The 72,089-nt window shown below is 37.0% G+C and overlaps 1 protein-coding gene across 1 annotated transcript; it reads right to left on the bottom strand.

Annotated features, from left to right (window-relative positions):
* Window positions 1-25,724: 25,724 nt before the first annotated feature.
* LOC143597377 (homeobox-leucine zipper protein ANTHOCYANINLESS 2-like) lies at window positions 25,725-32,597 on the bottom strand. Its single transcript, XM_077075890.1, has 9 exons — window positions 32,029-32,597; window positions 31,323-31,546; window positions 31,123-31,240; window positions 30,079-30,753; window positions 29,896-29,997; window positions 29,619-29,813; window positions 28,677-28,851; window positions 28,221-28,585; window positions 25,725-26,402 (listed from the first exon to the last, which is right to left on the bottom strand). The coding sequence occupies exons 1-9, from the start codon at window positions 32,194-32,196 to the stop codon at window positions 26,016-26,018; spliced, it is 2,409 nt and encodes an 802-aa protein (XP_076932005.1). The 5' UTR covers window positions 32,197-32,597; the 3' UTR covers window positions 25,725-26,015.
* Between the last annotated feature and the right edge of the window lie 39,492 nt (window positions 32,598-72,089).

Below are 72,089 nucleotides of genomic sequence, written 5' to 3' on the forward strand. Positions count from 1 at the left end.
AGGCCAGCAAGGCCGAATCAAGTCAGGGTCGTCAGAATGAGACCCCAGAACCCGAATCAGGAGCCTTGGACAAAGGATGCTCCTATAAGACATTCATGGCCTGTAAGCCTTGGCCATTCAAGGGAACCGAAGGGGCCATTGGGCTCTACAACTGGATTGACAAGATGGAGACAGTTCTCTCCATTAGCGGATGTAGTGAGAACCAGAAGGTCCTTTACGCGACCTGCATGTTCCAAGAGGCAGCTTCGTCTTGGTGGAAGCTTCAAACGAAAACATTGGGGCGAGAAGTTGCTCTCCACAAGACCTGGGAGGAACTGAAGGAGATGATGATGAGAAAGTTCTGCTCTCGCGCAGAAATCCAGAATCTACAACAGGAATTCTGGAACCACACCATGGTAGGAACGGATATCGACGCCTACAACAACCGGTTCAACGAACTTTGCCAGTTGGTGCCAGACATGGCAAACACGGAGGAAAAGAAGATCGAGAGGTATATTTTTGGGTTACCTCCTGTTGTCAGGGTTCCGCTCAACGCCGCAGCGCCTCCAACCTTTGATGAGGCGGGTTAGCGCGGGCCATTACCCTTACAAGGGATACGATCCGTGCGGGTATGTTGACTACGCGCGGAATCGAGCAGCGAACCTCTGACCCCAAGAGGAAATGGAACTCTCACCACCGAGGGTCCGACTCCAAGCAGCCACCGTTCAAGAAGCAGGAAAGCGCAAGGGTTTACGCGATTCAGGCCGCGGAGCCACCACGAAAAGGATACAGCGGGCCTCGCCCATGGTGCAACAAATGCAAGTATCACCACGGGGGTGAATGCGCAAGAATCGAATGTGCCAAATGTGGCAGACCAGGGCACAAGACGATGAATTGCCGTGTCAGAGAAGCTGGAGCAAGCGACAACTGCTACGCATGCGGGGAAGCCAGGGCATTTTAGTCGGGATTGCCCGCAAAAGGGGAACCAAGCTCGCGGGAGAGCTTTTGTGATCGGCGCAGGCGAAGCTAAAGAAGAGCCGAATGTGGTAACCGACTCCCTAGGCCTAGCAACCAGTAGACTAGACACGCCTTATACTATAGAACTAGCCAATGGTAGGCAGTTATGCGCGAACGAAAGAACTGAACAATGTGTTATAGTCATGGGAGGTCACGGGTTCAATATTAACTTGTTGCCAATAGACTTGGGAAGTTTTGACATTGTGGTAGGTATGGATTGGTTAGTCGAGAACCGCGCGGAAGTTATTTGCCATGAGAAGCAGGTTCGAATCCCACTGTTGAACGGAGAAAACCTTGGTAATTCAAGGGGAAAGAAGGGGAGTTGCGACGAAACTGATTTCGTGCCTAAAGGCGCGAAAGTGCCTAAGGAAAGGGTGCTACGCCTTCCTGGCGCATGTCGTAGAGAAGAAAGGAGATGAGCGAAGAATTGAAGACTTACCAGTAGTGCGCGAATTTCCAGAAGTTTTTCCTGAAGATTTGCCCGGATTACCGCCGCCGCGACAAGTCGAGTTTCGTATTGATTTAGTCCCAGGAGCTGCGCCAGTAGCTCGAGCGCCTTATCGACTAGCTCCATCTGAGATGCAAGAGCTATCCAATCAGTTACAGGAACTATTGGATAAGGGTTTCATACGCCCAAGCTTTTCACCTTGGGGAGCTCCAGTACTGTTTGTTAAGAAGAAGGATGGTTCGTTCAGAATGTGTATTGACTACAGGGAGCTGAACAAGCTGACAGTCAAGAATCGGTACCCCTTACCGAGGATTGACGACTTATTTGACCAGTTGCAGGGATCCAGTTATTATTCGAAGATAGATCTACGGTCAGGATACCACCAACTTAGGGTCCATGAGGAAGATGTGCCGAAAACAGCCTTCCGAACTAGATACGGCCATTATGAGTTCTTAGTGATGCCTTTCGGGCTAACTAATGCGCCGGCTGTGTTCATGGATCTGATGAACCGCGTGTGCAAACCATACTTGGACAAGTTTGTGATTGTGTTTATAGATGATATTCTGATTTACTCACGGACCAAGGCCGAGCATGAGCAACACCTGAGATTGATTTTGGAATTGTTGAGGAAAGAAAAGTTGTATGCGAAGTTTTCCAAGTGCGAGTTTTGGCTTAGAGAAGTTCACTTTCTCGGTCACGTTGTAAACGAGAAAGGAATTCACGTTGATCCTTCCAAAGTCAAGGCCATCGAAAACTGGGAAGCGCCAAAAACCCCAACTGAGGTGAGGCAATTCCTAGGACTAGCTGGCTACTATCGACGCTTCATTGAGAACTTCTCCAAGATAGCTCTACCTCTGACCGCGCTAACTCAGAAAGACAAGAAGTTTGTTTGGGGCGAAAATCAGGAAACAGCATTTCAAATGTTGAAACAGAAGTTATGTAGTGCGCCAATTTTGTCTTTGCCCGAGGGGATGGATGACATTGTTGTTTACTGCGACGCTTCACATCAGGGACTTGGATGTGTCCTTATGCAACGAGACAAAGTCATAGCGTATGCCTCACGCCAACTCAAGACCAATGAAAAGAACTACACAACGCATGATTTAGAACTTGGAGCGGTTGTCTTCGCGCTAAAGATTTGGCGCCATTACCTCTATGGTACAAAGTGTATAATCTTTACGGATCACAAGAGCCTTCAACATATATTTGATCAAAAGGATTTAAACATGAGGCAACGAAGATGGGTGGAGTTGTTGAACGATTATGATTGTGAAATTAAGTACCACCCTGGAAAGGCGAATGTGGTAGCAGACGCGCTAAGTAGGAAGGAGCGAATAAAAACGCTACGAGTCAAGGCTCTAAGGTTGACCATTCACGCAGATCTCTCTACCCGCATCCGAGACGCTCAGCAAGAAGCCTTGAAACCAGAGTTTGTTAAAAACGAATGCCTTGGGGGTATGGTTAAGAATTTGGAACTTAAAGAGAACGGCAATCTATATTTCGCTAACCGCATATGGGTCCCTCTCAAGGGAGGATTGCGCGAGCAGGTCTTGAACGAAGCTCACAAGACGCGGTATTCCGTACATCCTGGCGCAGACAAGATGTACCAAGATGTTAAAACGCTGTATTGGTGGCCCAATCTTAAAGGCGCCATCGCGACGTATGTCAGTAAGTGCCTGACGTGTTCGAAGGTGAAGGCTGAATACCAGAAACCATCAGGGTTGCTTCAGCAGCCAGAAATTCCCATGTGGAAGTGGGAACAAATCTCTATGGACTTCATCACCAAACTGCCAAGGACACCTGGGGGTTATGACACAATATGGGTTATTGTGGATCGGCTAACTAAGTCAGCGCACTTCCTGCCGATCAAGGAAACCGATAAGATGGAAAAGTTAGCTCGACTGTATATTCGAGAAGTAGTTTCAAAACATGGAGTCCCAGTGTCCATCATTTCTGATAGAGATAGTCGGTTCACATCAAGGTTTTGGAGATCGTTACAAGGGGCTTTAGGTACTCGTCTTGACATGAGTACGGCATATCATCCTCAAACGGATGGGCAAAGCGAGCGAACAATCCAGACATTGGAAGACATGCTACGCGCGTGCGCAATCGATTTCGGAGGTAGCTGGGATACTCATCTCCCATTGGTTGAATTTTCTTACAACAACAGTTATCACACAAGCATTAAGGCTGCGCCGTTCGAAGCTTTGTACGGGCGCAAGTGTAGATCCCCACTGTGCTGGGCTGAAGTGGGTGACAAGCAAATGACTGGTCCAGAATTGATCCAAGAAACAACAGACAAGATTTTTCAGATAAGGGATCGCCTTAAGACAGCGCGCGACAGACAGAAGAGCTACGCAGATGTGCGAAGGAAACCATTGGAATTTCAAGTAGGGGATAAAGTACTTTTGAAAGTCTCTCCATGGAAAGGAGTCCCCCGTTTCGGCAAGCGAGGAAAGTTGAATCCGCGTTTCATTGGACCATTCGAGATCCTGGAAAGGATCGGTCCGGTTGCTTATAAACTCCGTTTACCCGCCGAACTCAGTGGAGTTCATGATACGTTTCATGTGTCCAACCTCAAAAAGTGCTTATCTGACGAAACGTTGATTTTACCGTTGGAAGAGATTCACATCGACAAACAGCTGCACTTCATAGAAGAACCTATAGCAGTAACCGATTGGAAAGAACAAAAGTTACGCAGGAGCAAAATCAAGTTAGTAAAGGTTCAATGGAACTCGAGGCGTGGGCCTGAATTCACTTGGGAAAGAGAAGACCAAATGCGCAAGAAATACCCACACCTCTTTCAGAACATGGCTTCTGCCAGCAACGTCTCCTAAATTTCGGGACGAAATTTCGTTTAACGAGGGGAGAATGTGACACCCGGTAAATTCCCAATCCCTTAAACTAAGTAATCAACCTAATAATTAGGTGATTGTAAATATTATGCGCGCCATGTTAGTCAGCGCGTGCATTTGTTATGTGCGCCCTGCGCGAGCGCGCCATGTTAGTCAGCGCGTGCATTTGTTATGTGCGCCCTGCGCGAGCGCGCCATGTTAGTCAGCGCGTGCATTTGTTATGTGCAACCTGCGCGAGCGCACCATGTTAAGAACCAGCGTGAGCATATGTTATATGCGCCATGCGCGAATGTTTTGGCTTTATGTTTTCATGTAACTTAACGTTATGTTGTCTATGGGTTGACCATCCCGCATGATGCTAAGGCGGGTGCATCCTAAATCGTTTATGCGCGTGCGGAAGGGAACTAACCTCCCCGCATGGCGGGAACATTGAGAGCCAGTTTGTCTGAAGCTCCAAGATGGAATTGACTTCAACATAACTGATCACTATGTTGAAATACCAAGACCACCTGGAGAATCTACAAATGAAACTCAATGTCCCTAACTGCGAGAAGGTTACGCACCTACCCGCAGCAAAGAAATGTCCTTCACGCAGAAAGCTATGCGCACAAAGTGATGCGCACAGAACACTTAGTCTATTCTCCAGACATAAGGAGATTACTCCCGCCCAAAAGGAAACAGTAGCGTGTTTCAGAGATTTTCCACTTTTTACTGTACACTGATAAAAGTACCTGAAAAAGCACACTGTAACATGAAAAGTCAACTGTCAGCCACCCTATTCTCACCAACCCCAGACCTGCATGTCCTGTTCAAATCAAATCAAGATCTTTTGTCCACTCCTCCACTTTTAAGTAAACAATAAACAATAATAATTTCCATACTTTATCATCATTACCCCTAGATATGAAAAGATTTCAATCCCCTAAAGCAAGGGATTGTGTTCCCTTGAGTTTGCCTATAAATATGTAACCTAAATTATCACCCAAAACACACTCCAAAGAACTGCAAACTTGCACTAAGCATCTCCCGAGCATCCGTTATTTTCGATTCCGTCCCAGTTACTAGGTAAGCCGAGGTTATAAACTTGAGATCTACTTTCCAAACCTCATATTCTCCTATTTCTTGATCTTAATATATATACTTCTTGTTATTTAATCGTATTCTAGACCTTCAATTCCGAGGCCAACACCAAGAAAACCCGAATCTCGATTAATCCCTTAACAAGAACCACAGGTGAGTCTCACAGCCCCTATTTTCACTGTTTTCACTATTTTTAGACTGTTTTCGGGGCGAGGGACACGTACTTAAATAATGTTTTATCATGGTATACTTACAAGCTATGCAAGCGATTATGTGTTTAAGTTATGTTTCATGATGAGTAATGCAAACGGTTATCTAAGGTTTTCGATGTATGTGCGCTAGAACTCGAGTAAGTGATCACTTTACCATTGGAACTCTAAGGGTAGGGACTGCTGGTTTGATCCACCCACTCGTAGGGGTCGCACCTCTTTGCATGGACGAGTGCCTAGTATGGTCATGGGGCAGTACTATGGGTTTGAGCCCGCTCGTAGGGGTCGCGCCTCTTTGCATGGACGAGCGCCTTGTTTTCCGGCACAACGTCCGCGCGTAACCCGCGGGACGGAATTATTATTTTAGCTCGTAGTGGCAGCGCCACTTTGCATGGACGAGCACATGTTCCTGAAACGTTCGCGCGTAACCCGCGGGACGGTATTACTTATTTTAGCTCGTAGTGGCAGCGCCACTTTGCATAGACGAGCACAGTCCCCAGAAATGTTCGCGCGTAACCCGCGGAACGATTTTATCAGAATATGTTGATATAACTATGTTTTACCAAGCATGTGTTTTAATGATGCTATCAGAATTGTGTTTCAGAATGATTTGTATCAAGATTATGATGCAATACGATTTATCAAGTTACTAAGACTTGTGAACTCACTCAGTTTATACTGATTCAAATGTTTTTACGTGTCTTTTAGGAGATAACTAGGTAGCGCATGAAGTCACACTTAGAGCACCTCACGCTGAACATCTAAACTAGCTTTTTGGAAGATTTTAGTTCTATCCCTTCGTTGCGCGTGGTTGTTCCCGCCGCGCATGGGGATATGGCGTGGAAATCTTCAACAATTTTTATACTTGGATGTTTTTATGTAAATTTTAAACAATGTAATGTATTTGTATTAAACTTTTCATGCGCAATGAAAATCTTACTTTGAATGTTTGCAATGGCCCGTGCTTAAGTATCAATACCCACTCGTGCGCGCCCGGCTGTTTCCGCCGCTCAGGGCCGGGTGTGACAATATTCACTAAAATTCCATTGTCCACCAGGATCCTGCGTACAAAACAATTGGAAATATATAGGGTTATGACCAAACCATCTTGATAAGGATCCTGAATATTGTTCATGTCCTCATCATCGAACGTAACTCCGTATTCTTTGGGCAAGATCATAGTCTTAGTTGGTCCTTCGGGTCTTTCTGCCTTGGCTACTTTGGCATTCCTTCAAGCTGCTGAGTAAGACATGCCGCAATATCTGATCCTCCGGAGATAACTTTTACAATTAATGCGCCCGGTGTTGGAGATTCTGCCCTTTTGGTATCCTGTTCGGGATCCTGGCTTCGATTCTTCTTTCCCATCAACTCTTTCAACTGACCCTTGTTGAGTAAATAGTTGATCTCCCTCCTTAGAGCGATACAATCTTCAGAAATCTTCATGAAAAGCGCACCATTTGGACTTGTCTTTCTAGGCACTGTTTTTCTCGTTCTTTCGTAGCCATCTTGCCTTATCACCTAAATCCTGCATAGCACACATTAATCCAGAAATATCGACAAAAAAAATAACCACTTAAGTTGGGATAAGAATCATGATCCTCATCATCGTCCAACACATTGACTCTGTCATTTCTGGAGTAGGGTTTGGATCAATATGGTTTAGATGACGGGGAATCTAACTTCCTGTTCGGGTGGTTGTAGTTGTTATGACCATCCAGCCTCTGCTGAATCACCCTGTTTTCTTCCATCCTGATGAACCTTAGATCCCTGCTTCTTGCTTTGTCCAGATTCCTGCAAATATTCACGATGAGATCCTCATAGAAAGGGGTATCTTTCTTGAGACCCATTTTGAAAGCTTGCACACCCGTTGCAACATCCAGGTTGGGATCTCTAGAGCTTCCTTTCTGAATTTGTTGACAAGATCCCTAAGGGTTTCATCATTGCCCTGTGTTACTCTATATAAATTACTAGTTAACATTTCAAAACTTCTACTGCAAGAAAATTGATTATCAAATAAATTAACTAAATGAGCAAAAAATTTAATAGAGATAGGAGGGACACTTAGCAGCCATTTCAGTGCAGTTCCTGTGAGTGTTGAGCAATATCCTTTACATAAGCAGGCTTTCTTGAGATTCTGAAGTATGGGGTTGATCTCCATTCTCTCTCAGTACTGGGAGACATGCTCATTAGGATCCGTGGTTCTATCGTATAGCTTTATGCTTGGAGTCTGGAATCGATTCTGGATCTCAGCATAATATATGTGGGTGCGAATCTTGAGATCATGCGGCTACTTGGAGCCACTTCCAGAATCGACTGGACTATCCCAGGCACGTTGGAGATTATTTCTTTCAGCTTATGCGGTTCCTTCTTAATCACTGGACTAATACTGAAATCCTGCACATCATCATGGTTAGTTACGGATATAATATTACTGAAATTAGCAGTATCGAGAATCCTAGCTGGAGATCCCAAGATAACACCAAATTCTAGAGTAGGAGTGATCCTGGCAGACTGAACAGGATTTGTTCTGGCTGCAGATTGCATAGGAAGGAAATCATCATAGAGTTTGCCTTGGACCCTAAAGCGTCAAAGTTCAAGTTTCTATTTAGCAATGGAGTGAAAGTTTCCTCCATCGGCTTCTTTCCTTATGTTAGGATATCCTGGAGCTCCCTCAAGACAGAGATATAGGTTCGTTTCTTAGTTTCCATATGTTGTTTCATCTACATTAAAACATCAAGAATACCATCGTTAGACATAAGAACCGACCTCATGTTGGGAGACCCAGATCTTTGAATTGGCACGCTGACAGAAGGCCTTGTTGTGGGAGGAATCATGCTGCTTGATAATCTTTCCTGAGATGCTGACATCGGCAATAGTCATCTTCAGGAGGAAGAGGAAGTAGTTGAGCAACTTCGGAAACTGCGGATGGCATGGATGAAGATGTAGCTTTTGATTGAGAGGCCATTTTTTATTATAGCTTTGCAAGGTAATGATTCAGGAAGAAATTGAATATGGATTTGATTAGAAAACACCACTTGCCCCATGGTGGGCGCCAAACTATTTTGGTCAAAAATTACCGAAACAATATTTGAGTGAATTCGTTAAGTGGGGTAGTGTGCTTTTCCATAGTGAGGTGAGTGATATAATACACAAATGCGGTAAAAGTAAAGGTGAACAAAGCGATGTAGAGAGGAAAAAGCTTAGATCCTTGTAAGGATCATTGGATAAAAACCTCGGGAGAGGAAAACTATCCCCTGCCTCAACTTATTGATGTAAAAAGGTGGTTACGGCTCGAGAGAGAACTAGTTGATAACGAAAGCTAAGTACGAGTGTGAGAGTTGCGAGTGCAGAATGTTGATGGTCGGGTATTTTGTATACATATATATTAGTGTATTAATTATGTAGTTTTATTGAATATATAGTTTGAACTTTGGTACTTCATACGTGCTTTTATATTTCAGGTCATCGATAATTAAATATGCTAAATTGGAGACTTGTACGAGCATGGAATGATATCTCGGGAAGGCCGAAGCATGATTTGATGTCTTGGGAAGTGTTACAAAGAATCGGGAAGAGTATGGATGAGAAATCATAAGCCGATGCTAAAACTGAACAAGATGGGTTGGCAAAATGCGACCATGAAGTAAAACGAGCATATCTTGAGCTAGAAAATGTGTTACGGAAGCCATAATATATGAATTTTGGGTTTCTCGACGAGAGGAATCTGAAAATGAGGTTTTCTGAGGTCGTGATACGCGATGGGATGGTCATATGGCCATCGCGTATCGCAATGGACATAAAAAACGGGAAAATTAGGTTATAATCATATTCTTCATCATAAACAACCCTAACTCCGTTTTGACGACCAAGAGGCGATTCCAGCAGCTACAAGAGGCGATTTTCACCACCATAGCTTGTGCCAAGACCCTACATATGATTCATATCATCCGTATTGAAGATCCAATGATGTCAAGGCTCGGGTAATCACCTAGAATCGCACCCGGGATGTATAGTTTGTAATCTTTTACAGTGTTTCTCATGTGACTAAGAATATTATTGTATTATTATTGATGATTGACATATGATTATTGATGTTTGGTATTTCTGACTGTTCGGTCGGTTTAGGTTTACGTTAGCCTAAGCGATCTGTTACCAGTTGCTAGATAATTGATCATATGACTATTTGGTTAGGTTAAATACAATAAAACATACAATTACCCTTAACTGAGTCACACTGGCAAGGACTGTTTGATAACCAGTGTCGTGTGTAAAGTGATTGTTGATGTCTAAGGTTTTGTCTGATTGATCAGTCTTTAGTTAATCGTTAATAATTAATCTGTTAGGTTGCATGAGATAACTGTAGGTTGCTTATTTGAATTCTCGGGTGTGATTTGCTTTGTTAACTGCTTAAAACTCGTTTACTTGCTTGTTGCTTAGTTCTCTAAATTCATTTCAATTTCTTGTGTGATCAGCACTAAACACTAGTTACTTCATAATATTAAAAATGTACACGAATTACAATGACCACATACTACTTGTGATATGATATCCTACTTGCTCTAACTATTTAGTTTAAATTGGGTTTTTGATTGACTTGAACTTTGTGATGACTGTGGTGAACTCGGGCATAAGGCAGAAAATTCCCCCGAGTTTTATGATGACGAGGAGGATGATACTGAAGAGGTTATCTATGCTTACGGGGATTCCAAATGCCAAGGGTTCAACTCAAACACATATCACCCGGGCCTGAGGAATCACTCAAACTTTTACTACGGGAACACGTCTTCTCATTTGTTTGAAAATGCTACAAACCATGTTGTTGACAAGTGTGAATCCTTGAGAAAGGATCACACAAAAGAGAAATGTTTTGTGACTGACAGGAATGAGCTAAGGAGTAGCATGAAGGAGAAAGGATGTAAATGAGATGTTGCATGGAGTTAGAGATGGTGAGGAAGCAACTACAAGAAAGGGAAAGAAGACGAAAAAGAAAAAGGTAAAGAAACCGCCATAAGTAAATGAAAAAAGGCAGGATCATGGCGTGCCAAAAGGTTGGGAGGAATCTCTTGAGGAGCGTGCTTATAACGAGAAGGCTACACAGGAGCAGGCCAGACGCACACCTTGAATGTCTTAAAATTTTCAAATGGGTGGTATTTGTACATTTTGTATATTTTTATTTTGCATTTAATTCAGTTTTTATATTACTAATTGTATTTTAAGCGTACCATCATAGCAAAAGCTAAGTGTGGGGATACTGCATGGGAAAATCTGGGATTTTGATACGTTCTTCAGAAAACAAAGTTTCAGTTAAGCTATCCAGAGTGCATTCATGTTCTTGATGTGGTTAATCCAGGTATATGTATATTATGTTGTAACCGAACTTTGTGGGTGTAGTTCGCTATAAACCCTCACGAGACCCCACTCGTCCTCCCGGGCTACCAGGAGGTTTAAAGGGCTTGTTGCATATGCTAAATGCAATCGTGATTCCTACGAAAGTGAGTTAGGTCTTTTAACGTTTTAACTTGTTTAACTAAATTTATTATGAAACGACTTAATTTTGCTCGGTAATTGTTTTAATAAAATTAACATAAAATCATTTTCATAACTCTTAAAAGACATATGTCTTACACTTGTGAGAAGCTTGCTTCTACACGTCTCGAGATTTTGCAGGTTCCATTGTCAGTTTGGTAATTGGTTGAAACGAGAATATACGAGTGTTTATGAGAGTTCGCGAGCCGACTGGTCCTCTTCCAGTCTCATTCATATCAGGTGATTTCAGTTTCATAATTTATTTTGTTTTCGTAGTTTAAATGTTAAAAGTGTAATTGTATAGGTGTTAGTTGAACCGCCACATTTGAGCCCCGAATTTTAAAATTGCTTAATAGTCAAAAAGTCAATTTCAACCGCGTCCCTCAAATGTCATTAATCGTTTTATCTATTTTAACTTTGAGGACAATGTTTAAGTATTCTTACATTTAGGACAATGTGAACCTCAAGTGTGGGGATGGGGGAAATTTGAAAAAATTTTGCCCGATAGTACCTCGAAGAGTGTTCAGAAACCAAAGTTGTTAACTGTTAATTATTTCCATTAATGCCAAGTCATGGTTGGTTTTTCAGCTTCTCATTAGCCTTACTCACAAATGTTTTTATAACGAGAAGTTGAAAATGGGGTCGTTTAGGTGGGGATAACGAGTCATGGGGACAGGTACACATGTTATATCGTCAACCCTATTCCTCCTGTATGTGTGTGAGTTTACCCAAATATATATAATACACGTATAATATATAGTACACACATGTCATTTTGAGTGCTTTCATTGATGTTCATGGATTACAGGATCGTAGTTGGCAAAATGCAAAAGTGATAGAGGCAATTAGGTTAAGCCTCGTCTGGATGAGCATGAGTGTGGGTACTGGGGTTAGGGCCTCATACATTATACATATGAGGATGGTTAATGTGAGGGGTGGGGGGTTGGGTCCCTTAGAAAACCTTTCTTGGACTTATTTTCATTTGTTTAACCCTGACATTATGTACGAGACGATCCGGCTTACTAGGTTTATTTGTAAGTGTATTTGTCTTTGTTTTTGTATTTGTATTTGTTCCATTATTAAGCATCACGTTATTATGCTTATTAAAAAATATAAGTTTATATTCAGTTATGTATTCAGTAGTTCGTTTATTAAAAAAAAGATGTCTATTTATATTAAGTTATGTATTCAGTAGTTCGTTTATAAAAAAAAATGAAATCAGTATGTATGTTAGTTTGCTTAATTAGAGATTTGATGATAAGTCAGTCAGCTTGTATAGTAGTTTCGTTTATTTAGATTTTTTTAATAAGCCGGGTCGGATCGTTTGAGCTACTTAGATATTTCCCTTCCATACCCTTACATATGGCCCCGTTACAACCCTTTTAAGACCTCTTGATTTGCATTTGTGTCAAAGCAGCTATATGGATAAATACTTGCTTATGAGTGATACTGAGAGCAGAATGATACTAGCACATCTTTTGCTAGTCCAGATATTAAACCGAGAGGAGAGATGTCATATTATGAGGGGTATGAGCATATGTGCCTTAACCGGAAACAAAATACACTTGTCTGGGCAGCTCTATTGTTTTTATTATAGCACTTAACCTTTTTTGTGGGATTTCAATCTATAAAAAGTGTCAGTCTGGGAAACTGGGTATGACCTTAAACCTTACTAGTATTAATGGTGATAATTTACATACATATGATGGAGGTTAATGTTTGTTTTAGAGTTTGCTTGAGGGCAAGCAAAAGATAAGTGTGGGGATGTGATGGTCGGGTATTTTGTATATATATTAGTGTATTAATTATGTAGTTTTATTGAATATATAGTTAGAACTTTGGTACTTCATACGTGCTTTTGTATTTCAGGTCATTGATAATTAAAGATGCTAAATTGGAGACTTGTACGAGCATTGAATGATATCTCAGGAAGGCCGAAGCATGATTTGATGTCTTGGGAAGTGTTACAAGAATCGGGAAGAGTATGGATGAGAAATCATAAGCCGATGCTAAAACTGAACAAGATGGGTTGGCAAAATGCGACCTTGAAGTAAAACGAGCATATCCGGAGCTAGAAAATGTGTTACGGGAGCCATAATATATGAATTTTGGGTTTCTCGACGAGAGGAATCTGAAAATGAGGTTTTCTGAGGTCGCGATACGCGATGGGATGGTCATATGGCCATCGCGTATCGCAATGGACATAAAAAACGGGAAAATTAGGTTATAATCATATTCTTCATCATAAACAACCCTAACTCCGTTTTGACGACCAAGAGGCGATTCCAGCAGCTACAAGAGGCGATTTTCACCACCATAGCTTGTGCCAAGACCCTACATATGATTCATATCATCCGTATTGAAGATCCAATGATGTCAAGGCTCGGGTAATCACCTAGAATCGCACCCGGGATGTATAGTTTGTAATCTTTTACAGTGTTTCTCATGTGACTAAGAATAATATTGTATTATTATTGATGATTGATATATGATTATTGATGTTTGGTATTTCTGACTGTTCGGTCGGTTTAGGTTTACGTTAGCCTAAGCGATCTGTTACCAGTTGCTAGATAATTGATCATATGACTATTTGTTTTGGTTAAATACAATAAAACATACAATTACCCTTAACTGAGTCACACTGCCAAGGACTGTTTGATAACCAGTGTCGTGTGTAAAGTGATTGTTGATGTCTAAGGTTTTGTCTGATTGATCAGTCTTTAGTTAATCGTTAATAATTAATCTGTTAGGTTGCATGAGATAACTGTAGGTTGCTTATTTGAATTCTCGGGTGTGATTTGCTTTGTTAACTGCTTAAAACTCGTTTACTTGCTTGTTGCTTAGTTCTCTAAATTCATTTCAATTTCTTGTGTGATCAGCACTAAACACTAGTTACTTCATAATATTAAAAATATACACGAATTACAATGACACATACTACTTGTGATATGATATCCTACTTGCTCTAACTATTTAGTTTAAATTGGGTTTTTGATTGACTTGAACTTTGTGATGACTGTGGTGAACTCGGGCATAAGGCAGAAAATTCCCCCGAGTTTTATGATGACGAGGAGGATGATACTGAAGAGGTTATCTATGCTTACGGGGATTTCAAAAGCCAAGGGTTCAACTCAAACACATATCACCCGGGCCTGAGGAATCACCCGAACTTTTACTACGGGAACGCGTCTTCTCAGTTGAACCCAAACTTTCTGGGAACGAGACAGAACAGGTTGCAGGGTAATTACCACCAGGGTGGTTATCAACAGCAGGGTTCGTACAATCAGAATCGGAGGTATAACAGAGACGGTAACCGGGGTGGAAATTCATCGGGTAATCAGGACGAGCAGAGGAGTTCCTCGGGAAATGCGGATGAATCTGTGCACTCAAAGTTGGATGCATTGATGAAGATTATGGCAGAGCATAAGTCTGAAACGAAGAAACAGTTTGACTTACATGATAAGTCAGCAGAGGCAATGTCAAAGCAGATTGGTCAGCTCGCAGCAGATATGGCAAAGTTGCAAAAGAGCGCAGGTCAACTCCCGAGCGATACTACAGTCAACCCGAACCATTACTGCTCAAGCTCCAAGAAGGGAAACAATGTGCACATCAACGCTGTAAGTCTTTTACCTCATTTTGAAATTTTTTGTTGTTGAAGTTGATTCCCCATCACAGTTTGTTGAGGGGGTGGTGGAAGATGTTAGTGGTGAGAGTGATTGTGTCGGTCAAAATGAATCAGTTTTCCAAAATGAATCAGAACCAAAAACATATGAAATGTCTTTTTGTGAAAATTTCACATGTGAAAAATGTTTAAATGGTAAATTGACCAACATGAGAGATGAGGAGATGGAGAATAATACCATCTCAAGTAAACTCCAAGACCCAGGAGTGTCCCTTTTATCAATTCAAATTTGGAAATTTAAAACTGATCGGGCACTTCTAGATCTTGGAGCATGTGTGAGTATCATGCCCGGTAGTTTATATTATCAATATGAATTTGGCCCATTAGAAAGGGTAAACACCACCGTGGTGTTGGCGGACCAAACTCATACACTTCCCCAGGGCATGGTGACTAATGTAATGGTTCAGGTGGAGGACATTTTCTATCCAGTTGACTTTCTAGTACTTGACTATGCTAAACGTGTGAATAATACACAACCACAAGTCATATTGGGTAGGTCATTCCTTGCCACAGCACATGCGGTAATTGATTGTGCTAAGGGGGTATTGTAAATTAAATATGGAGATCGTGATAAACGGTTACCATTGTTTGAAAATGCTACTAACCATGTTGTTGACAAGTGTGAATCCTTGAGAAAGGATCACACAAAAGAGAAATGTTTTGTGACTGATAGGAATGAGCCAAGGAGTAGCATGAAGGAGAAAGGATGTAAATGAGATGTTGCATGGAGTTAGAGATGGTGAGGAAGCAACTACAAGAAAGGGAAAGAAGACGAAAAAGAAAGAGGTAAAGAAACCGCCATAAGTAAATGAAAAATGGCAGGATCATGGCGTGCCAAAAGGTTGGGAGGAATCTCTTGAGGAACGTGCTTATAACGAGAAGGCTGCACAGGAGCAGGCCAGACGCACACCTTGAATGTCTTAAAATTTTCAAATGGGTGGTATTTGTACATTTTGTATATTTTTATTTTGCATTTAATTCAGTTTTTATATTACTAATTGTATTTTAAGCGTACCATCATAGCAAAAGCTAAGTGTGGGGATACTGCATGGGAAAATCTGGGATTTTGATACGTTCTTCAGAAAACAAAGTTTCTGTTAAGCTATCCAGAGTGCATTCATGTTCTTGATGTGGTTAATCCAGGTATGTGTATATTATGTTGTAACCGAACTTTGTGGGTGTAGTTCGCTATAAACCCTCACGAGACCCCACTCGTCCTCCCGGGCTACCAGGAGGTTTAAAGGGCTTGTTGCATATGCTAAATGCAATCGTGATTCCTACGAAAGTGAGTTAGGTCTTTTAACATTTTAACTTGTTTAACTAAATTTATTATCAAACGACTTAATTTTGCTCGGTAATTGTTTTAATAAAATTAACATAAAATCATTTTCATAACTCTTAAAAGACATATGTCTTACACTTGTGAGAAGCTTGCTTCTACACGTCTCGAGATTTTGCAGGTTCCATTGTCAGTTTGGTAATTGATTGAAACGAGAATATACGAGTGTTTATGAGAGTTCGCGAGCCGACTGGTCCTCTTCCAGTCTCATTCATATCAGGTGATTTCAGTTTCATAATTTATTTTGTTTTCGTAGTTTAAATGTTAAAAGTGTAATTGTATAGGTGTTAGTTGAACTGCCACATTTGAGCCCCGAATTTTAAAATTGCTTAATAGTCAAAAAGTCAATTTCAACCGCGTCCCTCAAATGTCATTAATCGTTTTATCTATTTTAACTTTGAGGACAATGTTTAAGTATTCTTACATTTAGGACAATGTGAACCTCAAGTGTGGGGATGGGGGAAATTTGAAAAAATTTTGCCCGATAGTACCTCGAAGAGTGTTCAGAAACCAAAGTTGTTAACTGTTAATTATTTCCATTAATGCCAAGTCATGGTTGGTTTTTCAGCTTCTCATTAGCCTTACTCACAAATGTTTTTATAACGAGAAGTTGAAAATGGGGTCGTTTAGGTGAGGATAACGAGTCATGGGGACAGGTACACATGTTATATCGTCAACCCTATTCCTCCTGTATGTGGGTGAGTTTGCCCAAATATATATAATACACGTATAATATATAGTACACACATGTCATTTTGAGTGCTTTCATTGATGTTCATGGATTACAGGATCGTAGTTGGCAAAATGCAAAAGTGATAGAGGCAATTAGGTTAAGCCTCGTCTGGATGAGCATGAGTGTGGGTACTGGGGTTAGGGCCTCATACATTATACATATGAGGATGGTTAATGTGAGGGGTGGGGGGTTGGGTCCCTTAGAAAACCTTTCTTGGACTTATTTTCATTTGTTTAACCCTGACATTATGTACGAGACGATCCGGCTTACTAGGTTTATTTGTAAGTGTATTTGTCTTTGTTTTTGTATTTGTATTTGTTCCATTATTAAGCATCACGTTATTATGCTTATTAAAAAATATAAGTTTATATTCAGTTATGTATTCAGTAGTTCGTTTATTAAAAAAAAGATGTCTATTTATATTAAGTTATGTATTCAGTAGTTCGTTTATAAAAAAAAATGAAATCAGTATGTATGTTAGTTTGCTTAATTAGAGATTTGATGATAAGTCAGTCAGCTTGTATAGTAGTTTCGTTTATTTAGATTTTTTTAATAAGCCGGGTCGGATCGTTTGAGCTACTTAGATATTTCCCTTCCATACCCTTACACATGGCCCCGTTACAACCCTTTTAAGACCTCTTGATTTGCATTTGTGTCAAAGCAGCTATATGGATAAATACTTGCTTATGAGTGATACTGAGAGCAGAATGATACTAGCACATCTTTTGCTAGTCCAGATATTAAACCGAGAGGAGAGATGTCATATTATGAGGGGTATGAGCATATGTGCCTTAACCGGAAACAAAGTATACTTGTCTGGGCAGCTCTATTGTTTTTATTATAGCACTTAACCTTTTTTGTGGGATTTCAATCTATAAAAAGTGTCAGTCTGGGAAACTGGGTATGACCTTAAACTTTACTAGTATTAATGGTGATAATTTACATACATATGATGGAGGTTAATGTTTGTTTTAGAGTTTGCTTGAGGGCAAGCAAAAGATAAGTGTGGGGATGTGATGGTCGGGTATTTTGTATATATATTAGTGTATTAATTATGTAGTTTTATTGAATATATAGTTAGAACTTTGGTACTTCATACGTGCTTTTGTATTTCAGGTCATTGATAATTAAAGATGCTAAATTGGAGACTTGTACGAGCATGGAATGATATCTCGGGAAGGCCGAAGCATGATTTGATGTCTTGGGAAGTGTTACAAGGAATCGGGAAGAGTATGGATGAGAAATCATAAGCCGATGCTAAAACTGAACAAGATGGGTTGGCAAAATGCGACCTTGAAGTAAAACGAGCATATCCTGAGCTAGAAAATGTGTTACGGGAGCCATAATATATGAATTTTGGATTTCTCGACGAGAGGAATCTGAAAATGAGGTTTTCTGAGGTCACGATACGCTATGGGATGGTCATATGGCCATCGCGTATCGCAATGGACATAAAAAACGGGAAAATTAGGTTATAATCATATTCTTCATCATAAACAACCCTAACTCCGTTTTGACGACCAAGAGGCGATTCCAGCAGCTACAAGAGGCTATTTTCACCACCATAGCTTGTGCCAAGACCCTACATATGATTCATATCATCCGTATTGAAGATCCAATGATGTCAAGGCTCGGGTAATCACCTAGAATCGCACCCGGGATGTATAGTTTGTAATCTTTTATAGTGTTTCTCATGTGACTAAGAATATTATTGTATTATTATTGATGATTGTTATATGATTATTGATGTTTGGTATTTCTGACTGTTCGGTCGATTTAGGTTTACGTTAGTCTAAGCGATCTGTTACCAGTTGCTAGATAATTGATCATATAACTATTTGGTTAGGTTAAATACAATAAAACATACAATTACCCTTAACTGAGTCACACTGGCAAGGACTGTTTGATAACCAGTGTCGTGTGTAAAGTGATTGTTGATGTCTAAGGTTTTGTCTGATTGATCAGTCTTTAGTTAATCGTTAATAATTAATCTGTTAGGTTGCATGAGATAACTTGATGCAGCGGTATAAACAAAAATAAAGATCGAATAACGTTGATTCTAAGAATACCCGTGATGAACTTCCAACCCCTAAAAATCTCACCCAAAGGTCAGGGAAAATGAAGAGAAAAAGTAATTATTATAAAATTCAAGTCTGTTTGTTCATATTACATATCCAGCATATAAATAAAGAGTCTAATACGAAATGGGCCTAAAATGGTCCATGGGGCCGAACACAAACCCAAAAACAATAACATAAAAACTGCAGAAAAAACATAAAAAGGCCCAAAACTTATTTAGTAGGGGGTTTGCCACAATGTGCTCCTCGTCTCAAGCTTCGATTTGACTGGTAATAGGCCTGAAACGGAGCTTCGTGGGCTAAGTTATGCCCGTTTTCGTGGGCCACCTTTTATAGCGCGATCTTGGGCCTCCAAATACATAATAGCCCGGTCTTCAATACTTGGGCCCACATCATAACTGTAGGTTGCTTATTTGAATTCCCGGGTATGATTTGCTTTGTTAACTGCTTAAAACTCGTTTACTTGCTTGTTACTTAGTTCTCTAAATTCATTTCAACTGCTTGTGTGATCAGCACTAAACACTAGTTACTTCGTAATATTAAATCTGTACACGAATTACAATGACCACATACTCCTTGTGATACGATACCCTACTTGCTCTAACTATTTAGTTTAAATTGGGTTTTTGATTGACTTGAACGACGGTTATCAAATGTGTCTTATAACGTTCTCAATAGCCTTATTTAAATAGGAAATGAAAACAACAATAAGTCCTATAAATCCGGATAACCTAGTGATGTGTGGTTGAAAGAACGTGATTTAAGTGTTTTATATTGTGTGTTTTACTTATTTATATGTATCGAACACAACTACTTTGATTTGTTTTGTTATAGGTGATCGGAGCTTAAAGTAGCTAATTTGGAGCATTTAGTATGGAGTGGAAATAAAAGTAATGATATATGATATGATAGAGAGTTGAAACACGAAGACGTGGTCGCAAACGGGGAGGAAAACAAAGTGGGAATGAAGATTTTATGAAGAAAACGGTATTTTGGTCATGTAGCCGTCGTAAGGCAGTAACTAGAGGCCGTAGCCTACGGCCCAGCCGTAAGCTACGGTGACCTGGTCGTCGGCAACGGCCGGGTATGACGGGTTTTTTTTATTTTGGTTATTTTCTTCCATATTTAAACCCAATTAAGGCCTAGGTCGAATATCCTTCATACCCAAACATACATGGGCGATTTTGGAGCCGTCATAGACCATCCTAACACCTACCAACCACCACATCATCCATGTTCTCATCGTCTCAACCAAGTATCAAGTTCTTCAAGATGCATATGCTATGCTAAAGCTTTTGTGGTCATCTCCGGGAATAGGGTTGTGTTTGTAGTTAGAGTTTATTGATTTAAACCTTCACTTTGGATTTGGTTAATCATTCGGTTAGTTGAATCTTTATGCTTGTTTATTTGGTTGAACAGTTTTTTGTAATTAAATGCTTTGAAGTTATATCAGTTAATTGATTTGTGGTCATCAACTTTTTAGGATTAGGTTCTTAGAGTCATTGACCCGTTTATCTTTAACCATTAAGCCGATTGCATTTATCAAACCTTAAAACTAGTAATCAGTTATATTATTATTCATCCAAACCAATTGTTCGGATTAAATTCTGACAATCAGTAAGGTCATATATTTAGTCTTTTCATTATTTATTTATACGAAGTGATTTCCGAATAGGTTTAATTAACTTATCCAATCTGCTTCGCAGTCTGAAACCTGGAGTTGGTTATTTTTCTCATAAGTGTTTACAAATTAAAGTTACTTGTTTTTCAAAGTATTTCACAATAAAACCATTTTTAAAAGCTTGCTTGACATCATTTATCCACATCATTTATCCACATTACATTCGACACCTTACTTGCCCTTATTAATAAAGGTATTTATAAATGTTTTTTATTGATCTTTCGACATCGATCACCTAGCTACCATGATAAATTGATAACTTAATCTTCATCCCACGTATATTTCAGTTGTTTTCTCCAATCTTTTAGGTAGAATGAGTTATCTAGCCGTTGTAGACCGTTTGATTTTTGTGTAACCTACAAGCACAATATAAATATAACAATGGTTAGTTCAGGATCATGCAGCTAGCTGGGAATCCTAACTATTAGAGTAACAGCCAGGATCATGTTAGGGATAAAATGGCCCCTGACTATATATATATATATATATATATATATATATATATGTATATATATATATATATGTATATATATATATATATGTATATATATATATATATGTATATATATATATATATATATATATATATATATATCTTATTGATATTAGCAGCAAGCGCTAGCTAGATCTAGTGTAACCTAATCCAATCTAAACGTATAGCAACTTGTGAAAGGTTAATAAGAAACCCTAGAGTTGCATAATTGAGCATTTATTATTGAAGGTTGAAATATTTAGTTTTCCACTTGAATTCGACGTAACAATGTACAAGTGTACAACTTTTCTTATCTAAAGGTTTCCATCCCTAGCTTCATCTAGAGTGATGATCATAGATGTCTTTGATGATAAGTTAGTTAATCCTTTTGATCGGAAATGAGGTGATCCAAATTAACATGATAAATTGTTTTGTCTCGTGCATATAGGAAAATGAATTTGCTTACTCGATGTATTGTTGAATATCACACATGGGACTACCTTGTTTACTAAACTAATAGAGAGCTAACACAGACCATGATACATTGCTCGCTTCATCTAGAGTAATGTGGTTGTTTATCTTATTACATGAGTTTTAATATATGGTGTGATCAGTTATAACTTAAACTATATAATTACGCATTCATTAGTGGGTTTTTTTTTCTCCAAAATGTAGCGTGATGACCTCCAAGCCTTTTCTTTTGTGTAAAAATTTAAAAACGTATGAAGAAACTAACTAGTTTGATAGTTTTATATGCAAATACACATAATATATTTGTGTTTAAGAAATACAAAACTTAGAAAATACAAACCATTTATCAAATAATTAATGCTCCAATGGCCAGGAACATGATGAATGATCCGGATGTCCCGGGTTCGAATCCTGTTTCCGACCAGATTTTACAAGAGCATTAAAACTTATTGTGCCTTCGGGCGGGGTGAGCCAACTGGATTTTACCAGGATCGCCAAGCTAAACTTGGATGCCAGCGTGGATCCCGATCATGTCAACATAGTTGGCCTGAGTGGGGTGGCGGGCTCGACATGTTCGCGCAATGAGATAAGTTAACTGTGAAAGTCACCGATCGAAAAAAAATAATTAAATAGTTTAGGTTTGGTTTGTTGTTATCGTACTATTTCAGTTTTATGTCTATTATAGAATAGGAATGGTTCATAAAATAAATGTTCGTGTTCTCAAATTATTTTGGTTAGTTAGTTGAATTAATCTTCGGCTAGCTAATTCAATTATTAATTAATTAAACTAGTTGACAATTCTACAACAAAATTTATCTAAGGACGCCAGTTGACTTGAGAGCAAACATAAAAATCATGTCAAATTGTATGATCGTCAAGCTAGGCCTGAGGGAACCTAAACCAATTAAAACTAACAGCAACTTCACAAGGGTCAATCAAAAACCCTAGAGTTGCATAATTCAACATATATTGGTGAAGGTTGAAATATTTACCTTCCACTTGTTTTTATGGCTTTCGACTTAGAAGAAGATATATAACACAATTTTCTTATCTTAGGATGTCCATTCCTACCCACATGAGATCCAGGGGGCTAGGGGAGGTGCCACCCACAAGGGGTCGGTTTCGGCCACTTATTTTTCATTTTGTTTATAGCGTGTGTTATAGTATTAAGAAATGAACCCTTCCTTTTCTAAGATTGAACCCATTAGCTAGTATTTAAAAATAAATAAACCCAATGAATATGAAAATTTTATATAACTTTTATTAGAATTAGTAAAACCCAATGGTTAACTAATTGCAAAATTGACTTAATTACTAAGAGAATGGTCTTATATAATTTATTAAAGAGAGTGACCCAAATAATGAATCAAAATAGAACAAGATATTCAATTAAACAATAAATAAAATCTAAAATTTAAACAAACAAATTAAAAAACATTGGCCGATCAGTTTAGATTTGCCTCTTCACGGTTACCCTCGTCCTTGGATATGTTCTGTTTATTATCAAATCATCATCACTTCGACAAAGGCAACGCAATTCTGAAATCCAAATCCCACTTGACTTGCCAATTCCGAATCAATCCAAATATCCACTACGAGTAATCATAGTTAAGGTTAGTTGTTTTTCCCCTATTTCAAGTTCTAAAGTAGCATTAATTTTTAAGCTTGAGTATCATTTGTGTTGAAACTATTATGTAGAGGTGGGCACAATTCGGTTATTAGGCGAAACCGAAGTCATCGATTATTTTAATATACTAACCTATCAGTTTTTGGTTTTTGGATACTTGGTTATTTTCGGTTATAGCCAGGTTCTTTTTTTTCAATGTTGTGTGGACATTGAAAAAAAAATTTTAAAAATGAAATGCAGATTTAAGCTTGTAAGAACATATTGAACACCACGTATATAGTGAATTCGAAAATCAAATTAGGTAATTCAAAAAACAAAAATCGACGCATGTTACGTAGAACCATACGATTACAAAGTTGCTAGGGTAGCAGAGTTTAAAATTCAACAGAGTTTATAATTAAAAACATTAAATGTTTAGTCTCATTCATCATTTATATCTTATTTGTTTTCAAAATTTAGTCCCAATTTTCATCACCATCAATGATGGATTCTTTTGGTGTTTTGTTTTTGGCTAATTAGTTAGGTTTTTTTTATTGTATTTTAAAAATGGGTAACCATAACCGAAAATTTGGCTCTTAAAAAATAATAATAATAACCGTTGGTTAATGATTCGGTTCGGTTTTTTGATTAATTCGGTTTTGGCTATGATAGTTCGGTTTTCTACTCACCCTTATTTCGCATATTTCTAGTTCTTTTTTAATGTGTATTTTTTAAGTGTTAACAGTATACTTTTGTTATGATATTACATGTAAGATCCACGAGGGCAGAGGTAGCGTCACTTAATACCATTTATTGGAAATTAATTGAACGCATTGATGAAAAGAGTAAATGATACCAAAGTATCAAAATAAATGATAAATCATATCACTCTAATAAAAGACTACTGATTTATGTCACTTGTCACTCTTTCAGTCATTTTCACACATTTTAACCTATTTTCAAAATTTCAATCCCACATGGGTCATTACCCACCCAGTTTAGTCTTATTCGAAACTACGATATTTTATTCCAGTCAAACCCTAAATCCCAAAAATCTCCTACCTCCATCATCTTCTATCGCCCCTGTCCACCGTCGCCACCATCACTGCCGGCACAAGATCTCACCAACCGCCACCACAAGAACCACTTCTTTCGCTTCCAGGGACTATGTAGTTTTGATCAAATGACCTCTTATTCAATTAAATCTTTTCCATTGTTGTGAAAATCCTAATATAGAAATGGAAATTATTTATCTTCTCATATTAGAATCTATTCAACCGTAACTTTTCTCCAAAGTTCTATACCACTTTCAATAAGATTAGATGAAATACTTAAAAAAACAAATTAAAATCCCCCCCCCCCCCCCCTCTTCCAAATTTGGATAAACCCTATAGAACTTTTTTTTTTATAAATCGTACGTTAGTGTTTGCGATTTTTCGATTTATTTTATATATTTTTTTTTGGATTTTAAGGTACGTATATTAACTTAATGAGTTTATATATAATATATTCACCTAAATAATAATAATAATAAAAGGAAAACAAGTTTATCAAATAAAATGACAAAAACTCTATTTTAAAAAACCTGCAAAACGGATTTTTGGATGAAAATCTCTGCAAACAAGGATCACGTTCAAAGAGTTACGTTTTGTGACATTAAATATGGAGGGGATATTAATTAAAATGAAACTTGTCTTTTAATCAAGTTAATCTTGCCAGATTGCACGACTAACAACATTGTATTCAATTCCCCTTTATAACATTTATAAATATAGCATAAAAATGTAGCATAAATTTTGTTAATATTTAATATTTTAAACAAAAAAACCATTAATAATGGTCTAAGAATATTCATACTACCAAACCACAAGCCTATACTAAAAGTTGGGGTTATGTTATGCTACTTAGAAATCTTAACTAGAAAGAAGAGTTGTGTAACGGCACTGGACTACAGATCATATATTTAGGTACTCGTGTTGTTGAAGCAAAAATCATTTCTGGAACTAATATTGGACATATAGTTTTGATCCATAGAACACTATTGACTCTAACAGACAACAAATTAATGGCATTCAAATTTCAAAGACGACAGTTTCCCTTGCAATATGTTTCGCGATGACCAGAAACAAAAGCCAAGGTCAATCATTGTTTAGGGTTGGTTTGTATTTGAAAGAACTCGTGTTCTCATACAGACAACTAATTATATGTGACATTATCAAGAGTTACAAGCAAACATGGGCTAGATATTTTGATTTTTAATAAACAATGTATATTGACCAATACAACCACAAGTGCTGTACAAGGAAATTTTACTTATATGTAAAATTTTTGTGTAATGTTTGCTTTGTCATTTCTGTAATTTTAACACAACTTGTAATTGCATTAACAATATATAATAATTGTGTTTTTAATTGTATTTTGGTTAATTTTTAAAGTTCATCAATTCCCCGTGTAATACACAGGATTTACACTTGTAATTAATATAACAATTCACTTTCATTACCTAAACTATTTTATAAAACGTATAAATTCATAAAAACATAAAAAGATATAGAAAATACCAAGAATGCAATAAAAAAAGCTTCCAATTCCATTCACACAAAACATATTCAAACAAACAATCAAACAAGAGAAAGCTGAGTTCATCTCACAGGTCAACTGAGTCAATACCCGAACCACAGATGTTCACCGAGGTTCGTTCTTGACTCAAGCCCTGGTTCATGAGACCAAACCCAACCCAACCCTCTTTCCTATCAATCAAATCCAAACCATCTCCTCGTCCGATTAAAAAAAACAAGAAAAGAAATTTTACTAAAAACATAATATCATTAGCCCAATTCTAGCTACTAATCTGCCTCCATTGTCGACTAGAATCGACCACATTTTTGATCCCTTGAACCGTGCGATTAATCAGATTGATAACAGTGTTGATTGACTCATTTGTGATTGAGGCAGATGGCAAATCGTTGACCAATATCTGGTACCCGACAGTCAGGAGGGACCCACCTTCACCACCGGGTTTTGTAGCACCTGGTTCATTCATGCAGTCGGGCACAATGGCGAACCCAGATGGCAAGATGGACACACAGGATGAATCTCCACCGTGCATCACGACTTGCATTGATTGCACGTCCACAGCGGCATGTACCAGCAGGGATCCCGTCACGTCTGTTGTGCTATCTTGAAAAACCGGGACGGTGTTCTGAGCTGCATTACCGCCAGTAGCCTTGTTGTACATGCATATGACAAACAATGGTTTAGAAGTTGGTTTAAGTTAAACCCAAATTTATTGTTTATAACTTAAAACATGATTAAGTAAGCTGATGCACCTATGGTCCATGAGCCCACTAGAAAACAACCCTAAATCCTAATATCAAATTTTAATTAAATATCAAATGTTAATGTTAATTTAAACGAGGTGACTCAAGATTTTTACGGACTAATCCGAGCTGAAGTTGGCTTGACTCACTTGTAAAAATTGGGGAAATCACAAGAATAACAATTAGAAGACTTTTCTAAATGAAACCGAATTACATCCATGTTATAAAAAGGTGCTGACACATTTTAAAATATCTTAAAAAATAATTAATGGCTATTTTAGAAATCTACAGTTAAATTTCTATTCACTTGAATTTCATATACGAAAATGTGTTGCTAACGCTAATGAAAACAATGCAGCAATAATGAAGCAACATTTATCGACTGTTGAAGTCAAACAAATATATCTTTGTGCTCAAAATATATAATAAACTAGTTTTTATCCCCCGTATTACGGGGGTTATTTTATATTAATTGTTCTAATACTTATTTATTTTTTGTATTTTATTGTATGAAAGTTAATAATATATTGTATGAAAGTTTGCACATTTATATTTTTTATTGTATGAAAGTTAATAATATACTTATGGTTTGATGATAAATTGTTTGACAAATAAATGTGATATTATAACTCGATTTAAAAGCTATATGATTTTAATGAGTCCCAAGACTCGTTTATTTCTTTTACTATTAAATTGGTTTTTTAATTATAAATAATATTTATAAAAGTTAATAATATACTTATGGTTTGATGAGACCAAAGCCCGTTTATTCTTTTTACTATCAAATTGTTTTTTTTAATTTAATATATATATATATATATTAAAATAAATAAGATATTAATTTTTAGTATATCCTATTTTATAGGATTTTTACATCAATAATTTGGTGAGAATAATTTATAATTTAATGAGATGTTATAACCCGTTTAAGAAATATTTGGGTTTTATCCATTAATTTGGGTCAAATGCATAAGAAGCCTCCATTTGAAAATCAAGCAAATCTAGTGATTCCAAATAAATGGGAAGCGACCACATCGCGACACATAAGATTTTTGGTTTTTGTTTATATATATTATATATAAATAAATAAATAAACTAAATGTGGCAAGTGTGATTGCACGTGTTCATATTAATTTTCACTTAAATCTTTCCACCCATTTTGGTTTTGTGGCCCACTTCTTTCAAGACCCCAAGTTAAAAAAACGGGGCCCACAATGGAACACAGCTAACTCATGAATGTGACAATAATCATCAATTCAATTTACAAAAAATGATTGGTTGAGCAAACACTTTATTTTAACTAGAAAAAAGAAAACGGTAACATAGCGTGACAAAAGGCGAAAAATAAAGAGAATTTTTAACCTTGTACCGAACTTTTAAAAAATACCGAAAATTTAAAACAAACTGGTCGCGTCGGTCGGTCGGGCCAGCCCACCCTGTTAAACTAGTAAACACGGTTTAGCTTTGATTTGCCGGTTTAGATGTCTTTTATCGGTTTTTCTATTAGATTTTAAAAATAATAAAGATGGTTCATAAATATTATAAGCATCATAGTCGCATGTTTTAAACAGTTAATAATAATAATAATAATAATAATAAAAGCAGAAGAGCAGTTCGGTTTACATGGTCTGTTTCAAGATCCAAACCATGAACCATGAACCAAAGCATATAAATCTGACCCGACTAGCCAAACAATAATAGGAATAAAGTTAACTATTACTTACATTGGCGCGAAGAAGAGAAATGTTGTTAAGGCTGTTCGGATCTTGACTTTTAGAAAAGAGGGTCATGTTATGCATAGAACCACCAGGGAACAATACATCCCACTGGCTCCTGAGTTCTACATTCAGCAATAATGCCAACAGTTGCTGATGTTGCATCGGCAACCAAACCGACATACTGGCACTCACAACCGACCCAGACGGGTCCCCTGGGTTATTCAAACTCTTCCGGATCAGAAGCTTAGCCGCCTCGGGTGCATTAATAGCATTCCATTTGTGATTACCCGTCCCACAAACCCCCGCACAAAAGCTAGCCGTCATGCGTTGCGCAAGGTTCGCTAGACTTCTTTTACCACCAGCCTGTAAACCTGTTACAAAAAGAATAGTTACAAAATAATTTCAAGTTACTAATACTTTTTTAAATGGTGATGAAAAAATGATGTGAGTATTTATATATACTTGGACCGTCATCGATGGGTGCTTCGGGTGACATGATGGTTGCTATGCACTCGCAGTGCCTTTGGAGAACTGAAAGCCATTTTTGAGCACCGAAACCCAAACCCGACCGGAGTAGCGGTCGGTACAGACTATGAATAACGCTTTCGTCATATTCAGTGTGCTCAATCCACGTTACCTGAAATTAGCATCAAAGTGCGATAAAATTCCTAAATCACTTTATTAAAAAGGTCTTTAATAATCCCAATCTCATACCCAATTGCAAAACCTTATATATAGTGTACTCGGCCACAACTTAAAATGCTTTCTATGCATTTTTAAGATTACATAACATATTAAAATATTATTTAACCTGTACAAGAACGGTTTGGGCAATGATAAAGTATCATCTAAATACCATATCCATCCGAAACCCGAAAAAAATGATAACTAATATCATACCACTCTCACACCCAAATACCCATGTCGGGTGTTTCATGTTTCCTGTCATCCACTAAGGGATTAATTATTTAAAAATTTTACAACCTAACGACAGCCCGTTTTTACACATATCGATTTTAACCCGTTAACAGAATATAGTTTTTCGTTCTTGAAAGACAAAATGGTACCAAAAACAGACCACATCCAGGCCATACATGGCCTCGTGATTAATAAACAACACGGGACGGAGTAACAAGTACGGAAGGCTGACACGTTTGCTATACAATGATATTAACTGTAACAGCAAAAAACGAACATCACGAGGCTTATTTTTGTTTAAAACTCATATCTGTAGATATATAATATTTACTAATATTCATTGGGTGATGCGCCACGTAGAAAAATCAACTATAAAACACCTTGATGTACTCCAATCGTTCATAAAATTATTTGTACACACTTTTTAACGTTAATACTTTTATGTAAGCTATTATTAACAGTTACAATCATGTATAAGTAACTTACCTTAGAGAACCCATTAGGCATGTCATGCACGATACAACCCGAAGGAAGTCTCCGGGACATAAACCCGTCCCGTCCGACGTCAATGGAGACATCGACCACCGCCCACACGCCTTCTGCTTGTTGCCTACAAAACCGAATAAACCTCATGTGTCGGGCCGGTACTAAAGGCGACACCAGTTGAATCTCGGCTTGCATCTACAAACAATATTATTCGAATCATTTTAATGTTTTCGGGTTTCACAAAAGTAATCTAAATAAAATTTACAAAACCGCTTACGAGTTGAAGAACCCCGTTTCTTGAATCCCCGGTTGGCACCGAAATCATATCCATCGTGCTACTACTCCCGATCATACCCAAAAACATATCCCTCCACCGATTCTACATTAAACATAAACGATATAATAGCCATCGATAACAATAATAATAACAACGCTTGTATAAGTTCAAAGATTAACGTACCGCATCTAGCATTGCCTCGACAAGCGCCAAACTATTAATCATGACGACCCCAGAAGCCCGTGAAGCCTCGGAGACATACCCCTGCGGTTTCATCCCGAGAATAAGCGGGAAAACTCTTAAATACTCATCTAAATCGAGCACTTCCGGGCAACCATCCCCGTTCCCAACCCATAACGGGCTATTAATCTGCCCGAGTTTCATCAACTCATCCATCGCATTAACAGCAAGTTCAATAAACACGCCCTTATCATACTGAACATCCATAATTCGAGCCCGTGAAGGCGACATTAAAGGCAACGCATTCGACATCCCGTTGTTATAATCAAGGCCCATTAACCCAACATCCATCGGATTTAACCCATACCTGTTTCTCCCGACAGCAAGGTCTAAGTTAGAACCCGGGATTCCTTGAGGTAATGACCCACCGTATGACGATAACGGTCGGCCCAAAAACTTATTAGCAAGAAGGGATACGCGGCTAAGTTCATCTCGTAATCGTGCATTCTCGACACGAAGATGGTGTTCCTCGATTGATAGATCTTGGCCGAGAATCGCTTGGCCACCACAATTGTTGCATATAGGTGCACGAATCGCTTCTTTCATGGCTACGTTTTGGATCCGAAGATCGTCGTTTGTTTTCTTCAAAATCGCATTTTCGTAGCGCTCGAGTTGAGTCTGGATGAAACAATGTGATTAAACATCAAACAATGTTAGTTAACATTTTAAACAAACCCAAATGAACACGTATTACTTTAAAAATAAAAATCAATACATAATAAAAAAATATCTGAAAGCACACGACATAATATCCAAAAAAACAAAATACTATAATTACATCAAACTAATGTCTCAGAATTCAAAGTTCCGCACAAGTTAACAAACATAAACATTAACGAGCGCAAACAAACAGGCATAAACAAACATTTACCAAACGGTAACAAACAAACTAAAGCTAAAAAACAGAATTTTTTGTTCACATTCATTCATTTATCAAACGAATGCACGTAAAATGGTTCGTAGTTAATTAAATGTTTAATTAATCACCTTCATTTGTGTTCTTCTGTTTTGAAACCAGAACTTGACTTGCTTGTTTTCCAAATTAAGCTTTTTTCCAAGTGCCAATCTCTCTTTCTCATCAGGATGTGGATTATCTTTAAACGAACTATAATGTCACAAAAAAACAAAACATTAATTCAAAATACCCAAAAACAAAAAGTAAATTAACTAAAAGCTTAAAACATTACGCTTCAAGTTCTTGAATTTGATATGGAGTATGCCGGTGATATTTCTGTCGCCGGCGAGAACTCGAAGAGGGGCCCACCGGAACATCTTGTTCGTCACCGGAGGCGCCTTCTAAGTTATCGCTTCCACCGGATCGGCTTTCGGATCCGTCACCTCTAATTCTTCCCAGATTGCTGCCCTCAAAGTTTTCCCCAATCATTCCTCCAATTCCTTCCATCTTGGGCTTCTGTCCAAATCGAGACAAAATTATTAATTTATAAAAGATAATAATGATATATAATAACTACCCAGATGGATTTTTGTGGAAATTACAAACCCAAGAATCTTTACACAAGAAAATGATGAAAAATTGTTAATTTGTGGAAAATAAGCAAATGTAATCACTACCCAGATTACATTGTTTGTAAAAAGCACAATTTAGTGATTAAAGCTACATACCCAAGAATCTTTACACAAGAAAATGATAAAAGAACAATACTTCGTTTATGAAAAATAATCTAATGTTTTTCTTAGTGAAAAACACTAATTAGTGATGAAAATCACAAACCCAGGAATATTTACACAAGAAAATGAAGAAAAAATCATTAATTTATAAGAAATAATCAAATTATAATCACTACCCACATGGATTTCTTTTCTTAAAGGAAGAAAACTTTACTCTAGGAAATAACATTTTATTTACAGAAGAAAATGAAAAGGAAAGCATACTAAAGCAAGAGAGAGTGATTGTGAGTTATAAATAGGCTGATGAGGAACAGTTGAAGTGATGAGCTGTGGTTGAGACCTATGCATTGACATATTATTATAACCACCATCACCCACCACCATTCTTGAATCACCACCAGTAGCACCATCATAAAACCCCCCAAAACTCATCTAACCCTTATAAAAAACAAATCTTTATCACTTTTTTCCAAATGGGTTTGATCTTTAGATCCAATCTAGCATCCACTCATCACACACCCAAATCAAGAATGTGGGTGTGGGTGTAGGGTGTGGGGGTATGTATGTATGCTATGTGTGTAAAGTGTGGTGTTAACTGCAAGTCTCATAAATTCATACACAACAACCAAAAGCCAAAAAAATTAAAGACCACACCAAATACTACTACTACTTCTTTGGTTTAAAACTAAACCCAAACCCAAACCCAAACCCTAGATTCTGACACAGAAAGAGAGAGAAGTTGACTGTTTAGCTGTCATCTGTGAAGATGGCCCCATTTAAATGTACCAAATAATAATAACTTTGAAAAAGATTGCAACTTTTCACATAACTAAAAAGTAAACAACCATCTAAAAAAGGGTAAAATTACAAAGAATCAAATTTGACTTCTTTTTGGCTTCATCCCAAAAATAATAAAAAAATAAAAAACCCTTTTCCTCATTGTAATTAATCAATCTAGAGAGCCATCCAAAGAAATTCTTAACTGTACGTGGAATCTTTTTATTATTATTTAATATTAAATAATAAACAAGGCACATAGATACAAAGTTCCAGATTTGTAGACCTACTTTCATTTTCCATTTATTTTCTTTCTTGAGATGAGTACAATGCACAGAAAAACACCCAGAAATTAAAATTAGCAGAAAACCAAAAATGGCTCAAGAAACAGTGATTAAAAAAAAGGATACCTGATAAAAGAGTGTGGGAATAGAAGAGTGAAATGAATATTGAATTGGAGAAGATTGATTGATTGGTTGTTAATTATTAAAACCCTAATGGGATGGGATTGGTGTGTTTATAAATGGTGGGGGTAGGGGCTGTGTTGTAAAAGGACAGTGGTTCGAGAGATATCCGCCAACGATTGATTTGTGAAACGTGGGCGTAGGTTGCGCGTGGTCGTAGTAATTATATTATAACTATCTCGTATATATAGGGTATTTTTTTCCAACCAAATCATTATTGCAATTAAGACCATAAATAACGTTTTTGAGTTTGCATCATTTGTTTTTAACTTTTCAAATCATTTTAAGGCTATCTGTTACGGTCCAAGGGGACGTGGTCGGCCGATGTGACGCAGGCACTTACAAGATAACGGCAGAATTAAGGGTCATATGTTGAGGTGGCAGGCGGCTTCCAACGTGGAGGGGTATAACGCCTGCGAAAGCCTAATTGTGTGAAAAGTTTTTATATAAGTGTCATAAATATGTATGTAAGGATAATTAAGTTGGTGTCAACTTGTTAACATATAAAAACGAGTATCAAATAATATATGATATATCAATTGATAATTTAACTGGTGTCAACTATTTATTAGATCTAGCGAGCTGATAGTGGTACTTGCATTCATATATTTTTGGTGGGGTGAAAGACTGAAAGCTATATTATCAGCGTGAAGTGAGATTAATTGGGTAGTGAAATCGGATTTGTGAACCCGAGATGAAGGATGATGATTGTTGTATGTTGAAAGGTGCATGTAGATATTGTGAAAGGTTCGGAACACGACCGCAATTAATTTGGGTACTTCCGAATTGATTCATGTGATGATTGGTACGTAGTTTAGTTTATGTAAATCGGATGGTTTTAGAAATACTCCATTAACCCTCAATGGTCAAGCATAAGTTTTCTTTACAAGGTGATTATTAGCGGAGATATATTGTTTACATAATTACAATTGATAGAACTTTTACTTATTTTGGTAAGTTTATTTTTTAGCAGTATAATTAAATAAAATTTGTTTTTTTTTTGTGTAATTATGTACAGATGGAAAATTATTAAAGAAAGTTGACGATGAATATATGAATGGAGGAGGTACTAATAGTAGATGTGTTAATGATTTTTTAGTTATTTACTTTGTACTAGGTTTTATCCTCTAGTATTACGGATGTTGTTTTCAATTTTCATTTATAATGTTTATAATATTTATATTTTTTTATTATAAATTTATTTAATGTTAAGAAGTTATAAATATACTTAGGGTTTGATGATCAAATGGTTTCACAAATAAACGAGACGTTATAACCCATTTAAAAGTTATTTGGGTTTGGTGAGACTCATGACACTTTTAATTTTTTACTAAAAATTGTTTTCTTAATTATAAATAATATATTTTTTAATAGATATTAATTTTTAGTATATACATATTTTATAAGATTTTCATAGCCAATATTTGATGAGATTAATCTACATATATATTATAATAAAAAAAATAATTTGGGACATATGTCACGTACTTGGGGATTTATTACTGGCCTAAATTTCCCGCTAAAATCTATTTTTCGTCTTTAATGAAAACATATTTATGTCAGTGAATCTAAACATATCAATCAATCATTTAATCAAATAACTAATTACCTAAATTATATTAATTAAAAATATACGGGTATCTATGCTAATATAATCAAAACATTTATATATTCAATAAAATCATATCCATTTTTTTATTAAATCAATTTATATACAATTTTGAGTGTAAAAGATGAATGTTGTAAAATTCGCTAAACGATATTTATAATCCTAAAGATGATAAAGACAAAAAAAAAATTACGAATGAATATTCATTTTATTCTCACATATTCATTCAACCTTCATGGATCAATGAAGTTTTCATCCATCTCTTTTGAAACTATAATGCAAAAAAACGTGTTTTATTCATGTTATTTTTTATGTGATGTTCTTTTTTTTATGTCATTCATAATGAAATATCTTATCATCTTTTGTTAATATTCGTTATTTTATTAAGAAAAATACAATTATAACTTTTAAATCACTATGTGTGTCTTTTCGTGATTATGAATAAACTGCGTGAGAATACACCATTTATCCGTATGAGTATTTCATTACAAAATATACTTTGAACTTATAAATCATTTAGTTTGATAAAATATATGTTAAAATTTAATTTAATCATTTAATTATAGCTTAATTGTATTTCTTTTATGCATCTCGTGCATCACATAAGTTCTAAAGCTAGTTTTTAATATAATTAGATGTTATAACACGTTTAAGGGTTATCTGGGTTTGATGCAACCCATACACGTGAATTCGGGTCAAATGCAAGAGAAACATTTATTTACAAATAAAACAAGCCGGTGGCTTGAGAGAATATATATGAAGTAATCAGAGAGCTTTTAAATGTTTCGTGTATATATATTTAACTAGTTTTTATTCCTCGTATTATGAGGTTGTTTTACATTATTCGTTTATAATGTTTGTATACTTTTTTGGATTTCAATTTTATTTATTGTAAGTAGTTAATAATATACGTAGGATTTGATGATAATTGGTTCCACAATAAACGAGATTTTATAACCCGGTTTAACAGCTATCTAGGTTTGATGAGACTCATGACCTGCTTATTTCTTTTCTATAAAATTGTTTCTTAATTATAAATAATATCTCTTTTTTAAAAAAAATCGGATATTAATTTTTAGTATATCCCTATTTTTTAGGGTTTTTATATCCAATATTTAGTGGAGATTGATTTTTTATTTTATGAGATGTTATAACTCGTTTAAGGGAAATCTGGGTTTGGTAAGACTCATACCCGTGAATTCGGGTCAAATGCATGAGAAGTAGGGGTGCTCACGGTTCGGTTCGAAACCGTGAAACCGTCCAAACCGGTCATCGGTTTGGTTTCATGGTTGGTTTATTTTCTTAACTTTCGGTTGATCGGTTTCATAATTTTCAAACCGTAACGAACGATTTGGTTTACGGTTTATACCAAAAACCAACCATATAAAACCGGACCGGACCAAATTTAATATTTTTTATTATATAAAATTTACATGCATATCGTATGTTTATAATCTGGGCGGATGAATTTTAGGTAAAATTTAATTATTATGGTTGGTTTTTTACCACAACTCCACATTTGTTATAAGTTTATTTTGTTCATTAGTATGTGAACTTTCAGTTAGGGCTAATTTTATGTCATGGACATTTATTATAAGTTTATTTTGTTCATTAGTATGTGAACTTTCAGTTAGGGCTAATTTTATGTCATGGTGTAAGGCCTCGTTACCGATGTCTCACTTTATCGTTTGATTTACTCATAAACACAGTTCTAAATATCAGAATTAATTAAAACTTTACGCAGAAGATAAAACTTCAACCGATATATTACATATCCATCATTTCTTGTCTTAGCAAACATTCATAGTTATTTAAAATCAAACATAGTCTTTAAAACATCATAACATTTCCTTGAGATGCCAGTGTCTTCAATCCCATGCCATGTGTCTTCATCAAGCGAGCTGCCTCATTCTACTCACCTGCGTGCATACTAAAAGTCAGCTATGCTGAGTGAGTTCTAGTTAATAACATCACATACTTTACATACATACATTCTTTCATTCATACTTTCATAACTCAAATTCTACTTTACTCTATTCTATTCTGCCTCGGATATTATTAGGGCCCGGTCCCTTTTTCTGCCTTGGATATTATTAGGGTCCAGTCCCTTTTCTGCCTTGGATATTATTAGGGTCCAGTCCCTTTTCTGCCTCGAGATTATTAGAGGGCTCGGTCCCTTTTCTACCTTGGATATTATTAGGGTCCAGTCCCTTTTCTACCTTTCTATCTCTTACATTTGTTCATAACATACATACATATCGTTCATAGTCCATACATAACATTATAACTAGACAGTGCATGCAATATCCGAAGATCGTTCACGTACCGACAAACAATCATTCTTACCTTTCATAATGTACATACATATCATTCATATTTCGTACATAGCATTATAACCTGACAGTATGTGCAATATCCGAAGATCGTTCACGTACCGGCAAGCAATCATTCTTACCTTTCACATAATCACATAAGACATACACTTATCACTTAGGATAAATGTATTGACAATCACATCGAGTATGCACACAGCCCCGAAAACATAACACAGAAATGTGGCTAGAAACTCACCTGAATGCGGTTACGTTCACCCTTAATAGTTATTCCCTTCTTGAGCTGTGCACGGCTAACTATATAATATTTACATGTATCAATTAGCTATTACTACTCATATCGTATTTCTATCTTTATATAACCCATAACGAACGGGGGTCCGGGGGCAGGGCCCCTAGCAGCGGGGTTCTAGGGGCGGCAGTCCCTAGCGGGGTCCAAGGGGTAGAGCCCCTAGCTGGGGTTAAGCTGTCAGGTCAGCTTGGAAAAATTTTATTTTCATTAACTGTCTTAACACATTTTCCATTAGGATTTTAATTTATTTTTCTCATTTGCTATCTCAATCGCTATAACGAATTAAGACTAATTCGTTACTGATTCGTCACCTTACATGCCTGATTCATTAGTTGATTCGTCCTTCTAGTTCGTTAGCTTAACATAGCCAATGATGTGTAATGAATCAACTGATTCGTTATCTAAATATAACGAATTGGTTATTAACGAATCTCCTGATCCGCTGTCTGGTTCGCTGTCTTATTAAAACGAATTGACCAGTAGCGAATGACCTAGTTCGCTGTTGTAATCACAACGAATTGCGAATCACCTGATTCGTTATGTTAGCGTAACGAATTGGCTCCGTTTTATCCAACCTTGACGAATTAGCCTATATACTTATCCAGACTTTGACTCAAGGGTCAAAGAAAAAAAATCGTCAAGAACACTAACAGTCAACAGACCTTAGATATGCGATTAAACCTTCGTTTCTCAGCCAAATAACATAATTTAGGTATCAACGGATTCGGAATTACAGCGCCTACAAACCCTAACCCTTAGTTCGTCCAAATACTCGTGTTTAAAGGGTGCGATTTAGGCATCTAGGTTACGGGTTCTTTTAGGTTATCGATTAACATATCAAACGTTAATGGATTCCAGTATTACTTGTTGTGTTTGATTCGTTTTCAACATACAAGAACAGATCTGTGATTTCCCAAGCCAATCCGAACCTAAACGAACGATTTCAAATTATAAACGTACCTTAAACGAGTCGAACTACGAGCACGGTTAAGCCTTGACGTTGTTTTGGTTCTTCACGATGATCTAGCACCAACGGGATCGGGTTTCCACCTTCGAATCTCAGCTCGGGTTATAGGATAGTGTTTGTGTGTGTTTTCCAAGGTATAGGCTATGGTGTAGAGAATGGATAAAAATGGAAAGGTTTAGGGTTTAAGGGGTATTTATACTCCCATAAGCCCATGGACCTAAGGCCCATTCCATTTCTTATTTCATCGTCTAAAGTCCAAGCCCAACTCCTATTAGTTTACTTATTAAAACCGACACAAGACACTTCACCGAATAAACAAACTTCCATTTATTTATTATAATCAAAAGTAGGATGTTACACATGGTCAACCGATAACAACTATCTTAAGATGCATTGATTGTAGCTCCCTATATCAAGTTCAACATGTGTGTAATTTGTTTATAACCTATGGAGCGTAAACAACTTTATATTTGAATGTGAACCAACATTTTTAGATATATCAAAATCTGGAGAGTAGGATATTTTAATAAAAATGTTTAAAACCGTGAAACCAAACCGTTAGTAACGGTTTGGTTTGGTTCAATTTTCAGTTTCAATGGTTCGGTTTTGGTTTTCGATGTTAAAAACCGTTACTCACGGTTTGATATAAAAACCGCCCAAACCGGACCGTGAACACCCCTAATGAGAAGTCTCCATTTGTAAATAAAGAAATATGGTGGCTTGAGAGAATGTAGGGAGCAACCGTGGAGCTTTTAAAGGTTTCGTTTATATATCTTTGATGTGAGAAAATATATATACAATAATCACGAATCGCAACTAATCTTTAAAAAATCAAACAATCTATCCTAGTTCACACAAACGACAAGTGTACCGGTCGCGTATAACAAAGATAAGGAAAGTCCGGATATCGAACTCGAAGACACGTGAGAACGGCTCAGATTATAAACCCTAATCCAAGTCCTATCTTAATATTTAATTGATTTTATATTAATTACTTTAAACTAATTAACTTAACTAACTTAACTTAACTTAACAAAGCTAACTGAAATACTTAACGGGATTTAACGATAATGAAAAAGCGAATCACCTAGGTAGGATGACTTAAAGCTGTAGGATGGCTCGGGTGCTAACACGTGGTTGAAACCAGGGTACAAAAGATGAGCTAACATAGGAGAGGCTAAGGTAATTGTGTCCCTACAGTCGGTTTTACCAAAGAACCCTAACGATGTCTAGTTAACTTTTAATTCTTGGTTGTTTATTCTAAGTACCCTAATAACTCAAAACTTGGTCCATGTTTAAGCTACAAGACTCAGTAAGGTTCAAGCTATTATAAACCTAGGAGAAAATGGGTAATTCAACACTAAGTATAAAACGACTCAACTTACAAACTTAACCTAGTCGATAATGGGAAAAACCGCACGTAGTCTCGCATCGACTAACCCTATCAACTAGCTAGTAAGATAAGCCGACACCTAAGGTTTTGATCCATCTCAAAGGTGGTTAATCTACTTATTTTAATGATCTAAGCAACACAAACCCTAATGATACGTCTATCACAATCAATCAGCACACAAATATTAACTGAACTATGCAATTAACGACCTCACAAAACTAATTTATGCACTAATCAGTCACATGTGGCCCATTCACCTAAGATACATCTATGGCAGAAGATATTAACGGGATTAAATCACAAATTATGAACTTTGACAATAGAAAAACAATCAACAACTTATTAAGCACCCTAAACTAGTTTATTTTAACTGTTAAACATCAAACATAGGTGATCCAAACAAGTTTAGCCTATAATAATCATCGAACATCAGTAAATATGAATAATAATAATAATAATAATCACCATGGTCATTAGAAACTGATAAAACTCGTTTGATCTCTTAAAAACATAAAACGAACCTTAAATCGTTAATAATTCAAAAACCGATAAACAATGAACCAAACTGTAATATCGTGAAAATTTTGGATCAAAGATGCCAAGTTCAAAGTAAAAAGGACCAAAAATGACAAATTCTAAACTTCAAGGTTGAAAATAAAAGTATGTCTTCTTGTCACATAGCGATACACAAAGGGACAAAGGACAAGCCTATCGCGTATCGCGAAGGGCTTGGTTATAAACCCAAGAAATGGCCACATGGCGATACACGATCACCGAGGCGCCAACGTCATCGCTTATCGCGATGACATGGTCTGACAGGCCAAGACACGTGTCGCCACGTGTCAAACGGTGGCACTTTGTGTCACCACATGGCACCGCGTCCGCCACGTGGCAAACCTATGGGTGACGGATCATGGTTGCGTCGCGATACGCGATGGGCCCACTGATCAACCTTTAAATAGAGAGCTTCGACTCTCTCACTCCTGAACCCATTTCACAGCTTCTTTCTCTCTCTAAAATACTCCCTCTCTCACTACCTCGAAGTTTGTGCAAGCTTTCTTCGATAACCGTGCCAAAATACCGACGTTTCCTCGATCTACGTTCAATACACCGATGATGTTATCTTGAAAAACGTGTCATTCCGACTTCCCTACGAGCCGCCTCGTAAAGTGTGCCGACGTGTGTAGAAGTATTGGTGTGCCTTGTTTTGCGTGCAAGGAAAGGTGTTGATCAAGAAGATAAAGAAAAGGGTAAAGACATCGAAGTGCTGCTCGATTGTCTAGGGTAAAAATAAGCCAAGAAAGGTAGGCATAATGCCCAAACAAAATAATAATAAATTATTAAAAGGCTTAAAACCTTAAGTCGAGGATATGCTCGATACCTCGATAAATAAAAGAAAACATAACAAAGAAAAGAAAAGAAAAGAAAGGAATATGAATTTTGAGGAGATTGAAATATTTTTAGAACCTCACTTCCCTAATTTTAACTCTACGTTTCAAAAACTCGTTATATTATTATTTTTCTTTTTTAAAAAAGTTTAGTTTAACGCATACAACCCATTAAAAAACTTGAATTGAGTTGAGCATAAACGAGCTGGAGCTTTTATTAAGGCTCATTAACTAAACTATCTCGGTTCCCAGCTTTTCGTGTGGAGTTCAAGCCATTACTTAACTAGGAATCCTTGATGGTATATCCCGAAGGATTTATCTTCTCACATCATCACTTATATTTCGTTTATCCGATCAGGTGAGTATCACATTCCCCCTTTTTACACTCATTTTATACTATTTTGGGGACGTATGCGTTATTATATAATTTCCTATTATTTAACACGCAAATTGCAACTGTTTGTCACTTGTGTTTAAAAATTTATACCTTACTTGTTATGTGTTTATATGCTCTATTTGAATCCCATTCGGAGAGGTCCAACATAATCTCATAATAGTATGATCATGCGACCATCGTAATAGCCATCTTCCAGTTTATCTGGCATTGTGCTTATCGATATCTCATTTACTTGCTCATTGGTTGAATTGCTTATCTCATTTGACACTATTGCATTTTTATATATACACCAAATATGGTGTGCTACTCGCTCAACCTCATGTTGACAAACCTATTGTATTTTTGACTCATATGCAGGTTATCGCATGATATGATTATCATGATTTGTTTGAATACACTTAGGATTGCATGCTAGGGAGAAGAAACAAGAACATAAATTTTATTTTGTCTTTATCTATTTTATTAATTGATTATGTATTATGGTATTTGAAAATTGTTTGATTATTTAATTTAAATTTAATAGATATTATAACTTTAATTATTGCATGATAGTACCTTGAGAGCTGAGAGTAATCAGCTCACGCCCAGACATTTCCGCCTTAGGTTGGGGTGTGACGCTAATATACAACCACTGGCCCTAACTGATCACAATTAACCCATGTTGATCCTAATTGACTTATATTGGCCCTAGTTGGCAATCATGAACAATCATTTACCTTATTTGAACTTAATTGACCATCATTAACGATCATTGACCCTAGATAGCTCATCATAACCCTAATTTCCTCTATTTGGCCATTGCTCACTAACATTGACGCTAGCTGATCATTATTAATTAATATCATCCCTATTTGGCCAAGGTTTAACATGTTTTACCATGACTTGAAGGGAACTTAGAACCGTTGACCATGATTGACTAAGATTGTCATCATTAATTAACAATAACTAATGTTTTCAGATTTGGATTGGAAGCTTTACCGGGTCACAGGCCAGACTTCGAACTGAATAACGTCAAAATTAAATTATAAATTTTCAAATATTATATAAAATTCAAATAATATTACATTAAAAATAAAAAACCATGGTGTTAATTCACTTATATTTAAATAAAATAAAAAAAGGTATTTGTTTCTTATGAAGAAACAAAACACGAAAACATTTTTTTAAGAAGAATATTAAGCGTTAAAAACATTGTTAAGTTCATAAATGTTGAAAAGAAACTAAAATATCATCATGGAAGAGTTGGTAATGAGTTGGAGTATTATACACGAGGTCTTAGGTTCAAATCTTGTAATGTAAGCCATAGTAATATTTTTTTTATATAGACAAGAATTGTAACTTATAAGAATATTTAGCTTAAATATCATTAAAAACATAAATTTCTTCATAGATAAGAATATTTAGCTTAAATATCATTAAAAACATAAATTTCTTCATAGATGAGTTGGTAGGTTATTTGGTTATTACCTTGAAGGTTTCAATTTCAAATCTCACATCTCACAAGATTCATAACTATTAAGATTAAAGGTTTTTGCTAAAAAAACGGTCAACTGGTATAACTAAAACCTCTCAAACCGGCCGGTCTAACTAAAACCGGTACAACATATCGAACCGAACCGCCGGGTTAGGCTGGTAAGTCATGTTCTGGTTTGAAAATATTGCGATTGTATTACTTCTTACTGTTTATAAACAGGGTTTTTACAAGAATTACATAGACTGGTATATGACCTTTAAATCTTCTTTAAAATGGTTGAATTGACGATGACATAGCAGAGAAACTGAAAATGAGTTATTAATCATTTCATTTATAAAAAGGCATTGAAGACCAACTAATAGTCCCTATAATATAGTGTTTTACAAGAATTGTTAAGACTAAAATTCAATCTTCAATATATTTCTCCAAAATGATAGAATCTGAGTTGATTATTAGAAATTGAATATTAGTCCCTAATCATTTGTCCACAAAACGCTTCCAAGACTAAATATCAGTTTTGAATAAAGTTCCATATCATATTTTCGAGACTATTTTTCAGTGTCCAATGCATCCTTACAATGGAAAATTTTGCGTCAAACAATCAGAGACTGGAAATCAATCCTTGACCTTTTCATATACAAAAGACGTTTAATACTTAATATAATCCTTAATTCAATTCACATGTGAACTATTAAAGACATATTGTTAGTCTCTAATATATTTACTATATACTGGAGACTGAATACCGGTATCCAATACATTTTCTCCATATTCCATTTTAGAGGGAACATATTGGGGACTGAAATTCAGTCATTAATAGGTTTCCATACAAAACTTTTCATTAAACATACATATTTATGACTAATTTTTAGTCTTAAATAAGAGAACAAAGTATTAGGGACTAATTATCAGACACAAACACAAATCACTTAAAACTCAGTCCCCTATACTGTTAGTAACTAACAAATCAGTGTCTGATAGTACGTATCTGAGACTAATATATGAGTCCCTAATGCGCTAGTCCCTAATACTCACATTTTTTGTAGTGGCACACCGCGCCACAATTGGTCATGACCTCCGCCATGATGGGCAGGACCCAAGTTACGTCTGAGTGAGACTGACCATGTGTATACGTATGGTACCTAAGTAATGTCGAACGTTGCGGTGTTTGCTGGGGTGCCTTGTGTAGAGACTTGAGTTTATAATTGTGATTGTTTTTAAAGCTTGATTATTCCTAAGCCACAATGGGCCGGACCCAAGTTATGGCTTGAGGGGTAATAAAGTAAAAGAAAATATTTTAGCGTTAGCATATTCACCAGCATGTGTTGCTGATGTATTTTTAAACATTTTGAAGGTAATCAAGAATAATGCTTGGAAGCTCGAAGGGCTCAAGATATCCGATGGTTTGAGCACTTCGAGCTTCCAAGCCCTATTTTAGCGTCAGCATATTCACCAGCATGTGTTGCTGACGCATTTTTAAACATTATGAAGGTAGTCAAGATTAGGGCTTGGAAGCTCGAAGTGCTCAAGATATCTGATAGCTCGGATCTTTTGTTAACTTAAAAATATGAATGGTGGTTTTGTAATAAAACAAGTAATCTCTGTAAAACAATTAATGGGTGTTTTATAAATCCCATCTTTTGTTTAAAATATATAATATTTAAATCCACATAAAATAAAGACTTCTGCTTTTAAACCCGCTACTCTAATTTTTTTAAAAATGTGGTACCAACATATGCATCACACGCCTAGGCCATGGTTTGGGGTGTGACAAGTGTTGGTATCAGAGCCATCGATCTTAGCGAATTAGGTATTAAAAGATAATACCTAAGCTTCGATCCAAGTAAATAAGAAAATTTTCATTATTACTTGTTTAAATAAAATAGGGATAAGATAGGCTGATAAACCTTTTCTATCCCTCCCTTATCTAAACCACCCAACCTTTAGATGTCATTCAAGAAGATCATGGATGGATTCATGAGAGACACACGAAGAGTTGGAATTCCCGAATCCCTACCAAAGGATAACATGAGCGAGGAATATTACGAATCTTTCTTCAATCAAGATCAACCGATTGACCGAACCAAACCAATATATTTCCCTGGAACCGAACAATGTCCGATCAATCTACCCGATAGTCCACCAATGCAAAGGAATGATCCCCCAAGACACTCAAGTTATCATCCATCAAGCATACCGATATACCACCCGTCCGAGATTCCGACGTATCACCCATCTGAGATCCTGAAGTATCATCCGTCTGATATTCTGACGTATCAACCACCCAATCCTCATCCGTAATATGCATTCCTCTCCAACAAGCAAATCAAGGAGGAACCCGAGTCTGACTCGTCCGATTGGATGCAATGCCACTCCGACCAAAGAAGATGGCACACTGGAACTTCTGCATTTGACTCGGTTGATTCCCACCCCAACACCTATGATGGACCATCCCGAAAGCCAAAGATGAGGGTTATGATGCCGTTTGAGAGTTTTCGAATGCACCCCATAGTGAAGGAAACTGCCCAGTGAATGGAGGAGGAAGATCCTGAAGAGGAGAAAGACCCGGAGAGGAGGAAGAGGACCGCGAAAAAGAAAATCCCAATGACGTAACAACACCAATGGAGGAACCGTCCGATTGTGACTGCCAGCCTAGACAAGGATGTGTGCAACCGTTCTTCCACAAGAATCCAAGTTATGGCTCCATGGACCTCTATGTGCAATACCTTGAATATTTAAAGAACAAGTCATCATAAAGTTTCCCACCATACCAAGGCAAGATTCCATCAATCGAGGAACAAGCAAATGAGATCCGCGAGCAAAATGAAGCGGCGGAAACTTTCTTCAATTATCCGTATGATGTGACATCATCACCATACCCCAAGAACCACTACGATATCGTCATGATTGGGTACCGCGATCCGCCACCACGATATGGATACCCGAACGAGATTCCGCAATATCAAGAGAAGCATCTTGATAGAGCCTTGCACGAGACTGATGATCTGAGGAAGAAGGTAGCTGTGGACGGAGTCAAGAAGAAGAAGATAGGAGATGAGCTTCTTCGAAAATGCAACAAGATGACCAAGCTTTTGAAGAAATACATGAAGGATTGAGAACCCCGAAGTGAATTAAGAATAATGTTGTGTGTTGTAATGTGTGTGATGTAATGATGTGAGTAATAAAGAACGTTGAAACGTTCTAAGAAATAAGGATAAGAAAAAATATATATATCAAAGTGATAATATATATATATCTGTGTGTGTGTGTATGTGTGCGTGTGTTTTATGTAACGAATAAATATATATATATATATATATATATATATATATATGTCTTTTGACATAAATATAAATGAATAAATAAAAGTACGAGTATTTAAGAAAAGAATGTTATTAAATTTCAGCAAAATGTTATATCAAAACAATGTTGAAGCTTCTCGAAATGAAGCCGAAAACAGAAAAGATAGAGAATAAGAACAAGAGAAAGAAAAAAGAAGAGATAATACCCGAAAAATACATGAATCAAATACAACAAATGATAAAAGAAGCCGTTAGGGTTGAATCTCAAGCTATAACTCAATCTATGCAATCCTAATCTGTTGAACATTTTCGTAAATCTGTCAAATATCGTCCTAAACCGTCTCACATTGAGGCGAGTGTTCACGAATCTAATGCTGATGGTGATGTTATACGAAAGCTTAAGAAGATGAAAATTGAAAGTTGCTCGTTTAAGGACTTTAAGTATTTTGGACCTAAAGAATATTTTGGGGACAAGGGCGCCATTGCAACTGTTAGATGGTTAGAATATATGGAATCAATCGTGATCATAAGCAAGTGCTCCGAGCAAGAAAAGATTCAATATTGGGCCCAAATGTTCAATAGTGAAGCTTTAGAGTGGTGGAATACTCTGATAATGAGCATGGGAAAGCAAGTGTTATACAATTTATCATGGGAAGAGTTCAAGGAGATGATGATGACGAAATTCTGCCCGATGCATGAAACCGACCAAATCCAAACAAAATTTCTTAATCATAAGGTTGTAGGAACTAATCTTCGAGAGTATAATACTAAGTTCCATGAGTATTGCCGACTCGTCAGCTGGTAACTCCTAAGTCCAGCAAAGTCACTCGTCACATTTAAGGACTCCCGCGGGAAATCCCTGACATGGTAAGGTCTCGCCTTCCTCAAACCACTGAGTCTGCAATGGAGTTAGCTGGTTATCTGATAAGCGGCCTAGTCCGTAACAAAAAAGAAGACAAAAAGGTCGTGCCGACCAACGACCAAAAGAAGGGTGGAAATGCCCGCTTCAAGGGCAAAGGAGTAGACCAACGCAAGTCTGGATTCATACCAGCAACCCACAGTTCAAAATATGTAAGAAATATCACAAAGGTCGTTGCCACTTCGCTCCGTCCTCTACCACGACTGTCTGCGACTCATGTCATAGACCAAGCCACACAACGCCCGACTACTGGAAGCAGACGATGACTTGCTTTAATTGCAAGGAAATGGGGCATCTTAGCTTTGGATTCCCCATGAACAAACCCGCTACTGTGGTGCGGGTGGAAGTAGCCAAAGGAATGAAAAGAAAGGAAATGCAAGAGTCTTAATGCTCGACACCAAGAAGGCGGCCGACATGCCGGAAACCATCAACAGTACGTTCCTAGTTAACGATGCATATGCTAGAGTTTTGTTTGATTCTGGTGCCAACTTAAGTTTTCCAGATTATAGCTTTTGTAGTCTATTAAATAAACCATTAACAAAACTAAATAAAACTCTAAGCGTCGACACCGCTAGTGGTGAAATCATTAAAATCTCCGAAGCCCTAGAAAACGGAAAAATTTTGTTAGCTGGTTATATTCTACCTATTCAATTGCTACCCATGACTCTTGCTGGCTTTGACATTGTACTTGGTATGGATTGGTTATCTAACAACCATGCTCGTATCAATTGCAATACCAAAATCGTCGAACTTCGAGCCCCTGATAAACGAACCATTCGAATTGAAGGGGACAAAGACGCTGGCCAAGTTAGCATAATTTCCATGATTAGGGCTAACAAATGTTTGAATCAAGGATGCCTAGCATTCATGGCCTACGTCACCGAAGAATCCAAGCCAAAGGAGATAAAGGGTGTGCCTATTGTCTCCGACTTTGCCGATGTCTTTCTTGATGAACTTCCCGAAATCCCTCCCGATCGTGAAGTAGAATTTAGGATCGATCTTATGCCTGGTACCGCTCCAATTGCCAAAGCTCCATACTATAATAACACGAGTTTTCGAATTTATATAAACACCCGACTCGTTTCGACGTCTGGGTTATTTTATTTAATATATTGTGTTTATCAAGTTATATTTAATGATATAAATTATATCTTTAAAGTTTTATACATTTTTAACCCAAAATATAAAGTTCTAACCATTTCTATGTCCATCTCCAAGCTTGAGGGGTCTATCTGTAAATTCTATTATAATCCATATTGCAAGATGGATATCCATCACCAAACCCGACCCATATTCAAATTTCGTGAACCCGTAATCAATCAATCAAGCAATTAACTGTCCAAAATCGTTTATAATCAACTTTTGATAAAGGGAATCAATTTCGTACATGATTTGCGGCCTCACCGTCAATGTAATTGAGTTAATTACACCATGTTGACTCATTTTTCCCTTTTATACCTAGCCGACACTAATTGACAGCCAATGATCGCGTAAACGTTGTTTATATTTCAATTAATTTCATGAACACCTTCCTTATAAGGTGACCGTCAATACCCTTATAAATAATTGAATTCATTTCACTGCATATACTCGTTCATTTCGTCTTCTGGCCGACCCTATTTCCCTCTCGTTCTCCCTCTTCTGTTTATCACAGAAGGTAATTAAAGGCTTGGTTCAATTCGCGAGACCATGTTCTTCGTTAACCCCAAAATCTATTTAAACAATTATACTTGATTTGAACAAACCCGTTTCTAGGGTTGGTTTAATCAGTTTGGGGATGAACTATGTTAACATTTAAATTTGGAAACATGTGTTATGACGCACGTCGCTGCATAGCCTGCTGGTTAACTCATGTGTGTTTGGTGGTAGAGGTCGCGGGTTCGACCCTCCCACACCCTTTTTTTTTGTTTGGAAAAACCATTCTTTTATGCTTTTAATCAATAATTCATTTTTTAAATAATAATAATAATAATAATTAAACAAAATTGTTCCACTAAAAACCGATCTTTTAATATCCGTTTTCGTTCATGTATATATTTCTCTAAGACACATTTTCATATATATATATATATATATATATATATATATATACTTAGAAACTAACGTTTAATAAATACATATATATGTGTATATATATATCAAGTAACTGTAGTTATAAAACTAAAAATAATATTTTATTATGTTTTCTTAAATCAAAATAATTGTTAAATAAACCCTTATAATATAATTATAATATTAAATGGTTATCGTTTAACTCGTATCGTGGTTAAGATCCTCATTTTAAGCATATTCTTTATTTCCCTTAGGCTTTAACGTTCGAGTGTGAACCCTTTTCCTCATTCTCGTTTTCTTAATCATTCTCTTTCATCTTTGAGATGAGTACCACATTCCCCTCTTTTTACTCGTTTTCATACTATTTTGGGGACATATGCGTAAATTGTACTCTTTCATATATACTTATACACCAAACAGCAACTTTGTTTTATGTGTTAACAACTTATACTTTACTTGCTTACTTGCTTTGTATGCTTCCGCATTCGGAGACGTCCAACATAATCTCAGTCTATTATGATCATACGCTAGTCGTTATAGCTTTGTGCTTCTCAACATCTCAGTTATACTTGCTTATTTGGTTAATTTGTTATACTCATATGACTTGTTGCAAATACTTATTTTCTATATGAACATTTAAACTGGTGTGTTGCTCACTCAACCTTGTGTTGACAGAAACCAATATATTCTCAACGCATATGCAGGTTATCGTTTGATATTCAAGCTGGTTTGGAAGAAAAACTTAGGATTGCACGCTAAAGAGAATAAACAAGATTATAGACTTTGATATATTTGTATTGTCTTATTTATTTGAAATATGGATGTTGTATTTGATGTTTTTGATTATTTAATTAACTTAATAGATATTGTCACATTTATTATTGCATGATAGTAACCTTTGAAAAGCTGTGAGCAATCTGTTTGCCCCGGCATTTCCGCCGTAGGTTGGGGTGTGACACGTATCATTTAGCATCGACCGAAATGAAAGAGTTAAAGAAACAACTTGACGAACTGCTTGATAAGGGTTTCATTCGACCAAGTTCATCGCCGTGGGGAACGCCAATTCTATTCTTCAAAAAGAAATATGGGTCTATGCGCATGTACATCGACTACCAAGCCCTAAACAAAGTCGCAATCAAGAATCGATATCCACTCCTTCGAATCGAAGATCTTTTTGACGAACTCCAAGATGCAAGTTATTTCTCGAAAATCGATCTTCGTTCTGGTTATCATCAACTCAAAGTTCAATCCGAGGATATTCCGAAAACCGCTTCCAAACGAGGTATGGACATTATGAGTTCACGGTTATGCCGTTTGGTCTCACTAATGCGCCAACCACGCTTATGGATATGATGAATCGAATCTGTAAGCCTTACTTGGATAAATTTGTTATCTTATTCATCGACAACATACTTATTTATTCTAAGTCTATAGTAGATCATGTAACTCACTTGTGAACCATACTTGAAATACTTAGAACCGAGAAGTTGTACGCCAAGTTCTCGAAGTGTGAGGCTTCACGAAGTGCAATTTCTTAGACACATCATAAACGTGAATGGTATTCAAGTGGACCCCTCTAAGATCGAAGCTATATCTAAGTGGGAGATCCCAAAGTCGCCAACCAAGATCCAAAGTTTCTTAGGATTGGCCGGCTATTATCGTAGGTTCATTGGAAACGTTTCTCGTATAGTCGTTTCCCTAACTTCTTTGACTCGTAAAAACATGAAGTATGAATGGGGGACAAAACAACAAGTGGCGTTCGATATACTTAAACAAAAACTCACACAAGCACCTATACTGGCCTTGCCAAAAGGTACCGAGGATTTTATAGTCTTTAGTGATCCGTCCCATTCTAGTTTAGGATGCGTACTAATGCAACGGAAGTAAGTAATCGCTTACACCTCTCGTCAACTCAAAGTACATAAAAAGAACTACACAACTTACGATCTAGAGTTAGGCGCCATAATCTTTGCCTTAAAGATATGGAGACACTATCTCTATGGAGTCAAATTTGTCGTATATACCGATCACAATAGTTTAAAATACATCTTCGAACAAAAAGAACTCAACATGCGCCAACGACGCTGGATGGAAACTTTAAATGACTACGACTGTGAAATCGTCTATCACGAAGGCAAAGCCAACGTTGTGGCAGACGCCTTGAGTCGTAAAGAACATGAAAAGCCAAGAAGAGTGCGATCGTTAAGACTAGAACTAGAAGTTGATCTCATCGAACAAATTAAATCCTCTCAAATACAAGCTATCAATGAAAACAAGATCTCCGACGGAAAACGTAACGACATCATTGACTCGCTTGTCAAAGGTAACGATGGTATACTTATAACGGGAAACCGAATTTGGGTACCAATCGTTGGAGACTTGCGTGAAAAGATTATGACTGAAGCTTACAAGTCCAAGTACATGATGCACCCCGGTAGTGACAAAATGTACCAAAATCTCAAACCGAACTACTAGTGGAATGGGATGAAAAAGGACATCGCTTCGCATGTTGTGAAATGTCTAACTTGTTTAAGAGTCAAAGCTGAAAATCAAAACCCATCGGGATTGTTCCAGCTACCCGAACTTGCTGTTTGGAAGTGGGAGTTAATAACCATGGATTCCATCTCAAAGCTCCCGAAAACGACCAGACAACATAATGCTATTTGGGTCATTGTGGATAGATTAACAAAATTCGCACATGTTATACCCATCAACGAGTCATACTCAATGGATAGATTAGCGCGTATCTACGTGAACAACATCGTTGCTTTGTATGGGGTACCGTTGTTTATAATTTCTGATCGAGACAGCCGATTCACGTCCCATTTCTGGAAAAGCTTACAACAAGCGTTAGGCACAAAGTTAAACCTTAGCACCGCCTATCATCCACAAACCGATGGGCAAAGCGAAAGGACGATTCAAACGTTGGAAGATATGATCCGCGCTTACGTGATTGAATTAGGTGGAAGTTGGGACGACCATCTACCCTAATGGAATTCTCGTACAATAATAGCTATCACATGAGTATTCAAGCCGTACCGTTCGAAGCGTTATATGTCCATAAATGTAGAACGCCCGTGTGCTGGTATGAAACTGGAGATAATCAATTATCTGGACCTGAGATAGTCCAAAAAACCACCGATAAAATCTTACAAATCCGAGAACGACTTAAGACGGCGCGTGATCGCCAAAAGAGTTACGCTGATGTCCGTCGTAAGCTATTAGAATTCAATGTTGGTGACAAAGTTTCATTGAAAGTCTCACCATGGAAAGGCGTAATTCGCTTCGGCAAGAAAGGAAAGTTAACTCCTCGATTCGTTGGACCTTTCGAGGTACTTGAACGAATTGGTACAGTTACATACCGTTTGCAACTACCCGAGGAAATGAACAGGATACACGATGTATTCCTCGTCTCTAATCTGCGAAAATGTCTAGCTGATTAATCTTTGTCTATGCCTCTAAATGACGTTGAAATAAATGAGAATTTAAAATTCGTAAAACGACCAATTCAAATCGAAGATTCAAAAACAAAGAAATTAAAGAGACGAACATTGAAAATTGTGAAAGTAAAGTGGGACTCAGGAAGAGGCCCCAAATACACTTGGGAACTTGAATCCAAAATAAAAAAGAAATACCCCCACTTTTTCTAAAGAAGCAATATCGAGGACGAGATTTATTTCAAGGTGGGGAGGATGTAACATCGTGAAAATTTTGGAACAAAGTTGCCAAGTTCAAAGTAAAAATGACCAAAAATGACAAATTCTAAACTTCAAGTTTGAAAATAAAAATCTGTCTTCTTGTCCCATAGAGATACGCGACGGAACAAAGGACAAGCCCATCGCATATCGCAAAGGGCTTGGTTATAAACCAAAGAAATGGCCACATGGCGATACGCGATAGCCGAGGCGCCAACGTCATCGCGTATCGCGATGACGTGGTCTAACAGGCCAAGACACGTGTCGCCACGTGTCACCCATAGGTTTCACGGTTGTTTTTTTTCTTAATTTTCGGTCGGTTGGTTTCAACATTTTCAAACCGTAACGAACGGTTTGGTTTACGATTTATACCCAAAACTAACCGTATAAACCGAACCGGGCCGTATGATTTAGTTTTATATATTGTCTAAATATATTATATTATATATGTATGTGTATACATATATACTAATAGAAATAATTAAATAAAAATTATTAATGCTTATAAAAAACACATTAAATATAAAAAATGTGGGCTAAGCCCAATTTAAAACGCAAAAGACTTTTATTTGTCTTTCAAATTTTCTAATAAGAAGCCATAAATCAATTGTTGTTACGATTTTTGTTAAATTTTGTAAATTACGAAAAGCTATATAATTACATATCATAAATTATTTTGGGCATTTTGTATAAAACCTCAACAAGCCCAAACCGTGAAACCAAATCGTTACTAACGGTTCGGTTTGGTTCGGTTTAAACGTTCAACGGTTTGGTTTTGGTTTACAAAAATAAAAAACCGTAACTAATGGTTTGGTTACGGTTTGACGTAAAAACCGTGAAAACCGGACCGTGAACACCCCTATGACGGAGCATGGCTACGTCACGATACGCGAAGGGCTGATCAAGGGGCCATCGCGTATCGCGATCGGCCTACTGATCAGCCTATAAATAGAGAGCTTGGTCTCTCTCACTCATCAACCCATTTCACAGCTTCTTTCTATCTCTAAAACACTCCCTCTCTCATTAGCTCAAAGTTCGTGCAAGCTTTCCTCGATAACCGTGCCAAAATACCGATGTTTCCTCGATCTACGTGCAAATCACTGATGATACCGATGATGTTATCTTGAAGAGCGTGTCATTCTGATGTCCTGATGACATGCCTCGTAAAGTGTGCCGACGTGTGGAGAAATATTGGTGTGCCTCGTTTTGCGTGCAAGGAAAGGTGTTGATCAAGAAGATAAAGAAAAGGGTAAAAACATCGAAGTACTGCTCGATTGTCTAGGGTAAATATTATCCAAGAAAGGTAGGCATAAATACCCAAACAAAATAATAATAAATTATTAAAAGGCTTAAAGCTCTATGTCGAGGATATACTCGATACCTCGATAAATAAAAGAAAACATAACAAAGAAAATAAAAGAAAGGAATATGAATATAATATCAATATGAATATTATATAATTCTTTGTTATAATATATTATTTAAGTTATTATGATTATTCTTAAATAATAAATAAAAGAAAAGTATACGTTTCTTAGAAAAGAAGAAACGTAGGGTTTTAAAGAAAAGTAAAATAAGTTTAACTAAAGGTTTATCTTATAAAAGAAAAGAAATGTAAATAAGTTAAAAGAAAGGGGTTTTAACTTATAAAAGAAAAGAAAAAAAGAATATTTTTTAACTAAAGGTTTTAAAGTAAAGAAAATATAATCGAGGTAAAATATTATAAAAAGAGACTAAATATCTTAAGCCGGATTATATATCCGACTAACAAAAAGTTATACTCGTACTATAGGTGCGAGATAGCAAGAAAAGGGAAAGACCATCGGACAATGTAGTGAAGCTAATCCAAAGTAAAAGGTGAATACGCCCTAACTTTACAAAAGAATTAAATGGGACTACGCGTCTCTAAAACATTATAAAAAAAGTAAGCGCTAGCCCTCAGGCTGTCGTGTACGTTTGTTTGTATCCTTATATATGTGGTAAATAAGTCAGTGGGTACACCGCCCCACACTTGGTCACGACCTCCGCCACGATGGGCCGGACCCAAGTTACGTCCGAGTGAGACTGACCATGTGTATACGTATGATATCTAAGTAATGTCGAACGCTGCGGTGTTTGCTGGGGTGCCTTGTGTAGAGACTTGAGTTTATAATTGTGATTGTTTTTAAATCTTGATTATTCGTAAGCCACGATGGGCCAGACCCAAGTTATGTTTCGAGTGACAATTAAGTAAAAGAAAATATTTTAGCGTCAGTATATTCACCAGCATGTGTTGCTGACGTATTTTTAAACATTTTGCAGGTAATCAAGAATAGGGTTTGGAATCTCGAAGTGCTCAAGATATCCGATGGCTCGAATCTTTTTTTTAACTTAAAAATATAAATGGTGGTTTTGTAATATAATAAGTAATCTTTGTAAAACAATTAATGGGTGTTTTATAAATCCCATCTTTTGTTTAAAATATATAATAAATCCACATAAAACAAAGACTTCCGCTTTTAAACCCGCTACTCTAATTTATTTATAAATGTGGTACCAACATATGCGTCACACGCCTAGGCCATGGTTTGAGGTGTGACACAAACTACGAACTGAGAGCTTCTCCTCTTTAATTCTTCGTTACTCAGGCTCTTGTGGTGGCTGGTATGGTTATTTTATCATTCTAGGGTTTTATAATATATATATATATATATATATATATATATATATATATATATATATATATATATATATATATATATATAAGTGTTATAAACTTGTTAAACAAGTTAATATATTGAAAACACGGTCCAACCAGCTTATAATAAGACAAAATAGATGGGCTGTGCATTTGAATAGCCGATGGGACCTCCTAGGGCTCTGCCACCCGCGGCCATAAAGGGTCAGGTGGCCGCGCAGCGTGGTAAGTCATTTGACTGGTTTTTCGATTTTCGACTCGTTTAAACTTCGTTTGTGCGCATCCGATCTCCGTTTTAGCTGATTCTTTCTTCATTTGATTAGTTCCTATCACATAAACAAACATGTAAATTTTAGCAAAAACTAATGATATTCATTAACGTTTATGCACAAAACGACATAGAAACTAGCAAGAAAAACCGTGTGTTTTACAACACATCAATATTTAAGATTAGTTTAGATCCCGTGTCACACACTGGATAATTCAAATTATAAAATTACAAGTAAAACAAATATTTAAGTAGCGTATATGAAAAAATGTATTACATCTATGCTTGTATCTATACTATATGTACATAAATTGATTTTATTTATATCACAAAATGATTTTTTTAAATAAACTTAATAAAAAAACGCATGTGCAAAAACGTACCCGAGAACGTTTCTTTCTATTTAAAATTCCATTCTTGGTGTCATATATGTATAATTGAAATAATTTTGGTTATGAACCAATTTCGGAAATAAGACTTCTTATATGATAGTAGTTCTAACCATTCAACCTAATTACAGAAGGAGTGTTAACCTTATTGATATATTTATCGATTTACCACCCATCGAATGAAAGGAGAACATTAAATTGTAACGATGAATGCTCTTCAAGAACTATGTTTTTCTAAGCTACACAATTAAAAAAGATTTTGATAAGTTTCAGGAGGCTTCTTGACTTTGTCATAATGACAACATAAAAAATAGCATGTTAACCCATTCAATTTTGTGAATATTTTGTTTCATTTGAGCATAGTTTTGCATGACATACTTCCCATACAATGTTCTAATCACAATTGAAGAAAAAGTTAATGCTGGCATAAATAATTCAAATTTGATAAAAGTTGAAGCATTGATAAGCATTGGGGTGGCATGTCGAAAGTGTTCGCAAACTTTTCCTATATTTGAATAGTCAAGGCAAAAATAGTCAATTTGCCAAATCCCGAACCTTTCGATTATTTCCAAAAATACCGTTGAAAATAAATTTGAAACCCGAATCATGTTTAAAATTCTAACTTTCATCCATTTGACATTTTCAAGTCATCACTTTCAACCCACAACAAATTTGACGATATATCAATTTGCATTCTCAAACTTTTAAAGATACTCAGATTTTTCATTTTTGACTCGTAACAAATTTTGACCTAAATGTAGTTAACTTGTACCAAACAATCTATTTACCAACTTTTGACCCATAAAAATAAAATTTAAGTTCCATGAAAAACCCAAAACAATCATTGATTAAAAAACCTAAGAAATCAAAATGATAAACTTTGTTATGTCTGAAAGTAATTCGTATATACAATCCTTACATTTTAATATATATACATATATATATATATATAGTTACTAAATTAACCGAAAAAAATAAATTGATAAATTTAAAGCATATATTTATAATTTATATATTTATATTACAATTTACAATAATAATAATAATAGATAAATGGATTGATTTTAAAAAAATGGACCAATTTTTAAGCATACATTTATAATATAATAATTAAAAAATTACTTTGTAAAATGAAAACATATTCGAGTTTTGTTTTTCTTTACGATTTTCTACAATATACATAGTACAATATGTTAATGATATGGTTTGTTGTTAACTTTTGGATTTCACTAAGTATTTTAGAATGTTTAGTTAATAATATGTGGATATTTATTTTTATAAACATGTATAGATATAATATAAATAAAGTGTAAAAGGAAAATTAATAATTATTGATCTATTGCATATATTAGAGTCAATTAAGATCTTAGTTTTTGAGGGAAAAAAATTGTAAGAATTAACCAAAAGATGACAAGTATCCACGACTATTTTACTTTATTAGAATAGGTAGATTAAGATTAATATTTTTATTTTTCCGATTATGTACAAATTTAACAAAACTTTTTTATTAATGATAAAATAGAAATTTAAAAATAAAGTAGACGTAATAAAACTTAGTATTTATAATTAACTAGTGTTTTACCCGGCGCGTTGCTCCGGGGCAGGTTGGTAAAACTTGAGCAGCGGTAAAACCCAAGCACTGAGGCGGTAAGTCGAAGCGTATTCGGTCGGTTTCGGTTACCTGCATTATTGTACTGGAACTAAAGCCAAATCTAAAACAAATAGATTATAAAAATTGAGGTGGACCAATAGGATGGCGCCGGTCGATTAAATTCAAGTGTTGGTAAAATTCGACTATTGTCGATCCCAGACGTTGAGACGATGAGTCTACACGAAGTCAGTCGGTTTTTGTCACATTCATTACGGTCCCATAACTAAAACAAAACAAAATCAATTTGGTATTTGGTCGGTTTTCGTTAGCTTCGTTATGTACCAAAAGTAAAACAAAAGAAAAAATAACAAAAAATGGCTTTAACTAAAATTTGACATAGTCCAATAGCATTGCACCACTTGGCTAAGTCAAATCAATTGCGGCACCAAACTTTGTGTTTATACTATATAGATAGATAATAAGATATATATATATATATATATATATATATATATATATAGGATTGATTTCTTTTTGAGAACCACTTTGAGCTTTAAAAACTCGAAAGAAGCCAACGTAACAATTTTTTTTTTGAAATTTTTTTACACATGTGTAATACGTAAGTGTAAGTAATGTATAAAAAATTACAGTATTTTTAATTACAGTATTTTTTTACACACCGAATCGACTTATTACACTTGTGTAACTAACATTTAAACTTGTGTAATAATTAAAAATACTTATTCTCTCTCCTGATTCATTTTTTAATTAAATTTAATCTCAGCCATATATTTCATACCATTTAATTAAATGTGTGGTCCAGAATTGAGTTCTCAAAGTTCTTACAACTCATTAAGTTCTCAAAATATCCCTCCCCTATATATATATATATTACATAAATACTTCTTTACACATGAAGTACTTTTCAGTTAGTTTTTATTAAATTTTATTTTTAATTAGTTCATATGTGAGATTTATATGATTTGTAGTGACTATGAGCTAAAATTGAATGATTTATTTTATTGAACTCGTATACAGTCGGTGATCATTTAATTTGCATTCCTTTTATATTTTATCATTGTTTTAAGTAATATATATATATATATATATATATAACATCTAAATGAGAAAAGGTTAAAATGTAATATAATATATCATTGTTTCAAATCCACGTTTCTATTTGAAAGTTTATTATCTAACTGTCTATATAATTATCTACTATAAAATCTTATGTGTCGCTCTCAGGTTGTTTCCCCATTCTCTAGAGCCACCAGTTTGCTTAATTTCCAAATTGAGGCTTCTCATGCATTTGACCCGAATTCGTGGGTATGAGTCTCACCAAACCCGGATAGTCTTTAAATGAGTTATAACATCTCATTTATTTGTGAAACTCTTTCATAATCAAACATTAATTTTTGCGGGTCATGGGTCTCACCAAATCCGGATAACCCTTAAACGGGTTATAACATCTCATTTATTTGTGAAATAACTCCTTAATCATCAAAGAATAATTTACACGGGTTATGGGTCTTACCAAACCCTAATTGCTCTCAAATGAGTTATAAGATCTAATATATTGATACACACTTTCATAATTAAACCCTAATTTAATTTATCTCTTTTACATATTCTATGTTGTTGGTCTATCATCTCCATCGCCGGTTAACTTCCGATACTACCCACTATCGTCAACTACATCAACGTCCCATTTTTCGTTAGACAAATATTTGTGTTCATGTTTGTTTATTTAAAAAAATAAGTATACATGTTCTTTTATGTTTGTTCTTTAAAAATCTAAAAAACCCACACATCTCAGTTGAAAAAACCCAAACACTAAAAAAATATAATAACAAACTAATATATATGTATTAAATTAAAAACAAAACTACTTTAAAAATAAAATAAATCATCATAAACTAGAAAATCGATTAAAAGCAAAAATTTGAATAAACCCCTGTAATACAAGAGGATCAAACTAGTGTGATCCATAATTATCTTTTAAGTTGTAAAAAACAGAATATACACGTTAGAGTTGGACCATAGCAAAAGAGATGAATAATTATGTTGGATTTAATAGGGTATTTGTGAGAGTTTAGTGGGCTGGATCGAAATTTGTAAGTAGCCCAAAGTTTATAAAAGACGGTTGTTATATGGTAGTGGAAATATATAAAAAGAAAGGAAAAAAAAAAGAACCTTAGAGAGGAGGTGGCCTCCTGTTCAGATTAGAAGACTACAACAAGAGAGGTTTAGGAAAGAGGCAGCCGAAGGAGACAAAAAGCACGGCAGCAACTCCAAGGCATGTTTAACGCAACAGGAAGTAAAGAAAGAAAGAAAGAAAAAAAAAAGAGTATATTGGTTCGACAGAGAGCGTTTGAGTTTAACACCTACTCAACCAAAAATCATTATTATTGGTTTGAATTTATTATTATCTTTATGAATTCATTATTTACACCAATTTATTTTCTTTTGTTCTTGAGTATGGTTGTTGGTTAAACCTTTAGACCGCCTAGGCTTATGATGAACTTTTGTTGATTTTGGATTTTGGCTTGGATTTTGTTTTCGTATATGGTTTATGATTAAGTAAAAGGTCTCTTGAATTTCATTCGATGCATATGTATGCTTAGGATTTTGACGAGTTTTATTGTTTCACAATTTCCTTGGTGTTTGTCTGTCATATAATACGATTATGTTAGGTCATCTACTATGTTTTTTTAACTAGTTTGTGGTTGATATGCATTAAAAACCATAGGAACAATATTTATGAATCAAATAGACCTAAGTGTGCTGTTAATCTAAATAGCTGTAAGGTGATAGATTATATGATAAGTCTTGGTTGTTTAAATTGCTATATTTAGTTCTTCGTAAGGAGTCCGTCTAGGTTTGATTGATCAACTTTGTTTATCTAGCTGAGTGAGTTCTTTAAACTACCTTTGATTTCCGCGCTGTAATGTAGGATTTCTTATAGAGATACTTGTCATAAAATAAATTAGCGACAATATGCGAGTCTAATTAAACCGGTAATTTTAATAGCTTATTAGGATTCCATATGTGTCTTCTTGAGAAGGGTCAAGGGTCCTGTTCGGTTTTCCAATAAATGAATAGTTTAAGATCTCGGTTCCATAACTTAGCATTTTCCAACCATTTGATATTGATGCATTAGGGATTCTAGCATAGGTGGTTGTTCGTCATCATATGAATTAAGTCTAAATTTAAGTCGTCTTAAGTTTTGTTAATTAATTTTAATATTAGTTTAATCTTAGTATTTAGTAAAACCCCCCATAATAATATAAATAAATAGTCGTGTCTGTAGTTCAGTCTAATTTAGCTAGTGTTGGTACATGATGCCAGTAGTTCAGTGTCAAGTGTCTGTAATCGAGTTTGTTAGATTTGTGTTTTTGTATGTAAGCGAAGTTAGCTCACAAGTTCGCTGATACAGGCGAACTTGTGAACTAAGCGAAGTTAGGGACAACTTCGCCTGAACATGCCAGGCGAAGTTGTCGCCTTTATAATCAGCTAGGTTACGGCTGTATTGAAGAAAATCAGTTATTCGAGTTTACGAGTCAGAGAGTTTGTGTAATCAGTGATCATTGTATCACGTGTTTCCGGTTGCAATACAACGTGTTTGTGTTTATTGTAACGTGTGTTCGATCGTATCGTTTTCTACGCTCGTAACGTCTTACGTAGGGATTCCGCACCTACGTAGAACGAGATATCTCGTGTAGATCCGGCTGGGAACCTACAATTGGTATCAGAGCTTTTGCTCGTGATTGTGGTTCGGGATTATCACGCGGGTGTAGAAATCGTTCCGTTCGACTATTCGCGGGACGTGTTTATCGAGTTTTTGTGTTATACTCACCTCCTACCATCATAAACAACCCATTACACCTTCACAAACCTCGTAAAATCCAGAAATCAAACCGGCAAAAACTTCGTGTTCATCAGGCGAAGTTGCCGTCACTGTTCGTAGGGTTTCGGCGAAGATATAAGGTTAAGAGAAGTTATCCACAACTTCGCCTACCTTCTCAAGTTCGCCTATCTCAAGCGAAGTTACCCACAACTTCGCCTACCTCACAAGTTCGCTTACCTTAAGCGAAGTTATACACAACTTCGCCGAATCAGGCGAATTTAACAAAGGGAGCGATGTTCAGAATCAGCGAAGTTCAGACTTAAGCGAAGTTATCCACAACTTCGCCTACAGTACTGTTAAAAATAAAATTTTTATTTTTTCGGGTTTCTTTGTGTTTTGTGACAGATGTCTTCAATAAACATTACGGAACTGGTGAAGATGGAAGTGGAAGCGGGTTCAGCTACAAAGGCACCAAAGATGCTTAAGGGAACTGATTTTGTAGCGTGGAAAGATCGGTTTGAACAATATGTCAAGTACCAAGATGCTAAAATGTGGGTGTGCATACAAGATGGTTACATTCCACCAACTGCTGAGTATGAGGGTCGTAATCAGATAAAGAAATACAAAGAGATGGAAGAAGAAGAAAAGAAAATGTATGAGGCTGAAAGCAAGGCTCATGCAGCGATAACAATGGCTCTTCCACAAGAGATTCTACACACCTTCAGAAAGTATAAAACTGCTTGAGAGCTATGGGAAGCACTTGAAAACCGTTTTGAGGGTAATGTGGGAATTCGCGCATCAAAGATTAAACTACTTAAAACCCAATTCTCGGTGTTCAAGTATCTGAAGAATGAATCACTTGATGATATCATCACGAGATATTATCATCTGATGACCGAACTCAGCAACTATTCAATTACTTACAAAGAAGATGAGGTTGTTGAAAAGCTTCTTGATGCTCTCCCACCGAAATGGGAGATGTACACTGTGTTGATGAGAGAAGACAAAGAGTTTGCCAACTATGACTTGGAAACAGCAGTCAACAAACTTAGAACTTTTGAACTTAACATGGTTCGAAAAGAGACACCAACTGATCAGATTCAGGATCTAGGAATGTATGGTGCAAAAGTTAACTCAAGTTCAAGTTCGAAGTCTGAATCGTCTGCTTACTACTCTAAGGGAGACTCGGGCGCTAACTCAACACATGAAGGTCATGTATCTCTCAATATGAATGGTGATGTGTGTTTTGTAGCTGGTGTATCAAACGCTTCTAAACCTCAAGCAACCAAGAGTAATTTTTCCCCAAGTGTTTCGAACAACAACTACTCAAAGATGCCCATGAGTGTTAAATCTGCTGAATAGCAGTTTGCTCTCTATGCATCTTTCATTGCTTCGTATGAAAATTACATTCAGGGTAAGATTGTTGATCCTGAAACATTGGATGAAGACTATGATCAGATCGATGCTGATGATCTGGAAGAAATGGATCTGCAGTGGCAGATGGCGATGATTGTGAGAAGGGTTAAGAGGTTTATGAAGAAGACAGGTAGAAAGTTTGTTGGTGAAAGACCGGGTTTTGACAAGTCAAAAGTGCGATGTTATAACTGTCAGCAGAATGGCCACTTTGCGAAGGAGTGCACAAATGAACGTGTAGAACGTAGTCAAAACAGGTCTACACAACAGAGTGGGGGTGGTAATGAGAATAAAGCCATGATTTCCAGACAGAATGGAGAATACAACTGGAATCTGCATGTTGAAGAAGTGTTCGAACAGGCCAATTTGGCGAACATTGAAACTGCAGATACTGAGAAAGTGACTGGCGAAAGTGAAGCTTACATGGCAGAAGCTCAAAATGAAGCTTACATGGCAGATGTGAAAGACCAGCTCTCTGAGGTAAGTACCAAACTCCCTTGTACTAAGTTTGAAAATCTGTCTGAACAATTGACAACTATAACTGATCAGTATGTTAGTTTGGATGCTCAATTTAAAACCTTAAAAGAAGATCATCATTTCACTAAAGCTAGAGAAAATAGTTACAAGGTAAAAATAAAAGCTAGTGAGAAAGATATTAGAAGTCTTAAAGCAAATCTAGCTGAAAAAATTCAAGTAATTATTCTGAGCTATGAAGTGTTAGAAGAAAAAACCAAACTAATAGCTGAAAGGGATAAACAGATAGCTGATCACCAGGTGAAAGTGGTGGAACTTAACAGGAAACTTGAGAAATTTAGAAATTCCTCGGCTATACTTGATCACCTCGTTAGTGATCAAAGTTCCCCAGTTAAAAGGGGAGGAATTGGTTATCATGAAGTTCCACCACCTTACAATCATAATTACACTTATGATCCTAGTAATCAGAAATCTGTTGATGTTGATTATAGTCAGACAGTTCCGGTTAAGGTAACTATTAAAGATCCAGAAGTTAGTAAAGGTGAAACAAGTAAGCCTGTTTCGAGTGTTAAGATTTTTGCTCCTAGTCCTGTCTCATCAAACTCGGACAAGTCGTCCGAGTCGAGTGAGACAAAAGAAAAGGCAGTTTTACCAAAAAGTTGAGAGAAACATAAAACAACTGAAAAGAAATCTCCACTATACCCGTATGTCCCACCATATGTGAGACAAACGGGCAGTAATGCAGCCTCAACATCTAAAACAACTATTGAAAAGAAAGTTGAACACAGGAGTTGTTTCAGATGTAATCAATTAGGACACCTAATTGCTGTTTGCCCTCTGAAGCAGAGATTCAGAGGTATGAGACCTTCAAAAACTGAGAATATAACTAATCACTATAATGGTAAAAATGAAAACTCTTCAAAGTTTAGAAATTGGACTAATCCAGGTTTTCAAAGAAATCAACCTCAGTTTTTCCCCGTTAACAACCAAATCATGAGAAATAATTCATTTAATTCTAGAAGGTTTGGATGGCCTCATAGTCAATCTCCAAGAAGGTATCCTTTTAGGACTTACAGAAATTATTCTGATACTAACTTTGGACAGCCAAGGTACGGGATGTATCGACCCAAGACCAATAGGTCTTGGGTCCCCAGATTTATATCATCTGCTTTAATCGTGCAGGAACAGTTGAACAGGGCTGCAAACAATCTATGGGTTGTGGATAGCGGCTGTTCCCGGCACATGACGGGTAACAAGAGTTTGTTACACGAATGGAAACCTGTTCAGGGAGGAATAGTGAGTTTCGCTGGAGAGAGTGGTGGAAGGATCACAGGAATTGGGACGGTGACTAACGGAAAGATGACGTTAAAGAAAGTAAATTTTGTCGAAGAACTGAAGCACAATCTGCTGAGTGTTTCACAGATTTGTGACAAAGACTACACCGTGCACTTTACCAAGAATGAAGCGATCGTGCTATATCCTGGTTTCAAGATACCAGAGGATTGGATTGTTATGAAGGCTCCAAGAGAAAAGAATACGTATATTATGGACATGAGGTCGACTGAAATGGCAACAGAAGAATCGTGCCTTCTGTCGAAAGCAACTAAGTCGGAGTCCGAATTATGGCATAGGAGAATGGGGCATATTCATCTTTAGAAAATGAACTACATTGTCAAGAATGGGCTTGTGCTGGGTGTTCCCTTGAAGAATTTCAACTTTGAAGACCAATGCTTATCGTGCAAAAAGGGAAAGCAACACAAGAAATCCCATCACACCAAGAAGGTTAATTCAATAGTCAGTACCCTAGACTTACTTCACATGGATCTCTTTGGTCCCGTGAATGCAAAAAGCCTAGGTGGAACATCTTACTGCTTGGTGATCACTGATGATTTCTCTCGATACTCTTGGGTATATTTCCTGAAGTCAAAGGATGAAACTGTTCAGATGGTAATAAATTTGATTACCAAGGTTGAGAAAATTATGGGAAAAAGAGTTAAATACTTCCTGTGGTGTTCTGGGCTGAAGCTGTTGCAACAGCCTGTTATATCCTTAATCGAGTGTTAACCGTTAAAAGATTAAATAAAACATGTTATGAACTTATGCATGGGAGAAAGCCCAACTTGAGTGGTCTTGATCCATTCGGGTCCCCGTGTTCGATATTAAAGACAAATTCTAAATTTGGTGAAGTAGCCGACGAAGGAATTTTTGTCGGATACGTTGTTGGGACTCCCAACAGACGAGTCTTTAATACATCGACCAGCAAGGTTGAGGTGGTCTGTAACACTGATATCACAAGTTACAAATCACCAAAACCAAGCACGGGACCCGCTGGGGTTTTCGACTATGATAGACTTTTCAAATCTTTTAACATACCTTACTTGGATTGTGTAGAAGTAGATGAAAGAATTGCTTCGAAGATGATTTATGATGAGGAAGACAATTATGTGCAACGACCGAAGTATGATGAATGTCAGCCTTCCTCGTCAAATGCTGTCAACACCCCTGCTGCCTCTACAGAAGAGGAATTCTTCAATCCGTTTCACTCTCAACAACAATCACCCACTGATGAGCTATCTTCAAATCTGGAAGACAATCTGCAAGTCAGTGCGGTTCCGACTACGAGAGTTCACAAAAATCACCCATTGGAGAATGTGATAGGTGATCTGTCCGACGGTGTACAAACAAGACAAAGCTTGAATGAGCACACCTGTGTTTATACAAGCATTAAAGATTCAGGCATAATCAACGAATGCTTATACACCTGCTTCATCAGCCAGATTGAACCAAAGAACTATCAAATGGCTCTCAAGGACAGCTCGTGGGTCGAAGCCATGCAAGAGGAATTAGCCCAGTTTAAGAAGATGGAGGTATGGAACTTGGTTGCAAAACCAAAGAATGTGCATGCGATTGGCACAAAATGGGTCTTCAAATGCAAGAGAGATGAGAAAGGGATTATTATCAGGAACAAGGCGAGGCTGGTTGTAAAAGGTTTTAATCAGCAAGAGGGGATTGATTACAATGAGGTGTTTGCTCCTGTGGCGAGATTGGAAGCCATCCGATTGTTTTTGGCATTTGCTGCACATAAGGAGATGAAGGTATTTCAGTTAGACGTGAAGAGTGCGTTCCTTAACGGCAAAGTCGATGAGGTTGTGTACGTTGAGCAACCTCCGGGTTTTCCTGACCCAGACTTTCCTGATCACGTATACAAGCTAAGTAAAGCACTGTATGGACTACATCAGGCCCCTCATGCCTGGTACTCAACACTATCCGACTACTTGCTTGAGAATGAGTTTGAAAGAGGAAAGATTGATAGCACTTTGTTCTTCAAGAGAAAAGGGAGCGACTTTCTACTGGTGCAAGTCTACGTGGACGACATCATCTTTGCTGCATCAAAAGTCGCCATGTGTCAGGAGTTTGAGGCCGTCATGAAAAAGATATTCGAAATGAGTGCTATGGGTGAACTAACTTTCTTTTTAGGATTGCAGGTTGATCAGAAGAAAGATGGGATGTTCATTCATCAGACTAAGTATGTCCATGATGTTCTCAAACGCTTCAAGATGGAGGACAGCACTCCATTTGATACTCCAGTCTGCGTCAACCATAAATCGGGTGCTGATTCAGACAACGATGCAGACGTGGACCCAACCCAATATCGGGCAATAATAGGTTCTTTAATGTACTTAACTGCTTCTAGACCTGATATTATGTTTGCAGTTTGTCTTAGTGCACGCTTTTAGGCAAACCCAAAGGAATCTCACTTGAAGGGTGCGAAGAGAATACTGCGCTATCTCAAAGGCAAACCTAAGCTGGGGTTGTGGTACACGAGAGGAGGAGACTTGGAGTTGGTCGCCTACACAGATTCTGATTATGGAGCGTGCAACCAGAGTCGGAAGTCAACTACAGGTGGATGTCAGTTTCTTGGTGGCAGATTAGTGTCATGGCAATGCAAGAAGCAGACCTCAGTCGCCATTTCAACCTGTGAAGCAGAATACATGGTAGCATCAAACTGCTGCTCCCAGGTTCTTTGGATTCAACAACAGTTGCGCGATTATGGTCTGAATTTCACTCATACTCCTATTTGCATTGATAATACTGCTGCTATCTCAGTAACTAACAATCCCGTAAAGCATAGCAAAACTAAACATATTGACATCCGTCATCATTTTATACGGGATTGTGCTGAGAAGAAACTGATTGTGCTCGAAAAGGTTGATACGTTAGATAATTTCGCTGATTTGTTCACTAAAGTGTTTGACAAAAATCGTTTTCAAAACCTTGTTGAGCTGAATGGGATGATCAATCCCGAGTAACCGTGTTTTTGTCTTTACTTAAAAAAAAAAACGTCACTATCGCTTAGAATTTTGTCGGTTGCCTCAATTTGAAGGACATATCTTCGGATATGTTTGGTCCTCATTTCTACTTGTAGAATATGAGGATAGCCATTAACCAGATGACTGAAAGTGACCGGGGCGGTGTATGATGTGCTTTTATTCTTTCGCTGAAAATTAGTCGTTCAAACTTAGTTAGAAGGACACATACTCGAATCTGGTCGGTCCAGCTGATCCATTGGATCTTCAGGATAGCCGTTTACCTGAAGACTTTGACTTGATCGGGGCGATAGAAGTTAAAATTTTTTTTCTCTTGCGGGAAATGAAATTATTTTTCAAGTCTACTACTTCGTCAGAAGTTCCTTTACTATGTTTAACAGAAAATTGATCCAACCTTGGAAAGTGATACATATACTGATTCTGTGTGCTTAACTAGTGAAGTTATTAGGCCTAAAAGACTTTAGAACAGTCATTGTATGTCATGGTAGCTTTTTATGGTGCGTAAAAGTATAAGTGATACTAACTAAATCTACTCGATTTTACGTGGAAACTTCTTAAGAGTTGTGCATGTCTCCATATATACCTTTCCGAATGATAGGCAGAAAAGCGATTACCCAGTCATACACGAGCCCGTGAGTGTTCTAATTCCCGTGAAGATAGTGTGTCAAGAAACTGCAGTGATCCAGATTCGGGACTTGCAGTTGTTTACTACTCTGATGTTTGTGTAAATGCTTATTAAAAAAAAAATAAAATTAAAAAAAATTTGTGAGTTATTGAGATATTCTAGAGTTCATAAATTAATACTTCTCAATCATGATGTAAGAAAGAAAACGGGAAGAAGAGTCTGAAGATCGAAGAGGAATTACTATTTAATCAGACACTACGGGTCGAGGTCAACTCGGGGTGACTTGGGGAAAGCCAAATACGCTTTGAGAATAGATAGGAGGCATCATAATCTCTGAGTTGTTGCCCATTTAAATTTTGAGCTTAATTGAACCTAACCCGTATCACAGAAACGATGAAAACCATTCTAAGTTATTTACCTGCTTACAACCTGTTTCTTTATGTCATAATACGGCTGAACACGGATATGTGTGACAGTCACGTAGTTAGTATGATTCCTGTTCGGATCTTTTCTAAAACATGGTAGTCCCTATCGAGACTGAAATTTGATCCCGTGTACTTTATTTTTAAAATTTTTCTACTTATGTAGTTGTATGATTTTATACCTGGTTACTTGATCTTGATCGTATCATTTAACGCTTTGAAGGTTGTTTTAAAACTTAATTGCAAATTGTTCAAATTATGGGGTTGGTTTTGAAATATTTTAATATCAGCGAAGTTGTGCATAACTTCGCCTGCAATAGGCGAAGTTATCCATAACTTCGCCTGAATAAATCTGACCCTATATAAAGAAGAGTAAAGGTCAAACTGTTCATTAATTTCAAAAACCCAGCGAACTTATCCTACGTAACCCTAAGCGAACTTAACCATCGATCATTCTGTGTTCATTCTTTCTCGTTTTCAACTCCGATTAAAGGTGTGTAGTGTCGATTCATCGATTATTCGTTGACAATTGATGTTTTTCAGAGGTCGTATCGACCCGATTCACGACCTCGTTTTTCGAACCTTCAATAACCGATTCTCAAACTTACTTTCACGTGATCGTAAACATATTAATCATCCAGATCGTCTCTAAAACATGTGCTTAACTGACCACAATCTTCAAATTCACCAACTACACGTCGAATTGAAAACCTAACTGTTGCCGATTCATATTCGTCGAAGTTACAGTTTAGGCGAAGTTATCCGTAACTTCGCCTGAGGTTTAACTTCGCCTTATAATTAATTGTGTAACAGTTCTTTAGCGATGTTGTGGTTAGGCGAAGTTATCATTAACTTCGCCTGGCCCTTTTTACTTAACTGTTATCCGGCGAAGTTCAATTTGAGGCGCAGTTGTTCCCAACTTCGCCCCACCTCTAACTTCGCCTATACAGAATAAATCACAACTTCGCTCATGGTAACAGGCGAACTTCTGATTTGCTTTGACGTTTATCTAACTTAGTTTGTTTGATGCAGATATGGCTGTTGTAGGTGGTACAGGCGGTGATGACGGTGGTGATAACCAAAGACAGTTCTTCTCGGGTCATAACATGTACTTAACATTAGACCCGGAGGCGAGCGGAGTTGATGATTTCCGCGAAATCATCACATTCTTACTACGCTCGCGTATATTCCACGCGATTACGACAACACTGCCAATATCCTTGCCAAACATTGAGGATTTTTGGCAGACTGTGGAATATGACTGTAGGGTCGAGCCCCCGGTGATGCGAACAACAGTCAACAATCACATTGTTCAGTTCTCATCTGAACAGATTCGGGCGGCTTTACGATTTGGAGATGCGACGAGGGATGACCCGACAGATTTTGTGGCTCCTTTCCGTGATGGAGGGTTTCTGAGGATGGGATACTCTGGTCCTTTGGGAGATACTCAGAGAAGAAAGGGGTTTTTGCTTGACCAGTGGCGCTTTCTCATGCATGTCATGATAGTTTACATGTCAGAGAGAAAGGCGGGCACTGATGGCATGGGCGCGACCATGCAGTCGGCGATGACTGCTCTGACTTATAATAAGCGTTACAGCTTTAGTCAGATGGTCTTCTACGAGATTGATCGACAAAGAAGAGCGGTGGCGCGTGAGAGATTTATCATGTATCCAAGATTCCTCCAAATGATCTTGAATCATGTTGCTCCAACGCTACCTCAGCGCCGCCCGATCAGATACGTTGAAAGTGTGAGCAAAAGGATCTTCGCCCAATGCAGATCCTCCAGTGCGAGGAGAAAACCTGAGCTCCGTCCTCGGCATACTCCACTATTTGGGTACTTGATCAACCCGGAGTATGTGCCTGGTCGTGGGGACGAGTTTCGGGACCCGGCACCACAACAGGCAGGAGCACCTCAAGCTATACCTGCTGCTCCTGTTGTGTCACCGGAGGAGAACGTAGATCTTGACGCAGAGTTTGGCGCTCAAGGATTCTTTGACATGGAGAGGTTGGACCCTGATGAGAATGTGCAAGTCTCGGTTAAGAGGGTGTCGAGTGTGAATGTCACTAGGGCAGCTACAACGGTGGCTGATTCTGATTCAGAAGATGATGTGGCTGTAGCGAGACGAATTCTAGTTAACCAAGAACGGGTTCAAGGGAAAAGAAAGAGAACTGATGATAACAGCGAGTCAGACTATGAAGAAGAGGTACATCAGTTGATTCGGAGATCAAGAAGGGAACAGGCAGGTGCAGGATCGAGAGCTGGTGAGAGCTCGAGAGTGGCACGTTTCACCCCACCCGCACTGTCTGGTATGACAATGGTCCCTTCATCATTACAGGTCACAAGGCCAAGCGCCACGGATGTTCCCGTGGTGGCTACCTCATCTGCCTTTGGCCTCCCACCAACTACATTCCAACTATCGGCTCCGGAGATTGTATCGTTGCCACCTCCAACTCTTACTCCAACAGAGGTCGTGGCATGATTTAGTGAGTCGACGGTTGTGGTCACTGCAGGGTTATCGGTGACGTTACCACCTGCGGTTACGTCTATGCCTACTTCTGAGGTCCCGGTTACATCGGAAATCCCTCCTCAGTACACTCAAGATATATCACATCTGAGGTTTGATTTCGATGCAACCTTATCAGACTCTGAACGAATAGCCGCACTTGAACGGGTCGTGGCAGAACAATCAAGGGTGAATCTTATCCAGACCCATGCTATTCAGCGCCTTGTTGCAGAGAATCAGATACAGTCGTCCCTGCTGGTAGAACATGGCAAAATCATAGATGCTTTGAAGGAGTTCTTGGCATCTCAGGGGGAGACGAGCTGTAAAGGCGATGAGTTGAGGACGAAGAAGCGCAATGATAGAGACGATGATCCCAATGCATCAAAAGGTGCAGGTGGAGAGTTGCCAAGAACTGAACAAGCTCTTGGGACTTCCACAACTCAGGGGGACTCGACAAGTGCAGCTGGTGGTGATGATGTGGTGGTAGTGGACGTTGAGGAGATGAATGATGAATTTGTAGGTGATGATGATGTATTACCGGTGGATGAGATAGAGAAGATTGGTGCAGAGATAGTGATTGATAATGATATTGAAGAGGGAGAGATTGTAGAAGAGAATGTGGAGGATGAGATACCAGAAGTTGATAAGCCAGATATGGGTAAAGAGATTGGAAATGATGAGACGGAATGGGAATAGCAGCCAAGATGGAAAGAAGGCTATGCTCA

Source organism: Bidens hawaiensis, unplaced genomic scaffold (assembly GCF_021521415.1).
Source record: "Bidens hawaiensis isolate Kalapana, Puna unplaced genomic scaffold, B.hawaiensis_p1.1 tig00048191_1, whole genome shotgun sequence".
Classification (NCBI taxonomy): Eukaryota; Viridiplantae; Streptophyta; class Magnoliopsida; order Asterales; family Asteraceae; genus Bidens; species Bidens hawaiensis.

Bases quoted from the DNA above. Each gene is read 5' to 3' on its own strand.
- LOC143597377 (XM_077075890.1), bottom strand. From the start codon at position 32,196: ATGAGTTTTGGGGGGTTTTATGATGGTGCTACTGGTGGTGATTCAAGA. The intron at 31,547-32,028 runs GTATGCTTTCCT...CGATTTGGACAG, and splicing joins AATCACTCTCTCTTGCTTTA to AAGCCCAAGATGGAAGGAAT. The intron at 28,852-29,618 runs GTAAGTTACTTA...TGCTAATTTCAG, and splicing joins TGCCTAATGGGTTCTCTAAG to GTAACGTGGATTGAGCACAC.